General features: G+C 40.8%; 2 protein-coding genes and 1 long non-coding RNA gene across 3 annotated transcripts; 2 read left to right on the forward strand and 1 right to left on the reverse strand.

Moving 5' to 3' along the window:
* The first annotated feature begins 22,662 nt into the window (after nt 1-22,662).
* LOC113292976 lies at nt 22,663-25,299 on the forward strand. Its single transcript, XM_026541773.1, has 6 exons — nt 22,663-22,836; nt 23,075-23,120; nt 23,216-23,351; nt 23,694-23,776; nt 24,438-24,553; nt 24,850-25,299. Exons 1-6 carry the CDS (start codon nt 22,753-22,755, stop codon nt 24,880-24,882), a joined length of 498 nt encoding a protein of 165 aa, XP_026397558.1. The 5' UTR covers nt 22,663-22,752; the 3' UTR covers nt 24,883-25,299.
* Nucleotides 25,300-26,131: 832 nt separating this feature from the next.
* LOC113295229 (putative E3 ubiquitin-protein ligase LIN) lies at nt 26,132-27,110 on the forward strand. Its single transcript, XM_026543579.1, has 4 exons — nt 26,132-26,227; nt 26,509-26,598; nt 26,710-26,964; nt 27,069-27,110. Exons 1-4 carry the CDS (start codon nt 26,132-26,134, stop codon nt 27,078-27,080), a joined length of 453 nt encoding a protein of 150 aa, XP_026399364.1. The 3' UTR covers nt 27,081-27,110.
* Nucleotides 27,111-40,879: 13,769 nt separating this feature from the next.
* Nucleotides 40,880-41,812, reverse strand: LOC113298090. The gene is made up of 3 exons (XR_003333992.1): nt 41,690-41,812; nt 41,413-41,454; nt 40,880-40,905 (listed from the first exon to the last, which is right to left on the reverse strand). It is a non-coding gene; the product is annotated as an uncharacterized LOC113298090 (long non-coding RNA).
* Between the last annotated feature and the right edge of the window lie 23,310 nt (nt 41,813-65,122).

Consider the following 65,122-nt stretch of genomic DNA (forward strand, 5'->3'; position numbering starts at 1 on the left):
AACGATCCATCGAATGAGAAATACTTGCTCACTTCATCGTAAGAACTATACCTCTGTCTCTTGACATGTTCAATTCATGAGTTTCAAAACATCATGTTCAACTCAGCAACTACATGGACTCATCGTCCCATCAAACCGCGAAGTCATCAATTGACTAACAAACCACGAGACGTCAATCGTGTCACTTTGGGGGGGTATCACTTAGGGTTTTGGTCTGGCGGTCTACGGCACGTGTGTTCAAACACACGATGGAATGTGAGCAAGTCGTGCAATCAGTTGAAGGAATTCACGAGGTAGTGGGTAGAAAATCGTCCAAGTCTCCTCACGTTGAGCAACTGGTTTCAAACACGATCTCCACTTCCCCACTCCTTGATTCCATAAACTGTCACACTTCATGGGGTCATGATATATAAAATTCCACCAATATAAATAAGTCTCTGAATCATGATTGAATCATGGGCATCAACAGTATCATCAATCTCACGTCAAACTGACAACACGAGATCATCAACTCATCAATTGAGCAACTATTATCAATTGAGCAATTTCAATCATTCAGAGCTTATCATATTCAGAATTCACACACCCAAAATCTTTGATTACCATTGATTCCACGCATTTCTCAGCTTCCCTCCTACAGATCAACCCATCCTCTCTTGTGACCGAATTTACTCTGGAACGGTCATTGTCTTGATTTAGGCCGGAGTACTACAGATTGATCTCTCGAATCTAAAGCACCCCCTTTGCAGCGGTGTATCTGTGTGAGGTTTAACATTTCACTCGGTTCGAGGAGTCTCCTCTGTATGGTCGTCTCCTCAATTCCTTAAAAACCAGCAAATCTTTTTTCCCCATCTACAGCTGCCAATAATCCATCAGATGAGCAACACATGCTCAGACGATCAAATATTCAACAATTCATCACATGAGCAACACTTGCTCAGATGATAAATATATGCTCAAACCAAGGAATATTGGTTCAACAATCAATATTCAACGGTCCATCGAATGAGCAATACTTGCTCACTTCATTGTAAGAACTATACCTATGTCTCATGACATGTTCAATTCATGAGTTTCAGAACATCATGTTCAACTCAGCAACTACACGGACTCATCGTCCCATCAAACCACGAAGTCATCAATTGACTAACAAACCACGAGACGTCAATCGTGTCACTTTGGGGGGATATCACTTAGGGTTTTGGTCTAGCGGTCTACGGCACGTGTGTTCAAACACACGATGGAATGTGAGCAAGTCGTGCAATCAGTTGAAGGAATTCACGAGGTAGTGGGTGGAAAATCGACCAAGTCTCCACACGTTGAGCAACTGGTTTCAAACACGATCTCCACTTCCCCACTCTTTGATTCCATCAACTGTCACACTTCATGGGGTCATGATGTCTAAAATTCCAGCAATATAAATAAGTCTCTGAATCATGATTGAAGGATCATCATCGACAGTATCATCAATCTCACGTCTCATCGACAACACGAGATCATCAACTCATCAATTGAGCAACTACTCTCAATTGAGCAATTTCAATCATTCAGAGCTTATCATATTCAGAATTCACACACCCACAATATTTGATTACCATTGATTCCACACATTTCCCAGCTTCCCTCCTACAGATCAACCCATCCTCTCTTGTGACCGAATTTACTTTGGAACGGTCATTGTCTTGATTTAGGCTGGATTACTACAGATTGATCTCTCGAATCTAAAGCACCCCCTTTGCAGCGGTGCATCTGTGTGAGGTTTAACATTTCTCTCGGTTCGAGGAGTCTCCTCCGTACGGTCGTCTCCTCAATTCCTTAAAAACCAGCAAATCGTTTTTCCCCATCTACATTTGCATACTGCATTCCTTAGTAATTTAAGTTTCATGTCCAGAGCACATCTTTAAATCATAACCCACTCAAGTACGCAAACAAGTTCGCGGACTTAAGACAATCGGCAGAGTTTTCCAAACTCAGCAGAAAATCTCGGCAAGGAGACTTCCGCCAGTTCGCGGACTAAACACGCAAACGAGTTTTTTAGAAAATCCAGTAGAAATTCTCGGCAAGAGAACTTCCGTCAGTTCTCGGACTTGGCAAAGCCAATTTCTCCGGTTTCTCTCAATCAACAAAGTTCACAAACTTCGGATTAAGGAGTATGACTTATGCACCTATGTGTTTCCACACAATGCTTATATCCATCATTGGTTATATAGACCTAAACTCTCATTCCAACCATTGAAACATTCTTAGAGGACGTTATATAGTTGTTACACTATTTATCGTCAAAGCGATTTTCAAAGTGATTGAAACATTATGACTTTCGTCATTAGGTAAAGATAAAACCGATCAAAGCGAAACGCTTTACCAACACATGATTTCGAGATATAAATAGGCGAGATATACTCGGCTCGAAATATCAAATGTGTATGATCCAGTCTATATAGCATACAAATTTTGTCTTATAAGAAATATGAGATTGAAAAGATAGACTTTTGAGTGATAGATAAGTCCAAGTCTCCACATACCTTTTTGTTGATGAAGTTCCACGGTTCCTTGAGTAGATCTTCGTCGTTGTATGATGAATCACCATGAATTCCTTGAGCTCAACTACACTTTTCTATCCTAGTCCGAGACTTAGCTATGTAGACTAGAAATCAAGACTCATAGTTTTGATCACTAACATTGACAAACATGCTTGAGATAGCAACGCATGCGAGGTCGACCGAGCTATGCTCTAACAATCTCCCCCTTTGTCAATTTTAGTGACAAAACTATTAATATATATGGAATACAAAAAAGATAAACTTTAGTGGCTCATATTCAATAGTCTAATCTTCAACGTTCCCTGAAATCTCCGTCCTTCCAAGTACTCCAATGATCCCAAAGGTTGTAAGTTTAGCATCACTGTTGTTGAAGATCCGTAAGTATAACAATGAGAGAAATCGATATTCTCGATCATCATTATACAGTGACATAGTATTATTATGTAACATCAAAGTCCAATTGCATCACGACTTTAACAATAATACTACGGTGATATGTATCACTCCCCCTTAGTCAATACTCCATCTCACATGGAAACCACGCCCCCTTACACAATGATAAGAAAACCATATGTATATGTAGTAGAACTACACATTAATTCTCCCCCTTTTTGTCAATAAAATTGGCACAGGTACAAGAACGGGTTCCAAATGAAATTTCCGAGAAGAGACATTTCATAGACTAAAAGCAGAAATACATACCATCTTAATTTAGATGCAATCATAAATCCGAAGCTAAATGCATTCATCAAGGAGTTTTAAGATACAAGATAACCCCTATAAAATTCCACAGTCGCACACCCCGCAAGATATTACCATTAAGCACAAGTTCAAAAGAACTCTCCCCCATTTGATGTCATTCCCGAGAGAACAACAAGAGCAACCTTAATTTCGAAAGAAAGAAGGATTTTTAATTAGACACCAAAAACCATAGGAAAATGATTTTCTATATCCAAAACTCAATCAAATTAATCACAAGTAAACGCATGATTAATTTAATTGGAATACGCAACTAAATTAAACCACAAAAGTGATCAATTTAATTGATTGTGCTCAACATAAGTAAACTTACCGAGCTACGACTAAGGTAATCATACGGAGATGACTAACTTAATCGTTCACATACTCAACATAAGGAAAACCTTACGGAATATACGACTACATCAACCAATAGAACATAGTTAGTATAGCCGTTCATATACTCAACACAAGAACTTGTGGAATATATGAAAACTCAACTAGACTAATTACAAGAGAACCCATAATTAATCTAATTGGAATACAAACAACCAAACTAATCACAAAGGTAATCAATTTAATTGTCAAAAGTTTTGCTCGACAAAAGAAGACTTTCGGAGCAAATAACTAAATAACCAACCAAGATGATTAATTTAGTTCATAATGCTCAACATATAGCATCTTATGGAACAACCAACAAAGCCAATAAGAATAATTGACTTAGTTGTATCGTGCTCAACATAAGACACAATGGAGCCTTCACGGTAATACAAAAAGAATGGATCAAAGAAGATCCATACCGCGGAATACATACAAGGATCTATTCTATCTTTCCATCACTATATGCATAATGACATAATAGACTTTATCCTTGTCACACAAAATATTTTCTCCTATTTTTCGTCAAAGATTGACAATATAGGCTTAACTTTTGTAATTGTCAAAAGTACATTCATTCTTTAACCAATACATGAATATCGATCATTAACGACTTTACTTTTGACAAAGTATGGGACAAACATAGTTCACGGACGTAAACACCAATATCCCATAACAAGTTGCAAATATAACAAAGCATAAAGATTAGATACTGCAAAAACATCATCCTCCAAATACTTTTAAAGTTTAAACCAATAAATCTAAAAACATGAAGATGAAACCGTTGGACATAGCAATGTGAAATCACAATAAAGGCTATTCCAAACTCTAGTAATCCTTCTCAAAAATAAGAAAAAATTCTCATAAGAAGTTTCCTAGGCAACAAGACAAACTCGTAATGCACATACAAGATGATTTGTCCTTAGAGGGTAGAATCAATCTTTTTCGCCCGTATTTATACCAAGAATAGCTACCAAAGGCGTATAAAAATATTTTCTTAACAAAGAAGAACATACAAAGTCAATAACGACCATGCACCATAGTTCACATAGGATGATTGTGAACATTCAAGAATTCCATAACAATGCATACTACTGCTGTTCTTGAACTTCCTTCTTTGTGATTCACCAACAACATTCTTGGAAAATCTACAATGAGCTTAGAAGAGTAGTACTACAAGAATACAAGTTCCCAAGTCCAAGAGAAATGGAACAAGTGCAACGAAACGGAGCAAAACACTCAAAAACAAGAGACAGGACAAAGACCAATCTTAACTCATCCAAATTCAGAAATTATCATCTCCATTTTGAAGAGAAATCAAATAGGAAGAGAATGCAAAAAGAATGATGTCATTCCGATTTTGGACGAAGAAGTTACGGCCAAAACAAGTTTACCGAATATCGACGTCAAGTATGCATACGGGTTTGCAAACGAATTTTCAAGTCCGCGAACTTAACCCCTGGATTTTGATTTTAAAAGATGTTATGCATACCTGGTAGGTGTACCATGAAGTCCAAACATCCCGAACTACTATTTTCAAACCTAAACGTTTAAGAACCTTAAACACAGATCAAGTTAGGTAGAAAAGAACGATAAGAAAGGTACGTGAATCATTATAAGTTCTCTAAACAAATAAAAGCACAAATCTTGCTCATAGACATACCTTTTTAAATGAATCCAATTGAATTCTACATCCTTACCGAACATAATCTGTGCGCCCCAATTTTCGTGTTTCCCTCACCGTATACATAGCAGGGAATTTCTTGGTGAGGATGCACTTACAACACAATCAAGTTGTGTTGGGGTGAACAATGTCTTGTTCACCACATTTTACCTTTGGATTATCATGAAAGGGATCACTTTTAGAGCCTTTCACATCCAATTCCATTATTCCAAAAAACTTGTTAAGTTCCAACATCATGGATACTGCCTTCTCCATAGTCATGGAATTTTTTGGAAGATCATTCCTTTTCACGCTCAAAGCATCATTGGCTTTCTTTGGTACCCACTTCTGAGTGCGTTTAGGAACAACCAGAACCTTCTTCCCGTTACTCTCTTCAAGATTTCTCGGAAGATAATTGGATTGACTATTCCTTTTCAAGTTAGTCTTTCTCCAATTGGGAACATCAGATCTTGTCTTCGTCTTTACAAAGTTATTCTTTCGATAATCATTACAATTATGAAAAGACTTCGGATGACGTTTATAGGCAAATGTAGGATTATCACAACACTGATTCCTTTGCCTAAAGGTTGGACGTTTACAACCCGTAATGTCAAGAGTGTTAGCCTTAACATATGATCCAGGTTTGATAACTTCTTTTGACACCCAAACAAGAATATCATGAAGTTTTTCATTCCTTATACGAAAACGACATCTCCTTTCCAGGTGACCTTTGTTTCCACAATAATGACAAATATAAGGAACGTTCTTACCCAGATTCATGTGTGCTGGTTTTGGAGGTTGATATACTTTGCTCTTTTGAACCTTAACTGTCGGTGAAGGTATTTCACTTTTGCCATAAGTGGAAACCTTTTGTTGAGAAGAATCACTAGCCTTGACAAATTTTACCTCTTTGCTAATACTTGGAGCATCTATTCCCTTGTATCCCAATCCTCGTGTATCACGATGATTTTTAATTGCTCCTAGCATAGTGGTTAATTTGCTTGAACTAGTATTGAACTTTTTCAAGTCATCTTCCAACATCTTGATTTTATCAAGAGCAGCAGCTAAATCATCCTCAAGGAGTTTTTATCGAGCGAGATAAGTGCTTTCTCTGTCATCAAAACTTGTTTGCTGAGAATTAAACCTTGCTTCAGATTCTGCAAGTTTCTCTTCCAACAAAAAGTACTTGTGATAAAAATTATCACATTCAAGTGACTTCATATGTAGGTTTTTCTCAGAATCCTTGAGGATCGATTCGCAAGAACGATTCGAAAAATAAACACCTGCGTAACATCTTCTCAATTTCTTGTTTTCTCGACAGAGAGGAGTCATAAGAGGTAAGACATGAGAAGTTGTAATCTTCTTCATATTCCACGAATCCAAAAACTTAACATACTCCGAGACTTCCTCATCAACATCTCTATCAAAATCTGAATCACCTTCATCAGAAAGTTCATCCAACTGTTCTTCTAGGAGAGTTTCCCAATCAACAGTTTTTACATCAAGAGAATGTTTAGATATTGACTTAGATGTGACAGTTCTCTCAGGTGAATCCAAGCTTTTAGAATCATCTGGTAGTTTCTGAACTGGTACGTTATTAGAGATAGACTCGTCCATAATCAGATCGCTACAAACACAGACTTATAAGGTCTTTAACGTGTTTGCCAGCTCTGATACCAATTGAAAAAGCGGGGGTCTAACAACACCACCCAATATTTCGCTTAGCAATCTGTATGGACTAACTCCGAAACACTTTCTAGAGAATCAACTAGACAGTCAGACTCAATCAAGGTAAGAGTATCTCAAGGAGTTAATCTCTCTCTCTTGTTTTGATTTACTCAAGCTAAAAGAAATCATGGAGTCTTTAATCAAACACAAGGAATAACTTGGACGGTACCAAAGACCAATGTCCAAGGATCAACCAATGACAATCAACAACCAAAGGTTGGACTATGCTAATTGATGATCTTACGCACAACCTGTATTAATTCAATAATAAAGATAACATAATATAATGCGGAAACTGAAATTACACAGACACCATAAATTTTGTTAACGAGGAAACCGCAAATGCAGAAAAACCCCGGGACCTAGTCCAGATTGAACACACACATTATTAAGCCGCTACAGACACTAGCCTACTCCAAGCTAACTTCGGATTGGACTATAGTTGAACCCCAATCAGTCTCCCACTAATTCAAGGTACAGTTATACTCCTACGCCTCTGATCCCAGCAGGATACTGCAAACTTGATTCCCTTAGATGATCTCACCCACAACCAAGAGTTGCTGCAACCCAAAATCGCAGACTTGATAATAAAAAAATCTGTCTCACACAGAAAAGTCTATCAAAGGATAAATTTGTCTCCCACAGAAAAATCCTAGGTTTTTGTTCCGTCTTAAGATATGAAATCAAGGTGAACAGGAACCAATTGATAATCTGGTCTTAAATTCCCGAAGAACATCCTAGATTAATCAATCATCTCTCAACAGTCTTACTTGAATACACAAGAGGACGTCGAGGAATCACAAACAGTGAGACGAAGATGTTTGTGACTTCTTTATATTGCCTATCAGAGAACTCTCACGATCTCAAGCCAATCAATAAGATTGTACTCGTACGATAGAAAATGCAAGATCAGATCACATAACTACGATAAAAGTAGTATCGGTCTGGCTTCACAATCCCAATGAAGTCTTTAAGTCGTTAACCTGGTTTTAGAGAAGAAAACCAAAGGTTAGAGGAGAATCGACTCTAGCGAGCGCACTAGTATCACACAGACGTATGGGGATTAGTTTTGCCCAATGCTAGATGTCTCCTATATATAGTCTTCAAATCAGGGTTTTGCCTTAGTTACAAAGAAATCAACATTCACCGTTAGATGAAAACCTGATTTAGATTCAAGCTAATATTTCTCAACCGTTATATCGAAAACTTATCTTGTCACACACACTTGAGATATACGTTTACTGGGTTTGTGAAAATCGTGCCTAAACGTGTACGTGTATGTTGGTTCAACTTAGTAACCCAAAAGGTCAACCATATGAGAATTTCATATTAACCTTGTTCTTCTTCACCATAAATAGTTCAATTGACTCAAATGAACTAGTTAGAGAGTTGTTCAATTGCTATGAGATCTTATGTAACTACACAAGACACAATTGAAACAAAGATGATTCGATTCGATTGAATTGGCTCATGAACTTTATAGCCACGGTTTGCATACTGCATTCCTTAGTAATTAAAGTTTCATGTTCAAAGCACATCATTAGATCATAACCCACTCAAGTACGCAAACAAGTTCACGGACTTAAGACTACCGGCAGAGTTTTCCAAACTCAACAGAAAATCTCGGCAAGGAGACATCCGCCAGTTCGCGGACTAGGTTCGCAAACTGAGTTCGCGGACTAAACACGCAAACGAGCTTTTCGGAAAATCCAGCATAAATTCTCGGCAAGAGAACTTCCATCAGTTCGCGGACTTGGCAAAGCCAATTCCTCCGGTTTCTCTCAATCAACAAAGTTCGTAAACTTCGGATTAAGGAATAGGACTTATGCACATATGTGTTTCCACACAATGCTTATATCCATCATTGGTTATATAGACCTAAACTCTCATTCCAACCATTGAAACATTCTTAGAAGACGTTATATAGTTGTTACACTATTTCTCGTCAAAGCGATTTTCAAAGTGATTGAAACATTATGACTTTCGTCATTAGGTGAAGATAAACCCGATCAAAGCGAAACGCTTTACCAACACATGATTTCGAGATATAGATAGGCGAGATATACTCGGCTCGAAATATCAAATGTGTATGATCCAGTCTATATAGCATACGACTTTTGTCTCATAAGAAGTAGGAGATAGAAGAGATAGACTTTTGAGTGATAGATAAGTTCAAGTCTTCACATACCTTTTTGTTGATGAAGTTCCATGGTTTATTGAGTAGATATTCGTCGTTGTATGATGAATTTCCATGAAGTCCTTGAGCTCAACTACACTTTTCTATCCTAGTCCGAGACTTAGCTATGTAGACTAGAAATCAAGACTCATAGTTTTGATCACTAACATTGACAAACATGCTTGAGATAGCAACGCATGCGAGGTCAACCGAGCTATGCTCTAACAAATTGATTCAAATGAATCAAACCGATTTTGTTTCAATTGTGTCTATGTATAAAGACCTAAGCAATTGAACAACTCTTGAACTAGTTCTTATGAGTCATTTGAACTAGTTATGAGAATGATGAATACGGTTAATATGAAAGCACTCATATGGCTAACCATTGGTCAACCATTTGTGAACCAACCAATGTATACGTTTAGGTACGGTTACTCAAACCTAAATGAATACATTTCATTTGTATGTGACAAGATAAGTTTCGATCTAACGGTTGAAAGATATTAGCTTGGATAAATCAGGATTTTCATCTAACGGTGATTATTGAATGCTTTGTTTCCAAGGTAACCTAGATTGCAAACCCTGATTTTAAAACTATATAAGGAGATGTCTAGCAACTGTGCAAAACTAATCCCCACACCTCCTGTGTGATACTAGTTGGTTTGCTAGAGTCGATTCTCCTTTAATCGTAGGTTTCTTCTCGAGACCCTGTCGATTAACGACTTAAAGACTTCATTGGGATTGTGAAGCCAGACGAAACTACTTCTCTTGTAGTTGAGCGATCTGATCTTGCCATTTTCTATCGAACGAGTTCAATTGAATAATTGACTTGAGATTATATCTCCGATAGGGCAAGATAAAAAGAAATCACAAACATCTTCGTCTCATCGTTTGTGGTTCCGCAATATCTAGTTTTGCTACCATACAATTTAGATTATTGTGAGGTGATTGACAATACTAGGTTGTCCTTCGGGAATATAAGTACGGTTTATCAATTAGTTCTTGTTCACCTTGATTTTTATCAAAAGACAGAACAAAACTTTTAGGTTTATCTGTGGGAGACAGATTTATCTATCCTTGTAGACTTTTCTGTGTGATACAGATTTGTTTACTAAAGTCTTCGACTTTGGGTTGTAGCAACTCTTGGTTGTGGGTGAGATCAGCTAAGGGAATCAAGTGAGTAGTATCCTGCTGGGATCAGAGACGTAGGGAGCGCAACTGTACCTTGAATCGGTGTGAGATTGATTAGGGTTCAACTACAGTCCAGACCGAAGTTAGTTTGTAGTAGGCTAGTGTCTATAGCGGATTAATACAGTGTGGTGTTCAATCTGGACTAGGTCCCGGGGTTTTTCTGCATTTGAGGTTTCCTCGTTAAAAAAATTTCTGGTGTCTGTGTTATTTCTATTCCGCATTATATTTTGTTATATAATTGAAATAATACAGGTTGTGCGCTGTATCAATCAACTGTGAAATCCAACCTTTGGTTGTGATTGGAAATTGATTGATCCTTGGATATTGGTCTTTTGTACCATCCAAGTTTATTATCCTTGTATTTGATAAAGACTCGCAAATTTCTATTTGCTTGAGTAAAATCAAATCAAGAGAGAGATACTAACTCCTCGATATACTTTTACCTAGATTGAGTCTAACTGTCTAGTTGATTCTCTAGAAAGTATATTGGAGTTAGTCCATACAGATTTCTAATCGAAATATTAGGTGTGGTTTTTATACCCCCGCATTTTCAAGACATGCCTGGAATTGACCCGAATTTGGTCTCCCACCACCTTCGGCTGAAACCAGAAATACCACCATTCAAGCAGCGCATCCGTAAGGTGGCAAACATCTACCATGAAGCGGTAGAAAAAGAGTTACAAAAGCTACTAACCGCAGGATTCATACGAGAAGTCAAGTATCCCACGTGGATATCCAACATGGTGATCGTACCCTAGAAGAACGAAGGTGTACGCATATGCATCGACTTTAGAAATCTCAACAAAGCCTGCCCCAAAGATAGCTACCCGCTGCCAAACATTGACCAACTAGTCAATGCAACTGAAGGACACGAGAGGCTATCCTTCATGGATGGATACTCAGGTTACAACCAAATCGCCCTTGCAGAGGAAGACCGGAAGAGTACCGCGTTCTTTACTCCACGAGGCTTGTATTGTTATACAAGGATGCCTTTTGGACTAAAGAACGCGGGGGAAACATACCAGCGATTGGTAGACAAACTCTTTAAACCATGGATAGGCAGGATACTGGAGGTCTATGTGGACGATATGCTTGTCAAGAGCAAAGAAGAGAAACACCATCTATCAGGCCTAAGGGAAATATTCGAAGCCTTGAGAAGTTTTCACATGAAGGTAAACCCGGAGAAATGCACGTTCAGAGTAATCTCAGTTAAATTCCTAGGATACTTGGTAACTAAGCGAGGAATAGAAGTGGATCCCGAAAGGGTCCGAGCAATAAGGGAAATGCCATCTCCACAGATACTAAAAGGAGTACAAAAGCTAAATGGAATATTAGCTTCCATGGGAAGATTCATAGCAAGATCGTCAGACAAATGCAAAACATTTTTTGATACACTAAGGAAGGGAAGCAGGTTCACATGGACCACGGAGTGCGAGCAAGCTTTCCAAAAAATCAAGGAATATTTGACTTCGGTACCTATCCTACAGAAGACGGATCCATGTGAAATTCTCACCTTGTACTTCGCAGCAACAAGCTACGATGTGAGCGCAGTATTGGTACGAGACCAATGACAAGGAGAGAAGCCCATATACTACATAAGCAAAACACTCAGTTCAGCGGAGCGTAATTATACCAAGGTGGAGCAACTCATATATGCCTTAGTAGTGGCAACACAGAAAATAAGGATATATTTAGACGCACATACCATCCGAGTCTTCACAAAGGCTCAAATAAGTCAAATCCTTGACAGCACGAAGAAAATTGGAAGGGCGGAAAAAGTGGAATGCCATGATCAAACAGTTCCACATAATCTTCGAAACTAAGAAGGCTGAGAAATCACAGATCTTAGCAGACTTCCTAGCGGACCTACCTCTCAACGACGAAGCGGAGATAGATGACATCCCAGGAATGGAGGAAGACAAGCAAGAACCAGAAGACCTCTTGGAACCTTAGAATTCATCACGAAGGTGGGAGATATTCGTAGATGGCTCCTCCAATAGAGAAGGCACATGCATAGGGATTGTAATAACAACCCCTAACGGAGACCGACTCATATATGCGTTCAGGTTAGAATTCGAACAATACACTAATAACATCACAGAATACGAGGCGGTCATACATGGTCTACGCTTGGCACGGGAGCTAGGCTTGTCAGATAATCATTTAACTAGTGACTCACAGTTAGTCATTAGACAAATCGAGCTCAAATATCAAACTTTGGATCCGGTACTATCTTCGTACCTAAAGCTAACACAGGAGCATGCGTCGAAAATTAACAATGTTACATTCAGACATGTCTGTCGAAGAGATAACAGACACGCAGATGCCTTAGCATTCATATCATCGATGCTAAGGGACAGAAATACCACCTCCGTGCAAATTGGAAGGGTATATGAGCCTTATATAGAAGGACCAATCTCAGGAGTCGAGGAGGCTATGGCTTTTCAGACTCGAGCCATTAGAGAAGCTGAAAAAGGAAGATAGGACGAAGAAGACCCAGGTAACGAAGTCGAAGGATCTGACAAAGATCAACATATGTCAGACGAAGACATCGAGGACGAAGCGGAAGATGATTGGAGGATTCCAATTCACCAATACCTTGACAAAGGTACCTTACCAGCAGATGTCAATGAAGCTCGGAAGATCGAATCGAAAGCAGCAATGTACAGTCTACGTGATGGGATATTGTATAGAAGGTCATTTCTTGGACCCTTGATGCGGTGCCTCTCACGAAATGAGAGCAGAAGGATACTCCATGATATACACAACGGAGATGCTGGCAATCACAGTGGAAGAAGGTCCTTGGCAGTCAAAGCCAAAATGCAAGGATATTACTGGCTAAGCATGGACGAGGATTCAAAGAACGGGGCTAAGCGCTGTGAGAGATGCCAACGCTTTGCCAGGAAAATTAAAGCACCAACAACGGAGATCAACTCAGTCATCATCCCTTGGCCATTTGTCAAGTGGGGGGTTGGTATTGTCAGACCCTTGATATAGGGAACCTCGAAGAGAAGATACCTTATTGTGGCTACGGATTACTTCACCAAGTGGGTGGAAGCAAAGGCTTTGGCAAGAATTAGGGACACAGATGTCTTTAAATTCTTGTTTGAACAAATCATATGCAGGTTCGGGATACTAGCCGCCATGGTCTCTGACAATGGAAAGCAGTTGCAAGGAAAGAACATAGATATGTTGTTCGATACTTTCAACATTCAGAAAAACAAGTCCACTCCTATATACCCTAAGAGCAATGGACAAGCGGAGGCGACTAACAAGACAATAACGATGAACTTGAAGAAAAAGCTAGGAGCATACAAGAAAAGATGGTGCGAACAACTGCACAATGTCCTGTGGGTCTACCGAACTACAAGAAGGGCGGCCACGAGAGAAAATCCATTCCTGCTAACCTACGGAGCCGAAGTTGTCATCCTAACAGAGATAATACTTCCCACAACAAAAACAGAGGCATGGGAAAGGAACCTAACAACGGACCTAATGTTAGGAAAGCTCGGTGATCTTGAAGAAAGGAGGGAAGTGGCTTTGCAGAAGATGGTAAACTATCAACGAAGGCTAGCTCGTGAATACAACAAACGGGTCATCCCTAGAAACTTTGTGGTCGAAGAATACGTATTACGTCAGATACCACCATATCAAAGAAGGAAGGAGTAGGGAAAGATATCTACGATGTGGGACGGGCCCTACATCATACACGACATCGCTGGAAAAGGGTCATACTACCTAAGGACCCTCAAAGGTGAAGTACTACAACACCCTTGGAATGCAATGTACCTAAAAAAGTACTACCCGTAAGAGAATGGGGATCACTCAGGAGAAGAAGGGAACGGGCAATAACCCATCATGTTCTGTCCCTGATCAAAGGTATTATGAACCTTACTAATCGATTAAAGAAACTTTTTTCTAAGAGAAAGTCAATTTTTGATTGGGTACAATAGACACCCTCCGTCAGGATTGACGATGAGACAAGGCAAGACATAACTGCGCATATATCAATACTCGGATCCTCGGAGTGATAACTCCATTCATAAGGCAATAAGAAAAAGTAAGATATCCCCTATAGAGATACCTTGTCGAAGTAAAGCAGCATTCGCGCTGAACGCGTAGGGTTACAGGAAAACTATTTCCCACGTAGGACCCCTCGCCACCACGGTACCTTCTGGCCAAAGGATACTTAGGTAGGACGATAAATGTTCCACCCAAGGTTAAAAACACCTTAGCACCTAGTGATGACTTGAACGTGCAAACATCTAGACACAACACGTCTACAAACAAACTATTCATACAATAATATAGGTACAATAAGTAATGTTACCAAAATATGACTAACATGTCTTAAAAGTTGCAGATAGCAAAGATTCAAACCATCAGGAAACATTGTTTCAAGGAAAAGAGACGACACAAAGGCCCCTCAGCTGGGGGAAACATACAACAAAGAGTTCAGTTAAGATATACAATATCAAGGATAAGAGAGACGAGGAAAGACCACAACCTCAGCTTGGAGCTCGGCCTGTGCAAAGGCATCATTAATATAATCGATGGCCGACTTCTCAAACTGCGCCTTCATCTGAGCAGACTGAGCCACCAAAGGCATGGTGGATGAGTTGGGAACCGAAGAAAAAGCTTGAGCACCACCTAAGTCCATATCACCATCAGAAGGAAGATTGCCCAGTACAGTCCAGTCTGGTGACGAAGGCGGAGGTCCAACAGCTTTTCTAACAGGGGCAGTAAAAACAGGCTGAGCGCTCCCTAACGGGGTTGGCATAACATTGAAGGAGAGGCTGCCCAGTGAAATCACAACCTTCTTCTTCGATTGAGAATATGAACTGCTAACCCTCACCACTGGGGTAACAACTTTAGCAAAAAAACCACTCGATTGAAGCGAAGTAGCAAGAGACGAAGGAAGACTCTTGGAAACTACAGCAGCAGCCTCAGCAGCAGCCGAGACAACATGCAATGCTCCACCTGGGACAGAAAACGAAGGCACTTTTGGAGACAAAGTAGGAGCTGGAGCTTGAACACTAAAAGGGTTAACAAATGGAGCATCACCCCCAGCCACGAGGTTCTCACCCTCCATTGAGCCAGCACGGATGGGACTGGGGTTATCCTTGGAAAAATCTTCCTCAATATCATCCAAATGAGGGCCGAGGCCAGTATCCTCAATATCCTCCATATCTTCATCATCCGGCACCTCCTCACCAGCCTTGGGATCTTCATCTGATGTCTCAAGGTCAATAACAACCTTCAACTTGCCCTTTCTCTTGGAGGACTGTGGAAAAACACATGCGCCAGCTAAGGATCAGGGGAAAGATACTAAGGGACCTACAAACACAAAGGTATGACAATAATCCTTACCTCCGCAGGTGCTGGCGTAGCTTCTTCATCCGAAGCCTTTCTCTTCCTAGTCCTGGCAGCTACGAAATTACCAGCAGAGCCTGGAGTAGTCCTAGCAGCAGAACCTGGAGCAGTTCCAGCAGAAGAAGCAGGTGCAGACTACAAAAGAAAGTCATCAGAATATCAAACAAATATATTAAAACAAAAGCCTTCAAACAGAAACGAAGGTTACCTCATGAGAAGCAGCAGGGTTGAAAACCCACGGCTGATATCCATCATACTTCTCAGCCAAGGAAAGTGATGTACGGGGGACGTGGGGATCTACGGAAGTAAAACCGTAGGCCCAAGGACCCACCATATGAAGAGGAGTACGAGCCCAGCGATCATCATGATCAAGACAGATACAGTCAGAATTTGGCAAAGGTAGCTTTGCAGAATAAGGGATAACAGTCAAACCAGTCTTATCGATCTCCTCCAGCAGACGAAGGCTGTTACCTTCCCTGATTTTCTTAGCAGTAACATGGATACGATGAGGGCCTACACTCCAAGGATGAAGATTGCTCTTCTCAATAGCATCAAAATATGTAGCATTGAAGTTGGTGGGGGTATAATCCTCCTGCTTAGACCTTCCATCAGCAAAGGGGTCATAAGACTTCAAAGTGGACTTTCCCTTACTACGGTACCAACTCTCGCGAAGGGAACGCCAGTAGTTACCAGTATATTGCATAACTCCTCGGATCGGAGTTTTGTTCACCGGGTCATCCCTGGTGGACAAAACGTCATAGTAGAAGGGATCCTTTCTACTGAACAAAGGGAGGAGCATACCTGCGGCCAACTGACCAACACTGATCAGAAGGTTATTCTCATCATAAGGAAAACTTCGGATCAAGGATCCAGTGAGCACATCGAGGCCATTAACAAAGGAGATCTCGAACTTGTGGAGGCGAAAAGACTTGGTGATCTTATCCAAGGACAAATGGGCGTAGCTATGTTTATCACGTAGTGTCAGCCTTTGAAGTTCATAATGAGGAGGAGAAGGTGGAAGATCCTCAACAACAACTTCTTCTACCTCTGGATCCGCAGCAGCCTCAGGAACAACAACCATCTCAGTACCAGCAGGTACCTCAGTGCCAGCAAGTACCTCAGTATCCTCAGGGGGTGGAGACGGCGTAGCATCAGGATGGTCCATCCGCGGAGGAGGGTCAGTAGACGAAGAGGTTCTTTGCCCCTTACGCGTAGGCTTCTTCGGAAGTCTCATAATTCCTAACACCAGCAGGAAGAATGGCTCATCAACAATGGCGGACTGAAAATCACAGTCGACTCAAAAGCAAATTTGGGGCAAAAACAAGCATACTTTGGGCATGGGTTTTACTAAACCAACCAAAGGAAGCGGTTTAAACTCATCATAAGACGAAATCAAAGGATTTTCATCACCATGAGTATGATTGCAGGCGAGGAGCAACCATGGAAGAATCATCATCAAAATACGAAATAGGAACAAACCCAAGTTTTCATACAACACGAACAAGTAAAAGAGAATTGAAATTATCACATGCAAGTACAACATCAACTTCCAACAAATCAAAGAAGAGAAGACAAAACCAAGCATGAAGAAATGCGAAAAGAAACAGCAAAAGTATCACTTACGTGTATATGGTGATCGAGTTATCAAAAGAAAGATCAACAGAAGACGATGGAAGAAAATCTCTGTGAAAGAGACAGAAAGCGACAGTTCGAGAGGTAGAAAAGGAGTTAATGAAAATTCCTCCTCTTTATTATCTTCTTATAGGCGGCTGGAGAATCCAAAAATTTGGATGTCCCGAAAATCAAGGGGAAGTTATTGCACGAAAGGACGTACAAGGACCACCCAATCGGTACGTGCAAAAATGGCGGCTTTACGGGAGTTTTCTTCCAATCCTACCAAACGGTAGAATATGAAAGAAAAGGGTCAAATTGTGAATACCAATATTCCGCGGAGCACGTGTCACGATCTCAGTGGTCGCATACAAGATAACTGCGTATCCCTCGCTATACAGAGGAATCCAAGTAACAGAGGATACCTTCGTAGATCTACTTTATCTCGCCCCAAGAAAGGATGTCTTGATGGCTAAGATGAAAGAAGTAAAAGCCTAGTCTATGGAAGAGCAGCTGGCGAAGGGACATAGGTAGATGACATATCTAATCAGCATTAAATGCATAAATCTCTTATCTACACGCATAATCAAGGCACATGGAGAGAGATGATGTGGCGGTACCAGATTGGCAGAGGCTAGCGGTGAACGAAGGTACAATTTGTACTGAGGCTGGGGAGTTCCCTAAGGAACGTGGGTCAGCTGAGGTGGCAGAATTCGACTGGAGAGAGCATGCGGCGGACGAAGGTACCATCTGTACTAAAGGTATATCAGGAAATGATGGACCCAGAGGCGGCAAAGATATACTTGGAGCAGAAGGGGCTATAAATACCAAGCCTCACCAACAAACTAAGGGCATTCAATATCTAGGAGACAATATCTAGTCTTAAGCTTATACCTCTTTAATGTTTAGAACTTAAGTATTTACTTCAACTTGGGTTCTCTCTATTACTTTGGGAAGCATTTAAGATCTTTGTAACCACCATAACTTAATACAAAACAATCACTCATTATCCCGTGGACGTAGACGAAAGTCGAACCCCGTAATATCTTGTGTCTCATGATAACTTAGCAGCTTTTATATTGTCTTTGTATTCTTAGTTGTTATTGTGATCTTGAGTACCCTTTACTACTTAGCATTACCATTTCAACAGAAGCATCAATACTACTTAGTATCTGATTCTCTGAGCTGTACACATTACGTAGACTACGGGAAAACGAGTAGTCACACTTATAGTTTTGATCACTAACATTGAAAAACATGCTTGAGATAGCAACGCATGCGAGTTCGACCGAGCAGTGCTCTAACAGAAGAAATAACACCAAGATTAACCCCTCAACAATGTAATAAGTTAACAGCCGAGGTGACCCCTGAGGAGATCAAAGAAGCACTCTTCTCCATAGGATCAGAACGTGCCCCAGGACCGGATGGATATACCAGTAAGTTTTTCAAAGTTTTCTAGGAAACAACCAAACTGCAACTTGTTGAGATGGTTCGAAGTTTCTTTAATTTACCTAGCATCCACCCTCTCATGAACCATACTAACCTTACATTAATCCCGAAGATTAATCACCCCTCAAAACCCTCCTAATTTAGGTATATAAGACTCTATAATGTCACTTATAAAATTATTTCAAAGATACTGGTCAATCGCATCAGACCTCTACTCCCATTTCTGATAATCCCGTACCAGAGTGACTTTGTGCCACAGAGATCCATTCACGACAACATAGCTATCGCTGCCGAATTTTTTCACTACATCAAAACCTCAAACCGCACTAAGGATCCCAAAATAGCCCTAAAGTTAGATATTCAAAAAGCCTATGACTCATTGGACTAGGGTTTCATCAGACAAGCTTTCACTACCTTAGGCTTCCCTTCACCCTTCGTGGATTATATTATGATGTGCATATCAATAGTTACCTACTCTATTAATATCAATGGAACTACATATGGGTACATCACCTCAACTAGGGAAATAAGGCAAGGAGATCCTCTCTCATCCTATATATTTATTATATGCGCAGAAATACTATCCACGAATTTGGGAATTCTTGAAAACCAGAAAAAGATAGAAGCACACCGCATTTCCCAGAAGGCCCCACCAATACTACATCTCATGTATGCGGATGACTTATTGATAACATATAAAGCAACTCCAGAAGGTACCAATCTCCTCAAACATCTACTACAAGCTTATGGAAATTCGGCGGGTCAACACATCAAAGTCTATAGTCATCCATCACCCAAAGCTAGAACAACACCAACCAGATGAACTAAAGCAAGCATTCAATATGCCAAAAACATCACCCCCCCCCCCCACACACACACACACCACCACCACCTACGTAGGAGTGCAATTTAAACATGGGAGATATTCTATCCATATCTTTGCCCCAATCCTTCAGCGTCTAACTCGCAAGGCAAAAGGTTGGATGACTAAATGCCTAAACCAAGCTGGCAGATTCGAACTCATAAAATCGTCCCTTACCCATACAACCAATCACCTCATGCAAAAAAAAACCCTTCCTACACACATCCATAAAAAAATAGATCGTATTAAAACAAATTTTTACTGGGGCCATGACCCTTCCATCAAGAAGCTCCACCCACTAGGAAGGGATAAGCTATGCAAACCCAAAACTCAGGGAGGATTAGGCATCAGAAGCAGCAAGGAGCACAACAAAACACTTCTCATGAAACGAATCTGGAATATTCAATTCATGAAAGCCCTACCTCCGTACTAGCCACAATATATAATGCAAAATACCTCAAACAGACACCCATTTTCGAAAACATCCCTCCTCTCCCGTCATCTCCCAGCCCACAATGGAGAAAACTATCATCACTCATACCAACCTTCAAACATCATCTCTTACATCAAATTGGAGACGGATTAGACACCCCAATCAAACTGGATTCCACAATTCAATAACAACATTAACCCAGTCATATGTTATCCCATACAATTGGTTGCTGACATCATCAACCTGTCAACAAGGAACTGGAATCATGATAGGCTGGATCTACTTCCCGAGCCCATAGTTCAACGAATCATCAGCATTCCCATCCAACAGAATAACCAACCAGACAAGATCATTTGACCTTTTACCAAAAGCGGAAAATATACGACGACATCAGGATATAATTGCCTCATCAACGAATCTGCACAAACTCATCAACACCCTCTCCCACCAACTACCTTCCTTTGGACACTCCCGTGTCCCCCAAAAGTATAACTTTTCTTCTGGAAAGCAATTAATGAGGGTCTACCAACCCTCAACATTCGCAACCGCATCCAACTCACCAACTCCAACCTATGTTCTCAATGCAGTTCTAGTCTTGAAACGTCCAGTCACATTCTGCTTCATTGTCAAACATCCATTGATTCATGGAACCTCCTACTACCTCATCTCACAAACAACTAAAACCATACTCATAGCATACCCACCTCACTACCCCACCAGACGACAATCTCCCTACTCCTCAAAACAAAAGCTCCTGCCCCAATCACCACAACTTTTTGCTTCATTTTTTAGTCCTTATGGATAGCTAGGAACGACGCAGTCTATCGCCATCAACTTCCAAATCCGACGAATATAATGCTAATAACCATCAAACTCCAGAAGGAATATACCTGGGCTCAAAATCTCCTACCGCCAGTACTACATGGAATGCAACCTTATCCAAACCCGGCTCAAACAATGGTAGCAACAACAACCGTCTTCGTGGGATGGATCAAACCCCACTTAGATTGGATCAAAATTAACACGGATGGAGCAGCAAGGGGATATCCCGGAATAGCAGGAGCATGTATTATATGCCGAAACGAGGGGGTCGACACAATCTTAGCAATAACATAACCACTGGGTATCACCACTGCACTTGTAGCAAAAACTTGGGCTATGGTTATCGCTTATATAACATCAACGGAACAGAGATGGCCAAAATTTCAATTTCAAACAGACTCAGAGAACTTAACGAGATTTCTAACCTCGGACGACAGCGCTCCATGGTATATTTCTAATCAGATTGCAGAAATGAAGTATCGGTTTACTCAAATTCAGCAATATACTATTAGGCATGTCTACAGGGAATGAAATCAAGCAGCGGTCGGTCTGGCAAATCGAGCGACAGATGATTGCTCTATAAGGAAGCTTGTAACAACAATGTGGGACAATGTAATTCCCCTACCTATAAGTTCTATTGTAATAGCAGACTCTATGGGCATAACATTCTCACGTGTAATCTCAGTTTAATTTAATAAAATGCATGCCTAAAAAAATACATATATTTTGAGTTCGGCCAGGCGAAGCTCATATATGTAACTACATGTATACAAGAAGAGAGGCATGGGCTCTCCCTAGGTTTCTGATATATCTCTTAAATTCCTTACGAAATGAAGATACTTCAAAGCACATAATTTTAAATACCAGAGCATTAATACTAATCTTACGATTTTGCTTTAAGCTAAGTACCACCATCAACAATACAATAACAACTTTCATGACCAAACTTTTTCCCATGCCCGTGGTGCCAATAATTTCGACACTTTCGCTCAACATCAACATCGATATGACTGCTCACTCGAGCACAAACAACTTGCATTACAGTAACAACATACAAGGTAACTTGGGCGTTGATTATAACGAAGTGACCAGACAATCCATTTGCATCACGATCGTTGATGTTCATAGTTTCTTCACGAAATTTAGCAAATATGATATCCCATAACTTGGTACATTGTTGTTGGGCACCATTGATACTATCGTGTCTAATGAACACATTCTGCAAATGTTTTCATCTTCGGATAAGGTAAATTTTACACCCCTAATTTTCTTAGTTTTAGTCAATTGAGACTTAGAATGAGACATATTAAAAAAAACTACACAGTACGAGTGAATTATAGAGAAAATGAAAGAGTTGGATGATGAAATTTGTTTTAGATTATAACAGATGTGAGCAGTGTGAAGAGTAGAGAATATGTGAGTTAAAATGAAAGAGGAATTGGGTATTTTTAGAGGGGATTTATGGCTGTTGGATTAGATTCTACTGGGCAATGAAGACTAGACGGAACGGTCGACTTAACACCGCTGGCGGCCTAGACTACACCGTCTGGCTAAGTGGCCTATTTGCCACTTCGCTATGCCCAAAGTGGGCGCAAAAATGGCAAACCTGGGGCTTTGTCATGCCCATAGAACCGGCCTTGCACATGGCGACGGCCTTGAGGCTCTCCTCCATGAATCCTATAAATACATCACTTTTCGAGCGCCGAGAGAAGAAAAGGGCGCGCAGAACCAGAAAACAAAACCCTAATTTATATAGTTCTAAACAGAGTTTCAGACTTGGCTACTCCAATGGTGATGGGTACGGCCTCTGATTATTTGACTAATCTTCCTTCTCGTGGTCTTCTCTCCTCCACAGTCTTATCCTCAAATCTGGTACTTTTTTTTTTCTTTCTATCGCGACATTTTAATTCTGAAAACCCTAATTTAATAGTTCGATTTTTCGAATCTGATAATGTTTAATTGAACCTTACTGTGTTGAATTTGTGAGGGTTTTGTTTATTTTCTTAAAATTTTGATTTTTATTAGTTGTTTATGGACACCTAAATCCACGATTTTGTGCATTTTGAGTTTGTTTAGGGATTCTTTTTAATGGTTTGATAACATTGTGCAGGGTGGGATGAGAGTATATATATGTGAACATGATACATCACCTCCAGGTTTGATTTATTATTTTTTGTAGACGTTTTTGTCGTTCGTATGCTGAGAAACTTGTTGATTGAATAATGGTTCTCATTCATTTCATGGATTTCAGAAGATCAAGTGATAAAGACAAACCAAACAAACATTTTGATTAGATCTCTCACCCTGAAGAACCAAAAGAATAACAAACCTAAGACTCCCAGCGTGAAGGACACGAAGTCTACGACAGAGAATGTTAAAGGCAAGAGGTATAAGTTTCTATTCTCTAAGGAAATCTGGCATGTTATTATATGATTTTCTGACAATGCATTTACATATTATGATTTTCTGGCAGTGTGTCTACACATAATTGTTACAGTTTACTGCATAGTCAGGAGAACTTAACCAAGCATTTTGGTGAAAACTTACTGACTGATGGGTATTGGTAGTAAGTATGGATATAGATGCGATTAGACAAAACCTTAAAACTTGATTAGTATCGAACAAACCTAAGAGAACATCTTTGCATTATTTCCTTGCTCGGAGTCCAGAAGTTATCTGGTTAAGCAAACTGATTTGGGATTCATTGATCTTTATTTTTGTATTACCAGAGTTGCTGAAAGTGCTGCAGAAGGTAATGCTCCAGCTAAGAGAGCCAACTTGAGTATATCTACCGGAAACTCTAAACCTGCAGGTAAACAAGAAAATCTGTACATGACCTAAGTTGTTCCGTTGAGGGACTCTCAAGTGATGTATAGGACAAACTGCTGATGCTGTTGCCGAACACTCTAATCTTTCACTCATGTTATATTGTAGACTTGTAGTCAATCAAAATTTGCGTTTTTCCTCTCTCATTGTATTGTTTATCCAGATCCTCTATTCTTTCGTAGTTTAGTTCCGTAGATGTGACTTCGTAAAGACATTAGTTTCTTGTCTACAGAGTTAGTGGTATCTACAGTGCATAGGTCCAGTAAAATCAGCATTCTTACGAGAACATGTGAAATAAGTTTGTATATTCTTTTTATTTTGTTTAAATATTTATATTCTTTAATTGGGGTACTTCTTATAATGTGTTTGGAAGGAAGTGCAGTTCAGCCAATTGGTGGTTACATACTTTTCCGGATGTATAAATTAGGAGTATATATCTGGCTTCTTCAACAGTTTAGTATGATAGGATGATTTTGGAAAGTCACAGACGCACCATCTTAACTGTTGATTAACTAGTAGTATAACTTCCTATGATGCATGGTTGTAGGTTGTGGATGTGCACCTTGAATACCAAAGCATACTATGATTATAATTGAAATAATAATCCCTTGATCTTTGCTTTTGAATATGTTATTCCTATCTTGTAGAGGGATCAAGGACTCGCTCCACCACCTCCTCCTCCAAGGACTCCTATCAAACTATGACTGTAGAGAGGTTGCGCACCCTTCTAAAAGAAAGAGGTTTGACGGTGAAAGGAAAGAAGGTAAAAGTCAAAAATATGTTGTTTGCTGATTTAACTTTTCTCGGTATAAGTTAAAAGTGGGTGCCTAGCGAATAGTTGGTGTAGTGGGAGTACCTATCTCAACTGATGATCCAGTTCATATGGCGGGTAGTTGGAAATGCTTAATTGATAAGTTTCTTGTGGTCGTAAAACCCTAATGCGGAGGAGACTTATTTAGGATTACAACTTAGACCCACCATTGGAAAATCATTAGAACTCGTATTTCCAATCTTTTTGAATATATGGTCCCATGGACTGATACCTCGATGCTTTTGCAGGATGAGCTGATTGCACGTCTCAGAAGCAAGTAGAACATTATATTATGCAACGAAGTAAGCCTCCAGAGAATTTCTAAATTATTTCATAGCTAAATTAGAAGGGATGGCATCTTTTGATCATATATCGGTAGCGAGGTTCCCTTCATAACTTTTGTAAACTTTCAGACTAATTTAAAGTTATGTAGAAGAACAGGAAAACCACAATTCATGGCATGCAGAAATTCCTTTGTTTGTTGTTGTTCTCCCTTGTCCTTGTTACTTGGTGAATTGTCATGTCTCTTTCGATGTTTACTGTTATAATTTTCCCAATATCCTGCGATGGCTGATTGAACTATCAGTTGTTTGCAGGCAGATTAAGAATTCGGGTCGCCATCATGTAATGATACGTTACTTTATTAGTTGTCGAACATTTTTATGTAATTTAACCTATGCCTGATATTGGAACATGCATATCTCTTCTTTTTTCTGATACTACATCACAAACAGAACCAACCATGAGAAGTTTTTCCACGAGGAATTTGGTCATCTTCAGATTCTTCACCACTTTCTCCCAGCCCATTACCAGAATAGACATCACCTTAATCACCAGTGGGGATTTCCCACTCTAATCCAGAGCCACTTCCCCTATCACTTCCGAAACCTGGGCGTGGAAGCCGGATACCGGGCTAAAGCTACTGCCGCCTGAATAAGCACACCCAGGTAAACCCCCACCCCCCCCCCCCCCCCCCCCCCAAAAAAAAAAAAATGAAGCCCACTAGCAACACCACCGTAACAGTGCCGGACTACCTTCTGTCTGAACTGTTATCATCATCATAACTCGTAACAGTATTCCAGCCTGCCATTAAGATTCTCTCGAACTAACCTCGGTAGAACATAGAACGAAAAACTTTTCTGGGGGACTTATTTTTTCACCGCACTTTCTCTAGTTCGCCAACGCCTAAATGTGAGAATTGCCAAGATACAACCCAAGTTTGAAGATATACATCAGGCTTTATTATAAACGTCAAATCATGTATATTAGGCTCTATTAACCTGATTGGGAAGATCATATATGCATCATACTAGGCTTTGTCAGATTTGAGAATAAACATTTGAACGTCAAATTTGAATGTTTACGCGATTTTGATTAATAGATGTCAAATGTTACCACTTATCTAACTATTTTAGGAATTTAGTTGTATGAACTATGAAGTACTCTTATGTCTGTTTTTTGTTTGTTCAGCCAATTGAAGCCACGTACGTAAGTACGTTTTATGTATTGTGCATCCTTACTAGCAAATTAATGAATATATGTAATGCAGTAGTTCGTAATCCACGTGAATCTGCATTTCGGCATGGTTTTTCTGGGGATTTAAGAAGGTTGAGAATTGGGAAAACGGTCCTACAGTCTCACTGATTCATGTAAAGTTGTTGCAAACACGGTAAAGCTTAGGGCTGCACATAACCGACTCGACCCGCCGACCCGACGAAAAATACCCGTACCCGAACCGACCCACCTAGGTATGGGTCGATTATGGGTGAGGCACGTGAAAACCCACCGTATATTGGGTCGGTTGCGGGTAGGAACTTCCTTCACCCGAACCGACCCACCAACCCGCCCAATAAATCTAACCTTTTTTCTGGGACTAAAAAGCTACATTTTTTTCTGGGACTAAAAAGCTCTTGGGGAAACAGGCCATACATGTCCTTTATGTTCATGGTGATCTCCTCTTTGCTGGTGGCTCTTCAGTCGATGGCACAGCCGGAAAGGTATTTCTCTAACAATTTTATCAGAACATTCAGCATTCTACTGTCTGAACAAAACCATACATTATCATTTTCTGTAATTTGTACTAAGATATAAATCAACTTGAATTGCAGGTGTTCTCGCTCTCAACAAAGGAAGTAATTGCAACCTTACCAACAGGATCCGACATCCACTGCATAACTGCCAACAATGATTTTGTATTTATAGGAACTAAAAGTGGAATAACTGATGTCTATTTAAGAGAACGACTTGTTAGAGTTGCTTCCATTAAAACAGGGGGTGGAAGAGAAAGCTCAAAAATCACAAGTTTGGCATCAGATTCTGAAGGAGAAATGCTTTATACAGGTTCCTCCAGTGGCAAGATTCAGGTGCTTACTTGTATCCCTTGTTTCAATACAGTACTCTTATAAAATATCTCAGCTGCTTGCCATCATGTTTCTCAACCAATTTGCTTTTTTTTTGTTTTTTAAAGAAAAAAGGTTAGATTTTTGAAGAATACAAGTGTGTTTACTAAACGTCCGAGAGAGTTTTTCTTTGCCTATGCACGGTAGTATCTTTATCATGCAACGTTTGTGCCACCATGGCGCCACTGGTCGTGACATTAGGATTACATATGAATTAGGGCCGTAATTTGCAAGTTATGACGGGTAACTCACCACCCGACCCGACCCAACCCGCCTTATTGTGGGTCGGGTGAAAAACGACCCATTGTTATGGTGGGTCGGTTGCGGGTGAAAAGTTCAATTACCCACCAACAGTGGGTCGGGTGGTGGGTGAGGCAAAACCCGACCCAACCCGACCCATGTGCAGCCCTAGTAAAGCTCCTTTGGACGGTGGGCGGTTTTTAACTTTTGGATTTGGGGGAAAGATCAGAAGCATTTGGAAGCTGGCTGGCTTCCAAATGCTCTCCTATCATATGGGACGAGAGGTGACCCCTCAAGCCGTATCTAGTTGTTGGCATCCTCCTGTCATATATCGAACTTTTATAGCTATTCATCAAAAAAACGTTGGTATTTGCCATTAAGTTGGGGTAAAATCCATCTAGTCAAAAAGGCAATGGGCTATATCATTTTGTTTTGATCCATCAAAAAATCTCATTCACCAAAAGAACAGGTACAAAATATTATACCACCCAAAGGTTACCATTGATCAGTAAATCATTTTTTTATAGTAAATTTTTCATTAATAGCAAACAGCCATTACATTGTGGTTGAGTAAATCAAAAAACCATTGAAGAATAAGAAGAACATATTGTAAAACGTACATGGCCGAATATTCCGACAAAAAGAAGAGAAGGAACACCGGAAATCGACAAATTACAAATATGGGAGAACCTATTAAATCCGTAGAGGATGGTCTTCTAGTCATAGACCGACCATTTGATAAAGTGTCTTCCTTAAAAATAGATGCTATGTTAAAACAGGAGTTCTTTTACTGCATCTTTGACCAGAAATCTTCATATTCCGGCGACTGGAGTTTGATGACGGAGCACTTAAACCACAAAGTAACCAAAGTAGAATAGCTATTATTATAGCTAGAAAGGAACGTTACGAAAGACGCATAAAGAAACACCATATATGTGCAGACAAACTTCCGAAAGGCAGGAGAAGATTTCGCTGGAAAACGGAAAAATCAAAAGAAAAACTCAAACCCTAATTTTTATGAAAAACTGAAGAGGACCACTAAATCTAAACTCTAAATACTACTACTGCCCAGGTTCACTCCACAAATAGTAGATCTGAGCAGAAAAATTTCGTCGTAAAAGTTGCCTTGGTCGCCTGAAATCGCTTGTTCTAGAGAGGAAGAAGGAAATAGTTCATCACTAAATCATTCTGTTAATGTGTTTTCAATTGTTTTGAAATCTACTTATGTCACCCAAAATTTATTTCATGATCTCTGACGCCAAGTTTATCACTATATAGCATGCCTTGTATATATGTCGACAGAAAAAGAAGAGTAATAGCCCCAAATCTATCTATCTTGTGGCCGAAAAGTTATCTTATAATTGAAAAATTGTACTGGAACATAATGCACGTCTCGAATTTGAAATTGGCACCGTAACACAAAGTCACCACTTTTCTTTTAACATAACTAATTTTTGTCTCGTGACCTAAAATTATCTGTCTGGTCCTTATATATGCATACTTGCCAATCGCTTGACCGAAATTTAGTTAATGACAAAAAATCCACATTGTGAACGAGAATCTGTCAAGCAGATTCCGAAATTTTCTCCATGACCTCCCTGTTCTTCATTTTAAAGTTTGTGGAGTTGTTAAAAAGCTAGCTGACATACCCAAATAAAGATAAACTCAGTGCTAAGCTAAAACACAAGTAAAAGGACAATAATTCTGAAAGATAGTAGATTCATAAGAGCCCAAGGCCAAGGATCCCTAAATTGAAAGTTAAATGTCATATTTTATATGTTTATCAAAGATAAACCCTTCAATCGTTTGGTGCGATGAGACTTATTTGTACAATTAGCTACAAGTGAGTTCATTTAGGATTACACTCGGCAAAGATTATTCTCAAGGCATAGCCTAATTTCTAAGCTAGAATTTTGTATCCATGTTCTACTACAAGCTTCAACTTTGCCGTGTGGGAAATTTCGGAAGGAAGAAGATTGTGAGGTTGACGTGTCGATGATATCGTTTTTGTGTCTTTTTAAGACTTCTTCCGTTTTCATTTCTCAGTCTTCGCACTTTTTGATTTTCACCAACCATTGCATTGATTCTAGACAACCCTGGTAGGGGTAAGAAAAAATTCTTATTTTTAAATTGCGAAGATGTTCTTGCTCGATGATTGTATTTTCTTCCCACGAGTCTTCAAAAGTTGTTCTCGATTATTATGTGGTCAATCAGTTTTCTACGCCGATCTCAAAATAGGGTGCTTTTCCTTTCAATGAATGTTATATGTATTCTGAAAATTTTCTTTGGAGTTTCCTTGTTGCTTTTAGTTTATTCCGTACTCTTCTCCGCATTTTTTTTATACTAAACTGGATTCAAACTTCACGAATTTTTTATTCTTCGGATGAAGCCAATAGGGTTGCAAGTAATATTGATGGATATAAGCGCTTTCCTCTCTGTATCCCATCGTATCGTCTTGATGTAGACCCTCAATCGTCGAAGGCATATTCAGTTGCTCTTTTAGCATAAATAAGTCAAATTACTTAATGCATGTCAGGATTTATGTTTGAGGTTTTAGGTGTTCCGCGACTGACGTATAAAATTATGTACGGTTGCGGTCAAAATCCCAACATTACCCAAGTTACCTTAGGACAACCAGAGGCGGTTTTTCGATTTTCGTGGTAAAACATTACAATAGTTTCAACAAGAATATACTATTTGAACACATCTTTAATTAACCAACAACAACTGGAAATCTGACAAAGAGATTTTAAATGTTGAAAGGGGCAGATCAAGAAAGTGACAATTCGTCAATCTTGCCAACTTTGATGAAGATGGTGAAAAAAATAAGATCTTAAATTGGATGATGATTGAATAGTTCTCATCCTCAATGCATCACTTTAGATAGCTTAGTTCAATTTAATTTAATATTTAATTATAACTCAAACTCCGCCTGGGTAGTCTTTTCTACATAGCATGTCCCAAGACAGAATAAAGAAGAAGGGCAGTCGGAGAGCCAATGACTGGATTTTAGCCGGCCTTCAATCAAATGGAACTCATCTTTTCGATTAGAGGCATTTCCTGTTTAGTCCACTAAACCCGACCCGGTTTAGTGGCTAGTCCAGTGGGAAAAATCATTTAGTGGCTGGTCCAAAAAAGCTTAAAAGAAGTTCAAATTACTAGGTTACCCTTTAAAAATAGTTTTCAATCCTACATCATACCTAATTCAATTCATCTCGGTTTCATCTCAGAATCTAGGTCATTTTCAAATCAAAATTGATCAGTTTCATCTCCTATTTCAGTTCCTGACCCAATTCAATTGAATAAGAAATGGGTACAAGTAGGAAAATTAAGAGGACGATTACAGAAGAAATTACTGAAGTGTCTCCTACACCAGCGAAAAGAAGAAGGAAATCCGACAAAGATTCACCAACAGAATCCTCACCTGCTGCTAAATCTCCTTCACCAACGAAAAGAAGAAGGAAATCTGTCGAAGATTCACCAACAGAATCCTCACCTGCTGCTAAATCTCCTTCACCAGCGAAAAGAAGAAGGAAATCTTCAGATGATTCGCCAACAGAATCCTCACCTGCTGCTAAATCTCCTTCACCAGTGAAAATAAGAAGGAAATCTTCTGATGATTCACCAACAGAACCCTCCCCTGCTAAATCTCCCACAACAAGAAGTATAACTAAGGTTCCTCAGAAAGAAGGTAAATCAATTCAAAAGACTAATTTGTACTTTATATTGACATGCAATATTTCCAAAACCTGAAATATGTATTGTTACATATTGAAATGTAGTGTTGTTTAACTAATACATACTAAAATCTAGTATGTCAATTGATATGTGTACTACATATCAATATGTTGTCTTCAATTTGTACTTCATAGTGACAAGTTATATGTAGTACACATTACATATTGAAATGTAGTGCTGTTATTTAATATGTAATGATATCATCTCAAAAAATGATATGTGTAGTACATTTTGAAATGTAGTGTTGCTTAACTAATACATATTAAAGCGTGTCAATTTATATCTGTACTACATATCAATATGTTGTCTGCAATTTGTACTTATTGATATGTAATGATAGCATCTCAAATTGATATGTGTGCTACATAATATTATCTGCCTGTAATATGTAACGTGTACAAAACTTTTGGTTTGCAAAAACAGCAAAAACCAAAGGAAAGAAAGCAGTTGTTGCTCCTGAAGCAAAAAGCAAAAGAAAAACAGCAGCGGCAACTACTAAAGCAAAAGGAAAAACAGCGACAAAGGCTGCTGCTCCTTCACCACCATCAAAGGGGAACAAAGCACTTGTCCTGAGAGCTGCTACTCCTTATCCAAAAGGAAAGGGAAAAACAAAAAGGGGGAAAGCAAAAGTGCTCCTGAAAGAAGGTTTGTAATGTTAAAAGTGAAGATAATTCTTAATAACGCCCCCTCGACCCCCGTAAATTGTGGTTCCTATGTAGTTATAAAATTACCAATATGTTGTGGTATCTGATATGTAGTTGTTTCATGTTCATGGTAGATACATTAACTACATATTTGATATGGTGTAGGGGAAGAGAAGGGGAAGAAAGCACTTGCCTTGAGAGCTGCTACTCCTTCACCAAAAGCAAAAGGGGGGAAAGCAAATGTAGAAGGTATGTAGTACAACTACATATAAGAACAAAGCGTACGAATAATATGTATCCTTAATAACATATGTTTATGAGTATGTAATGATGCATTGTTTTGCTTGTTTTTGGTATTAAGTGTTTTACATTTTTACTGTATCAAAGCAGATACATATGCCATACGTACTATTACAAATCGATATGTAGTTAAAATAATACGTAGTGGTATCTACTATTACATATCAATATGTAGAGGTAAATACTTATACTCTCATAACATATTACATATCAATATGTAGAGGTAAATACTTATACTCTCATAACATATTACATATAAATATGTAGAGGTAGATACTTATATTCTCGTATGTACTGTTAATAATATGTATTTTCAAGACTTGGTAGATATTACAACTACATATTGATGATGTAACTACATATTTGATATACCATATTGATATGTACTGTAATAGTTTTTGGTTCTTGTTATTGTGTAGATGCTAATAAGCGTAAGAAAGGAGATGGAAAACCATGAAGTTTATACCGTGGAGGTTTCAGGGGCTTGTGGGGGGTTGCGAAGACTATTAGGACCACTAAGAAGGCTATTGCGAAGTCCACTGAAAACCTTGAGTTGAGTGAGTTGCATCTGAAGATGATTTCTGAAGCATCATTCGGTAACCTGTTCCTAATGTTCTGGTACACAAGATTTGAGTTGGAACATTGGTTGAAAATTGAAGATGCAATGATGAAAATGTTACACTGTTACGTTAGGGGTCAAGATCCAAACAAGCTTAGATTTGTCTTTAAAATGCATGGCCAACCGAATGAGCTGGTATCCACACAAGAAGAAATGACACTTATTTATGGGATTCCGAGAATTCCAAATAGGGAATATCTTGATTATAGGATTACACAAGTCAATAAAAAAAGTGGATGGCGTGAAACAAAATTTTTCAAAAGGACTTTTCCTGCTGATATGAAAGCCGGTGATAAAGTGACTAGGCCAATGATTGTGAAGGCAATCTTGAAAATCCTTGAACGAACACCAATTAATATGAAAAAGAAGAAGTCTGATGAAGAGTCTCTGCAAAGCGTGGGTGATCAATCAAATGAAGATTCTGAAGAAGACGAGGAAGACTAGGAAGATGCCGAAGATCTTGTTAGGCTTATCTGCCTGTATATGTGCACTTCATTATTTTTCGCTACAAGTGATGCAAACGCTTTGACTGAAAAATATATTGGTTTCGTTTTTGATCTTGAGAAGGCTAAGAATATTTCATGGCATGACCTCATCCATTCTCATTTAGAGAAAGAGCTGAATGAAAACGTAGAATGCACAAATGGTTGTGCTATTTATTTGTTGGTAAGAATCTATTTATTTGTTTATTCTACTTCAAATTTTTTTTGTTTTATGTGTTTTCTACATTTTGATAGTATATCTAATACTGCATATCAATATTTTGCAGCCATGGTTTGCGGAGCATACCCATTTGGTGGCGCTCGAGGATATAGTGACAGAATCTGCAGGAATGTATGTGCCAAGAGTGGCTAGGTGGAATCATACAAAGATATGTGCTGAGTTCCTAAAGGATATTGATCTTTCTGAGTATCAGGTAAACTTGCCGTACATATTTTGTCATAATAAAAATATATATTGATAAGTACATGTAGTTCGACATATTGATATGTACTTATTAGCACATCAATATGTAGTAGTTATTAGCATATCAATATGCTACTACATATTAGCATATCAATATGTAATAGTTATTAGCATATCAATTTGTGGTGATACATATTGATATGTAGTTATTAGCATATCAATATGTAGTTCTCCCTGTGTATCTAATAGAGAAAGAACTACGACATGTTTTTTTTTTGGTAATATCTAATATGTAGTTTCTTTTTTACATTTATTTGATTTGTACCAGTTCCATGTTGATTTCAAAGACGAGATCACATACGAAGAAAGAAAAATCCTTAATCGTATTTCAAGAAGGATTCAACAGGAAGCAAATGATGATGCTTTTTGTTTAGATGACAATTCTGAATCGGAAGAAGAGAAAGAAGAAGAGAAAGAAGAGAAAGAATAAGAGGACTCAGTATTGGGAGGAGAATATTGGAAGATTAAATATGATGATTTGAGGAGTACAATATCTGCCAAATGGAGTGAATTCAACACAATGCAGCAAGAGGGCGAACCGGTTGACGCTTCAAAGCTTGAGTTCATGTTGCATGATATTTACCGGAAAGCTTTCCCTTTGCAGAGAGAAGCCATCCAGGAAGATTATGTTAGCTTGGGATGTACACCTACTCCAAGCAACCCCAATGAAGAGTTGAAGGTGGACCAAATAGTTGAGAACGAAATGCAAGGTTCTCTGAAAGATCAAACAGATGCTAATTTCAACATTCCTGAAGTTGGTTTGTCAACACCGAAAGATCAAACTCATGCTAATGCCACCTCTGAGGTTGAATTATCAACAACTTCAGTATTGAAGTTCCATGCTGTTGAAGTTCAGCGTTCTAAGGTTAAAAATTGGGCTAAATGTAATTTGGAGCAAAAAGTCAAAGAGATACAAGAGAAAAAGGGCAAAGAAAACACACAAGTAAGTAGCATATCAGTACGTAGTCTAAGTAGCATATCAATATCTATTTGTTACATATCAATATGTAGTGGTATCTACCATTACATATTGATATGTAACAGTACATTCTTGTATACCACTATCTATCTGTTACATATCAATATCTATTTATTACTTACCAATATGTAGTGGTATCTACCATTACATATTGATATGTAACAGTACATTCTTGTAGTGGAACATATTTATATGTAACAGTACATTCTTGTGGTGGTAGACATAGCAAAAACTCAAGCTAAGTAGGTTTTTGTTGACAGTTTCAATTGATTTTTGCAGGTTGATCAACTTGAAGTTAGGCAGGAAGCAGCAAAGGAGTTGCTTACAACTATGCTAGAAACGAAGGCTTCAGTTGTAGTTAATTCACAGAAATTTGCAATGTATAACGCCGGATTGGCGGCGGAAGAGTTTCATTTGCTGGATGTACCTTTGTTTACTATGATGTCGAGTTTGGAACACATTGAAAAGATGTCTATGCCAGATTTTATAGAAATGGCAAACTCTGGCAATGGTGTTTATGTCGAATAGTTTGCAGACCTCCTTCCAGATAACAACGATGGTCTTTTTGGTATTAACTTATGAGAACAATTTGATAATCTGTTTGGAAGAGATTTGCGGCCTTTACAAATTCCACAAGAAACAACTGAGCAACAAGAACCCATTGAACCGAAAGATGCAGGTGAAGTTACAGGTAAGCAACAAGAATACATACCTACAACCAGTTCAAAAAGTCATTTGGAGGTTGCATCACAAGATCCTTTGGATGTTTCATCACAAGATGTTATGGATGTCCCCTCGCAAGATGTTTTGGAGGTTCCATCACAGGTGAATGATATGTACTAAAAATCTCATTTTGTGTAGTTAATATTACACTACAAATCACTACATACTGATATGTATATCAGTATGGTAGCACTAGAAATCACTATACCATACAATCATATACCACTACATGCTTTCAAAAATGATTAGGTGATGTAACTATGTTTTATGCAATATAGATATCTACATATTTTTTTATGTTGATTAAAAATGCAGGAACAGTTTAGCCCAAGCCAGAAACAAAAAGTGGTAAAAGTGAACAAAAAGCGCGCTTCAAAGCCCGAAAAGCACCAGGTAACAACACCCACCCGACCTGTTACTCGTTCCTATCCTGCAAAGAAGGTAGATGATATTTATGAGAGTGGAAGTAAGTTCTCACCATCATATAAAGGACCGAAAGCTGCAGCAGCAGAAGCAATACCGCTAAACAAAAAGAAAAAGCTTAAATTGCGCAAGTATTTCCGGAAACTGACTAAATCACCATTCTATAATGACATGAACGATGAACAAAAGAGTACTCTTTCCACATACATCAATAATGCAAAAAATCTTAGGTGAGTTCTCAATTGACACTTTTATACTGATATGTACTATTAGTTTGTATATGTAATTTTGATATACATACATTTGTATAAAAAATACTGAGAAAGACATATCAGTATGTACTGTTACACAAAGAATACTAACCTTTACGTCGTTTATTTTCTAGATCAATTGCTTGGAGAGTGAGAGAAGGTGGTCTTTGTGTAAGTGGAACTAAAGTTTATGACTTGGTGTTGAACGATTTATTAGAACAAGATCTTCTCAACTACGCACAATACAAGCTTAACATCAAATTTCAGAATGAGCAACCGATGCACGAAGTATACAGGAAATACTTGCCTGTGTTGCATCTGGATCCGTCCGCTTGGGTAAGTTGTTATCTTACACTGCATATTTACTACAGCACATATTCTAAAATTAAAAAAGTATGTAGGGGTAGGTACACTACATATCGATATTGCATAAAACAAAATTAGATATAAACTATTTCAAGTACATCCATGTTTTTAGTACAATGTCGAGTTCCCGGATAACCTCAAAGGAGCAGCACATGATTCTGTTTACAAACCAATATTGGCGATGGATGAAAGTATCAAGAAGATTCTTGTACCAATGTGCCACCACAATCTTCATTGGACGCTACTTGAGTATGACTGCGAAAAAATGGTGTTCAACCACTACAATTCTTCTAAGGCTGAATGGGGAGGTATTTGTTATCCACACGCCTGCAAAATGGCAGATTACATGTACGTACCTATCAACGTGTACTTGCTGGAGAAGAACAAAGTAACAATGAAGAATGTAATAGTGAATGAATGTGAATCACCTCAACAAGGGGGATCGCCAGACTGTCTACTGTTTGTGATGCATTTTATGAAGATGAAGTCAAAAAGCAAATATGTGGGAGTGCCTTTGGGAGATGATGAATAAGTGCAAGCGAAGATTCGTAACAAACGGGTCCCGTTAGCATGCAAATTGCTGAAAGCATCTCCACCAGAAATCAGTTGGCAGATGACACAAAAATAGTCTTACTTGCTAAAAGTAATCTGACAGTACATATCACTATTTACCTATTTTCTTTTCTTTTTATTCTTGGTTACATTTCATTTCATGAGTTCAAGAATGTTCAAAAACATATAGCTTTTCCAAACATGTTTTTTTTGGGTATATCTAATATGTAGTGATTTTTAATTTGAATTTGGGTTTAACTTTAATGTAGTGATATTTCAATTGTGTTACTTAAACATGATTTTGTGTTGTTGATACGAGGGGGAGTTGCCCCCTCGACCCCCGTGAAGATGGTGAATCAGATGGAAAACCACAAAAAGTTTAAAACTAATCACAATTACTAAAATGGTGAATCAGCGTGAACATATCATAATTAAACTAACCACTACATATCAGTAAGTACTGATTGTTTTCTTTAATATGTACTAACCTGATTGAAACCACAAAAGTTTTTGTGGAATTATAATTATGATATGTTCTAAATAATCTTAGTGGAAGATGGTTAAACCACAAACCAGTACATATTTGATTTTTTTCTTGTTACAAACATCTAGTATGGTTACACCACAACCACTACATATCAGTATGTAGTGGTAGATACTAACACTACAATACTGACATGTAATTTCAGTATGTAAATACTTCACTACTGGTGATAGATACTGACATTTTGATAGACTTAACAACATATTTCATTATTCGAAAATAACTACAATAACTACATTTTGATAGACTTATAATGTTTCAAAAACCAAAAGATGTTCTAAGAAACAACAAAAACAGTATTTTCAGTACACTTGTAATGTATGTGCTGTAAATGAAATACTTATTAACCAAATGCAGTTGGTACTGACAAAATCAAAAAGAAAAACGGTAGAATAGAACAAGGGATAGAGGAAAGAATTGTGGAAAAGGAATCTGGCAACATCATCGATATAACATTCTGCTGCACGTTCAAGCCTGTGATAAAAGAAAAAGAGAAATCAGAACACTACTTGCTTAAAAGTACATTGTATTGTATGATACTTACTTAATTAAGACATTAATATGTATCTGACTGAAATACATACCTGACACAAAATCATTCTTCAGAAAGTTCATACTGTAGGATAAGATTGCATGTTTCCTTGTTGTGATGAGTCTTCAAATTACAGTTTGAACACTTGACAGATTTTCTACTAGTCTCATATGCAGAATTAATACGTTTCCCCTTTTTCCTGCCTGGTGGAGCCCTAATTACTTATGCTGGGAGAACGATATCGTCTATGTGATACTCATCGGGCATGTGAGAAAAAAACAGTATCATATAAATGGAATGAACCACAACTACATATGAATATGTACACGGTATATTGTTCCTGAAAAAAAAATATCAAAAAATATAGTGGTATCTACCATTACATATCAGTATGTAACGTCCATATGTAAGTAGGTTTATGTTGACAGTTTCAATTGCCATTACATGTGTAAGTGGTATCTACCATTACATATTGCTATGAAAAATATGAAAATGTACTGATTAAAGACACATACCTGTCGTGGTTAGGAACGGGTCTAATAGCTATTGAATATAGCTTACGAAAAGTGGTAACTTTGAAATAATCTTCAACGTAATCAAGAATCCTTCCTCCAGATCTAGTAATAGCTGCAGTAGCGTGTGAGCATGGAAAACCATAAACGCGCCATCGTTGGCAAGTACAAGTTTTTCTCTCTAGATCTACCATATGAGATCTGCACAGTACATATTCATATGTTATTTTTTCAGTACACCTAATATACACAGTACATATTAATATGTTCTCACAGAAACATGGTACTTAAAAAAAAGAAAGAGAAAGTAAATAACATTCAGATGATAGAGATTAGGGGTAAACGCTAACCTTGGAGAATGCACTTCATAACGATTAGCATCTGACTGGCTAACTTTCCAGGGACGGCCAATTTGGATGTGTAGTTCAAGCAAGACTTGATACGTAGGGGTTAGCAGTTCTGGGTCCATCAAGAGACTCTCTTCACGACGTTCTGACATCATTTCCATCATACGTATCCTACACGACAAGGGAATAGCAAGTCTATTATACTAAAAATATACGTAGATTAACATAACATATATGCTAATACTGTTACAAAAAGAAAACTAATATAAGCTTGTACTGTGAATAAGAAAACTGATACAAACCTGATCGAATCAACGAACGCACACGCAGGTAATTTATTCTCTTTGTTAATCCAGCTATTGAACGATTCAGCAACGCTAGATGAAGTGTAACTATAACTACAGCCCTTGAAGAAAGCACTGGACCACTTTTCTTTTGGAATGTTGCGGCAGTAGTCAGCAACCCAAGGCCTTCCCAAATTAATCATTTCTTGAAGACCTTCCTCGTATGTTGCAGGAGAAAGAGCATATGTCGCCTTTCGGAAAGCATCAGTCACTTCCTTATACTTTTCGTCATACTTTGCGATAGGTAAGTTTTTGTACGAATGGAAGTAACAATATCTTTGATGAGAATCAGGGAACTCTTTGGGAATACATTTAACCAACCCTTCACCTCGGTCAGTCATAAAAGTGATTGGGCGATCATCATTCAAAGCCTCCTTTAGTTTCTTGAAAAACCATTCCCAGCTGATATTGTCTTCACCGGGTACTAAAGCAAATGCAAGCGGATAAAACCCTGCAAAAAGGAATTACTAGTTATGTTAAGCAACTAATATTGACACTACATATTGACATGCAGTATGGTTTACCTCTTTGTTGATATGTGAAAACCTGACACTACATAATGACATGTTAAGCAACTGATTGACACTACATTTTGACATGCAGTATGGTTTATCTCATACTCAGTAAGGTCAATATGTAGTATGTAGTATGGTCAATACTCATTGTCAGATAGTGAAGTAAGGTCAATATGAGTGATCTAACTACCAGACACTACATATCAAAAAAAAAAGAACCAGTTACCTTGATTGCCATTAAGACATGTTGCTGCCATGAGACCTCCTTTAAAAGTTCCAGTGAGAAATGTACAGTCACAGAAAATCATGGGACGACATAGTTTATATCCCTCTATATAAGCTCCAAAGCAAAAAAAAAGTCTGTTGAATCTTTTTGTAGCATTATTGAAATCGAAATCAATAAATAACCCAGGGTTTGTTTCCCTAACAGCATTCACCCACCAAGCAAGATCAGTGTACGACTTCACATCATTACCAAAAATCTGTTTATGCGACAACTCAATTGCATGATATGCGTGGTGATACTGGATTTCGATGCCACCACCAATTTTAAGATAATCTATGATCTCTGCTGGTGTTATGCGAGGGTTGTGCCTGACCATCTCATGAATTAGACTGTTCAAGATTTTTTTGTAACTCTTGGATTCTTCAACATATAACCACCGCCACAGGTGTGCCTTCCCACATATTCCTTTATCTTAAAAACATCAATAGAACTACCAATGGCAGTTGCGTGATGCTTCCATGAACAACCTTTCACACTACATACGGCGGTGAATCTCTCAAGGTCATTCTTCTTCTTAATTACCTCATATCCAGTTCTCATGCAGTATTTTTGGCATGCTATACGTACGGCATCAACACCACCATAGAATAATTGATCTGTATCATCAAAAATCTTATCCCAACCATCTGAGAAAAATACTCTTGGGGCTTCTTTACCTTCTTTCAAATAACTATTCTTTGCACTGACAACTAAGTCTGCATTACTGTCAACTTCCATATGCCTAGATGCTCCATTTGAAATTACATCCACATGCAAATCAAAGAAAGCTGATTGCTTTGAAGAATGTAATGCAGAAATTCCCTAGAGTGTTACATCGGCAAGAATAGGAACTATCGCCTGATTCTGGAAATAGTTAACCAGAATAGTCGATGGAGTCAACCAGCTCCACATATTACAGATGCAAAATTTCAAATCCTCTAAAGTTGAAAACGATGTAACCTCATATGCAAAATGATATTGCTTATGGTATACATGAAAATAGATGGAGAAGTCTGGTTTGGGAGCAACGTCAGACATGTTAACCCTGTAAAAAATGACATGTACTGAGATGAAACAAAAAGAGTCTTTGTATTGACATTCTATAAGAAGTACGTATTGACATGTACTGACTCATATTGATATGTATTGGCATCTACTGCACGATGAAAAGAGAGCATGCTATATGCAGTACGTATTGACATGTACTGACTCATATTGATATGTACTGGAATCTACTGTAGGATGAAAAAGAGCATGCTATATGCAGTACGTATTGACATGTACTGACTCATATTGATATGTATTGGCATCTACTGTAGGATGAAAATAGAGCATGCTATATGTAGTACATATTGGCATGTACTGACTCATATTCATATATATTGGCATCTACTGCAGAATGAAAAGAGAGCATGCTATATGCAATACGTATTGGTAATACATACTACACGATCTGCCTAATGAAACTAAACAGAACAGCAGCAGAAAAACGTAGAAAATACAAAAATCAGATTACAAAAAACAGAACAGAAATCATAAAAAGAAATCACACCTTGTTCGAATCTGAGATAAACCTAATTCGAAGCTCAAATACCTAATTGAAACACACAAAAATCACGAAAATTACTTAAAAAACGAACGAAAATTACTTAGAAACTGAATTGACATTGTAAATCATCATAAAACAGAAATCATAAAAAGAAATCATAAAAAGATAACAATGTACATCATATACAATTATCCTGATAGAAATCGGATCAGAATAAACCTAATTATTCATCAAGATTTCTAGAACAGCAGTAGAAGAGGATGATTGAAAGGATAAATACCTTGGTTCGAAGCTCAGATGACCTAATTCGAAACTCAGAAGAACCTAATTCGAAGCTCAGATGAAGATGATTGAAAAACAGTACCAGAAATTGATTCTATCCAAAACGCAGAGTGAGAGAAACTGATCTGATAAGAAAAAAAGAGGAAAGAAACTGACCTGGTTTTATGTTCGTCACTTTGAGTTGCATAAGGGTATGTTGGGAATATTTGAAAGCTGGTCTTGTATCAACCGCACGTGGATGGACTAGGGGATAAAGTTTCTGGTCCAAAAACATGTTTTTGGACTAGCGGATAAATCAATTCTGGGAGTGGACTAGCCAGTAACCGATTCCCTCATTTCTGGACTAGCCAGTAATTCCTAGTTTCGATTATGGTAACTTCGTTATGGGTTTTATTTCTAGCCTATCCCAACTTGTTTGGGACTAAAGGCTTGGTGCTTGTTGTTGCATTTAGTTTTAACTTAAACTTAATAGTTTTACTTAATGTAATAATAAATTTAACTAAAATTTGAGAGTTTAATTAAAAACAACAGTTAAGTTTTTTTTAATTTAATCTAATACTTAGTTTTCACTTAAAATTTTAATAGTTAGTTTTAGATCAAGTGTAAGTAGAATTTGAATTCAATTTTTTAGTTTTTACCGAAACAAAACAAAAGATTTTGAAAATTTTAATTACATTAAATGAACTAAATTAAAATTATGAAAATGAATCCAAACTCTAAATGTTTCCACCCCTTGCCTCAAATTCAGTCTTAAGGTACGCAGTCAGATCATCTCTTAGCATTTCATACATATTACAGTTTTGAATTTTGTCAGGGTTAACCTATATTGTCTTGCACAATGGTTACGTAGCGATACAATAACTTCTCTCTAAGCTATATCTTCACAATTCATCAAGGTAGGATCCCCTCTAATTTTCTCGATTACCATGTTATGCAAAACTATGCGCATAACCATATTCATTCATGTGGGACTAAAAGAATGATATACCTCATAAATGATGGCGAGTTTTTTTTCAAGTACGCTGTCAACATCCTATCTCACAGCTATTTGAGCCATGTTAAAGTAAAGCTTATTACGTTCTTCACCATATTGATTGTAAGTTTGAACTAAAATTGACCATTAAGGACATATTCCATCCGCCAAATAACCCATGAGTTTAGTTATGGCTGTCGATTGTGAAATTTACACAGGAAGAATTCCACTCTTTAGAAATTCAAATAAATGTGACTTATACTGAACTTCCAATGCAGCGGGGCATCAATGCATGCAGTTCTCTAACGTTTCTGGAAAATACCTTACATTGTATTCCACGAGTATCAGTTAACATCTTCATGGTATGGTTTTCGTAAAATACTAAGCCAAAAATGACTGAGTATTCTTTCGCCAGATATTTGAAGATTATAAAATGATGTCGCTTTACCTATACGAATCTATTCGTTGGTGGCATCCACTGGGACACCATAAAGAGATCCTCTCCAGATCTCTCCAAGTCTTCTCAAAAAATCTTCTACTCTCATTCCTTTATTTATTTATTTTTTGTTTGTGTTTTCTTTTCTTTTTTTTCTAACAATAGATTTTTTTAAATAGATCTAGAGATTACTTTTTTAGTTTGATCTTCCTACTCTTATTTTGTTATTTGCTTTTGCTTTAATCGGTTATTACTTAAGTTTTCTCCTATTGTTGTTGTATGATTTTTTTGGGTTTCTTCCCTAGTTTTTTGTCGCGGGTCTTTGAATATGTTTTGAATATGACGTGTTTGAAATTGGTTCTCCCTAAAAGAACCACAACTCTAGCGATATCATCAACAACACTAGTAACAGAAAAAAAGATCTCCAACAACAACTCCGACCATAACAACAATGGAAGCAGCAGCATCAGATACCAAGTTAGCAGATACCCAGACACCAAGACTCCAGTTGGTAAAATTAGACATCAAGACTCTGATTCAGACCGATTCGGATCTTTTATTACCGATTCAAACTGATCCATAAAATTTGTATTACTTTGTTAGTGAATCAAAAGTTTTTAAAAAGAACCCTGAGAAATGGTTGGATCATGTGATGAATATCCCCACAATTCTGTAATCTACCTGTGTGTAGTCTGTTTTTGTATCAAACAAAATAGATTGTTAGAGCACTGCTCGGTCGAACTCGCATGCGTTGCTATCTCAAGCATGTTTGTCTAGTTTAGGTGTCAAAACTATATGTCTTGATTTCTAGACTACTTATAGCTAAGTCTCGGTTTAGGAAAAATTAGTGTAGTTGAGCTCCAGACTCCATGGCGATTATCTTACGAAGACGAAGAACTACTCGAGGAACCAGTGGAACTTCATTCGACTAAAAGGTATGTGGAGACTTGAACTTATCTATCACTCAAAAGTCTATCTCTCTATGTCCTACTCTTGAGACAAAGTCGTATAACTATGATAGTTTGGCGACCTTGGAGGGATAGGATTTGCATCTAGGATTGAAGGGTGGTCGTTGATCGTCGCACGCCTTCGTTTTGGTAGCCGCATAAGGAAGGCCAACATGGTATGGCGCGGCAAGGTGGTTGGCATTCCATTGGCACATGTGGCATGGTATGCCTTGGCGCGGTTTGGCATGGCCAAAACTAGGGTTTTGGGCCAAAGGTTACCATGCGTTGTTTGGCGACCTTGGACGGCTAGGATTTTCATCTAGGATTGAAGGTTGGTCGTTGATCGTCGCACGCCTTTGTTTTGGTAGCCGCATAGGGAAGGCCGGCATGGTAGGGCCAAGGAAAATGGCGCGGACGACTTGGCATAGTGGGGCCAAGGGTTTGGCACGGACGGCTTGACATGGTGGGGCCAAGGCAAGGTGCGGTTGGCTTGGCATGGTGGGGCCAAGGGTTTGGCATTCCATTGGTGCATGGTGCGGCTAGCATGGTTGGGGCTAAGGCAAGGTGCGGTTGGCTTGGCATGGTGGGGCCAAGGCAAGGTGCGGTTGTCTTGGCATGGTGGGGCCAAGGGTTTGGCATGCCATTAGTGCATGGTGCGGGTGGCATGGTTGGCATGCCTTGGCGCAGAGATGTGGCTGGCATGGTCTGCCATTGTCACAGTGGTGCGGCTGGCATGGTCGGCATGCCTTGGCGCGGAGATGTGGCTGGCATGATTTTCCATTGGCACAGTGGTGCGGCTGGCATGGTTTGCATGCCTTGGCGCGGAGATATGGCTGGCATGGTTTGCCATTGGCACAGTAGTGTGGCTGGCATGGTTGGCATGCCTTGGCGCGGAGATGTGGATGGCATGGTTTGCCATTGGCACAGTGGTGCGGCTGGCATGGTTGGCATACCTTGGCGCGGAGATGTGGCTGGCATGGTTTGCCATTGGCACAGTGGTGCGGCTGGCATGGTTGGCATGCCTTGGCGCGGAGATGTGGCTGGCATGGTTTTCCATTGGCACAGTGGTGCGGATGGCATGGTTGGCATGCCTTGGCGCGAAGATGTGGATGGCATGGTTTGCCATTGGCACAGTGGTGCGTCTGGCATGGTTGGCATGCCTTGGCGCGGAGATGTGGCTGACATGGTTTTCCATTGGCACAGTGGTGCGCCTGGCATGAGAATTAGGGTTTGGCATAGATGATGTCAGTCGATGTTAAGGGTTCTGCCGTGGAACACGACCCATAAAAAAAAGGTACCCCGGTAATTCTTGCGTAGGCATGCTGATTGATTCAATAAATGTGCTAATGGTCATAGTGACGTCATGTCAGTTGTTCAATTTTACGATTTTAACCCTAAGCTAAAAACCACCATCAACATTAAGTCACCTGCTTAGCTCAGAACAGCAGCATTGTTGCGAGGTAAGCATAATATGATGACGGGCAAGGACAAAAATCGAAACGACAAGTCATGGAAAGATGGTCAGGAAGGTCCGACTAACCTTTTTCGAGAGGTAGGGAGAGTCCATGATCCTCGTGTTTGGCGGCCTTGCGTAGATTCTATTCGTGGTGTAGACCATGAAGTAGTGAGATGAAGATCGTCGGCTTAGTCTGGCTATGCATCACCTTGGCTGGGTTAGGGAACATCATGACGCTGGCTTGGCGAGTTTTTGGTGTTGGCGCGGCATGATGGTGCAAGGCATGACACGGTTTGGTGAGGGAAAGCGTGCACGGATGGCGGTGCAAGGCATGACACGGTTTGGTGAGGAAAAGCATGCGCGGATGGCGGTGCAAGGCATGACACGGTTTGGTGAGGCAAAGCATGCGTGGATGGCGGTGAAAGGCATGACATGGTTTGGTGAGGCAAAGCATGCGCGGATGGCAGTGCAAGGCATGACACGGTTTGGTGAGGCAAAGCATGCGCGGACGGCTTGGACCAGTAGTGGCTCGTCTTTGCGGGTATGGTTGTCTCTTTTCCTTACGTGACTCACATAGGAAGTTTTTTCCTTATTCAAAACCCCGCAAGTGTTATGCCCGTAAAAAGGGGGAGTTATTCCTTCTCCTCATGTCACCTTGTCGGTCTTGTTTTCTCCAAGTCTCGGTGCTCACGTGGCCAGACATTCCTTTATGTTCGCTAGTAGAAAAAGGTTTCATTATAATCTGATATCACGCCTCAATCCGCGGCTAGTAGGAGGCTTTCCTTTTCGGGACCTCATCGCTCTGCTGGTTATAAGAGATGATCTTGAATCCTTCATTTGCACATGTCGTTCTGAAATCGTGTCTATCCTCTATCCTTTATCTGGTTTTGTAGCGCATAATGGGATCTTCCAATGACAGACATATCTCCATTTTCGGGGAGAAACTTTGGAATCGACGAAACCCAATATTCTTCTCACGAGGAGGCGTTGAATAGAATTGAATCTCTGTTTCATGAAGCTAGCGAAATCATTAGGGACATACCTTTGGAGCAAGAACGGGAAGGCGGCGAAGCATCCCAGTGCGTTGGGAGGATTTGGTGCAACAAAACCTTTTCATGGCCCACTGTCAGGGCGGGACAGTTTGCTTCTCAGTTGAAACGGAGGAAGACCGAGATTGTGAAACTTTTAGGGGAAAATCAACGTAACTCCCCTGTCCAGGACGGTGTCATCACCCTTGATTCTTATGAATCGGGAAATTCTCCTCGAAAGGTCGCTGAGAAGACTCCCGAGGAAGATGATGATGTTGCGGTTGATGAAACTGAAACAACTTTTGGAGAAGACGGCGAAACTTTTGTCGGTGGCATTGGAGAAGTCGTGGTGGAATATGCTGGGTTGGTTGTCGAGGCGGATGTCGGTAAAAAAACGGATGATGTTGCTGATGAGACGACTTCCGGGTGGGATGTTGAGGCTGCTATTGCTGATTTGGCTTCCGGATGGAACCTTTGCTGCCCGAAAGATTGTTGGGGAAAGTGTTTGAAAAAGCTATGACCGAGGCATTGGAAATTCACGCATTGGATTTCTATGACTAGCTTCTTCTTCATCATCGTTTCTATTCTTCGCTTAGTTGTCCTGATATTTTACAGACTTATATATATATTTTTACCTTCCTTGTATTCGCGGCGAAGTTAGGGTTTCTTCAATTAGCATCCCGCGGCTTATGTCTTTGAATAAAACTTCTCATTTTTTTAAGACCCAAGCCTTCCCCTAGAATGGGTTGGTGTTTGTGGTTGTGATTGGATGGTTAATGGCTTCTCACTGATTTGGGATTTATTTGGTATATTTTTCCGAGATTTGGAAAACTCATTCGGAAAGAAATGTATGCCTTTTGAATAAAAACGAAATCCTAAAGAAGAATACAAACGGTGCATTCATCTTGGGGAAATACAAATATCAAGCGGAAGGAGAAATTGTTGAATAAAATACTAAAGGGAGAGTGATGGAAGAGGGTAGTACAGCGTTTTAGGGATTGAAAAGCTTGACCCATCGCGAGTGAACTATCACACCTCCCAGTTTGTATGTGTTGATGAGCTTGCAGTAACCTCCCAAAAGGACGTCTGCCACCAGATATGGCTCGTCTTCTTTTTCCTTGGGTGAATCAGTCCGAACAACTATCTCTACCGTCATCTTCCCGACTTGAAACGAGTTCACTTTTTCCACCATATCTCTGATTTGAAACGAGTTCGGGTGTTGTATAACCGTTTGAATCTTGGTCTCGTCAGTTTCGATGGAAGCTTCCAAATTCTTTGCAAAGCGTTTGAATTGCCCAACGCCCCACTCACATCTCTTGACAGCGTCCACGCCAGTAATCGCGCTGAGTCCCCATGACGGAATAGGGGAAGAAATGACTGGTTGTAAAGAAGATCGTTCGGCCAAACTTACTTGCGTTTGAAATCTATGAGTTAGCGCCAACAGGTCATCTCCAGGTTTCCGGGTTCCATCGGTAACTCGTCGATGCGGCAGCAAGTGGGACAGTTTGTTGGAGATTCTTTCGGGCGTTGACATCGGTAGAGGGGATGTTCCCAATTTCGCCTTGTTGTCTAGTACCCACAAGTGCCCCAACATCATGTCGTAGCCCAGTTTTTTGGCAATGTGGAATTTGTTATGCGTAATGGTGTCTCCCATCTTGATCTCGAGATTAATGTAGCCGTACGCGTTCAAGGCTTCCCCTCCCGGGTTCTTAATCACAGATGGGGAATGGGTAGCCTCTTGTTTCGTAAATCCCGCAGCTTTCAGAGTCTTGAAAGTAACAATGTTGAAGTCAGAGGCCGTGTCGATTAGCGTGTTGTCGAATTCAATACCTCTTAAGTAGGACGTGATCAGCAGTCCCCAGTTGTCTTTTTCGATTCCGCTCGCTGAGAGAGCGTGGGCTCTTGGCGTGGCTTCTGTGGAGGGAAAAAGCCGTTTACCCGACACGACACGACTGAGAGCCGTGAAGATATCTTGGCGCTGCACCTTGGAGAGGTAGAGAGTTTCGCATACGTGATGCATCATGGATCGCACAGTCTCGTGAACGGAGTCCCCAAAGACTCCACAATTCCTCACCGGAAGTGGGTCTTGATGTACTTCCTCGTTTCCTAGTTGAAGTTCCACTGCTTCTATCTTTTCTTTGAAGATATTCTTCAGTCTGTTGCAATCACTGGTTGGGTGGTGAACAAATCTGTGGTAGTGGCAGTATTTGGGGTTTGCCATCTCGGCCTCAGTCGGTGGGCGTCTGGGAGATGGTAGTATGATAACATCATCTTGAATCCATGCTTCTAAGAGATCGATCACCTCCTCAATGGGAAACGGGAAATCCAGGGTATTTCCTCCAGCTTCATGGTGACGCATGGGAGCTTTAGTGGCGGCCTTCCGTGGCGGAGTTGCTCGTCGTGCTGGTGCTTCGCGTTTAGGATGCTGGTCTGCAGCTGGGGCCTTCCTTTTTCCTCCCTCGTTTACTACGCTCACAGATGAGGGACCAGCGTTGTACTGCTTGTTGATGAGACGTCTATTCCCGCGAGTTTCGCGTACGTTGTGACGAACCGGAAAATTACGCCTTTGGCGCGTTGCCCCGCGGGCCGTAAATTCCTCGGTGCGCCATGATGAAGCTACGTTCCGGACCTTAAGGCTGGTAAAATGCACGTACATTTGCCCTTGCAAGCATGCTCGTGGAGCATGATGCAGCTAACTTAGCTTCCACACCGTTCCAAAGTCACCCTTGTCCGCAGAAGGGTATAAGGCCATAAGGACGTTGCCAAGAGTTCAAGCCATAGAGGCTATGGCCAATGTGTATTGCAGGCATCACTGGCTGTGCCTCAACGTAGGGAATTCATCACTGAATTTCCTATCTAGATGAGCAACCGTCACCTCCCGAGTCATATCCGTGGACTTAGGCATAGACCGCTCTAAGCCTATTTCAATTATCTTACTCCGCTTTACCAACTCTTTGTAGCTTGATATGAAGTATGAGCATCCACTTATTGGCATGCAACTAAGCCTCATCAAGCTTGGCCGCAATCATCTCTTGCATCGAGTTACCGAACTTAGATGATATGAGGGGCCAACGTGCTGGACCGGAAATGCTGCAACTCATTGTGGTTGCCTACGTGTCCTTCCCTACTCTAAAGGAATCAAGCACATACCGTAGTTTATCCTTGAAGGGACAGAAACTTATGCCAACTCGTTTGCATGGCCGTGGCCAAGCAATAGTGGTAATGGCCTAGTCCGTATAGGCCGTTCCGTCAAATACATCCAAGTGATGCATAATCGAGTCCGTGGAATGGCATAGTGATGCCTCAGCATCATATGCTCCATTCGTAAGGCTACGCAACTTAGAATGAGCCTTAGGCATCATTCATAGCGTTCCGGCTAAGCTGTGAAGCTTACTTGGTACATGGTCCGCATATGCACCTTCAACCAACTATCCCTCCCTATATATGTTAATTTGACATTTTTAGAACTCAAATTGGGGGAGGAAAAATCATTCATCAACTCCCCACTTTTATTATTCATGGCCGTTTCCATGTATTTTCCTGAATAACCGTCCAAGATGGTTGTACATTCAATTCTGGCTCACATACCAGTTCCTATGCCCGGCCAGGATGGATGAACACTTCTTGGGCCAAACCTGATGAAGGGTCGTGATGGATGTATTTCCGACTTTGGCCCATAGGCCATTCAAATGTCAACTCGATGTTCAGCCAGGATGGCTGTATTATAGCTTTGGCACGTAGGCCACTCCTATGCCCAACCATGTTGGTTGTCCACTGCTAACTCGATGTCCAGACATGTTGGTTGTACATTTTCCACCCGGTGTCCAGACATGTTGGCTGCACATATTCAAGGCCATCTACCCAACTGGCTTAATGCATCATTTGATGCAAGATTGGCTCTTGGCCAATGTAGCCCCCAGCTAATTCCATATTGGCCTTAGCCAATATGCATATGCGATGTGCCTTACTTGGCACCGGATATTGGCCACGGTCCAAATGCATCTCACATGCAACAGAAGCTTTGGATGAAGCTTCATCTCGAGCAATGACACATCTTTTAGCATGCGCCATGCTAAAAACACGGGGTGTTACACTCTTCACCCCTTCAAATAATTTCGTCCCTGAAATTCAAAACCAAACTATTGTGGACAATCTCTTCGGTTTGGATTTCCTGAGCAAAATTCTCATACCAGATGCTCAGAAATCACGGGTTTCTTCAAGTTGTCATGAACAACAATTTAGACCTTCTGAGCACATGTCCCATACCACCTGCCCAGGAATCCAAAAGTTCCCACAACAATACCAAGAATCGCAATTGGCAAGTGCCAAGAGGATATCTCGACCAGGTATCCTGAATGGCGTCCCATACCACCACCCAAGAATCCCTAAATTTCACAAGGTTGAAGAGGTCATCGAAATGACAAGATTTTAGCGCAGTACTGTGTGGAAAAGTTTCCAGTTGCCCACCGTCCCTGACGGTCATCCAGGTTGCCACTCGTAAGTGGGATGCTAGCGGGCCTGACAACGCACACCATTGGCCAGTTTCCAATGTGTGGGGATGATCAGTCCCATTATCTACCCACCGTCCCAGAAGGTCTTCCGGATATCCACTCGTAAGTGGGGTGCCACTTAGGACAGGAAAACTCGCATCACGTGTACAAGCTCAATTCGATTCGCATAGTAACTGGCAGAGCAGTTACAAACTCTTTCCGCGCAAAAGTTGGCCTACTCTCCAACTTTAAGTTTCCATGATGGAAAATACTCGCCAATGAGTCCACCCCGCACAAGTCCCTAGAGTTTTCTCGGAACTTGCTCTGATACCAACTGTGACGGACCGGAAAATTACGCCTTAGGCGCGTTGCCCCGCAGGCCGTAACTTCCTCGGTGCGCCATGATGAAGCTACGTACGGGCCTTAAGGCTGGGAAAATGCACGTACATTTTCCCTTGCAAGCATGCTCGTGGAGCATGGTGCAGCTAACTTAGCTTCCTCGCCGTTCCAAAGTCACCCTTGTCCGCAGAAGGGTATAAGGCCATAAGGCCGTTTCCAAGAGTTCAAGCCATAGAGGCTATGGCCAATGCGTATTGCACACATCACTGGCTGTGCCTCAACGTAGGGAATTCATCACTGAATTTCCTATCTAGATGAGCAACCGTCACCTCCCGAGTCATATCCAGACTTAAGGCATGAGCCGTGGACTTAGGCATAGGCCGCTCTAAGCCTATTTCAATTATCTTACTCCGCTTTACCAACTCTTCGTAGCTTGATAGGAAGTATGAACATCCACTTGTTGGCATGCAACTAAGCCTCATCAATCTTGGCCGCAATCATCTCTTGCATCGAGTTACCGAACTTAGATGATATGAGGGGCCAACGTGCTGGACCGGCAATGCTGCAACTCATTGCGGCTGCCTACGTATCCTTCCCTACTCTAAAGGAATCAAGCACAGACCGTAGTTCATCCTTGAAGGGACGGAAACTTATGCCAACTCGTTTGCATGGTCGTGGACAAGCAATAGTGGTAATGGCCTAGTCCGTATAGGCCGTTCCGTCAAATACATCCAAGTGATGCATCATCGAGTCCGTGGAATGACATAGTGATGCCTCAGCATCATATGCTCCATTCGTAAGGCTATGCAACTTAGAATGAGCCTTAGGCATCATTCATAGCGTTCCGGCTAAGCTGTGAAGCTTACTTGGTACATGGTCCGCATATGCATCTTCAACCAACTATCCCTCCCTATATATGTTAATTTGACATTTTTAGAACTCAAATTGGGGGAGGAAAAATCATTCATCAACTCCCCAGTTTTACTATTCATGGTCGTTGCCATGTATTTTCCTGAATAACCGGCCAAGATGGTTGTACATTCAGTTCTGGCTCACATGCCAGTTCTTATGCCCGACCAGGATGGCTGAACACTTCTTGGGCCAAACCCGATGAAGGGCCGTGATGGCTGTATTTACGAATTTGGCCCATAGGCTATTCAAATGTCAACTCGATGTTCAACCAGGATGGTTGTATTATAGCTTTGGCCCGTAGGCCACTCCTATGCCCAGCCATGTTGGCTGTCTACTGCCAACTCGATGTCCAGCCATGTTGGCTGTACATTTTCCACCCGGTGTCCAGACATGTTGGATGTACATATTCAAGGCCATCTACCCAACTGGCCTAATGCATCATTTGATGCAAGATTGACTCTTGGCCAATGTATCCCCCAACTAATGCCATATTGGCCTTAGCCAATATGCATACGCGATGTGCCTTACTTGGCACCGGATATTGGCCCTGGGCCAAATGCATCTCACATGCAACGGAAGCTTTGGATGAAGCTTCATCTCGAGCAATGGCGCATCTTTTAGCATGTGCCATGCTAAAAACACGGGGTGTTACATACGTCTTCGGCTCTGGTTGGTCTAGCTCTTTCTAATAATGATGGTGCTGTCGTTGTTGATCGCCTAGCAGCTTCATGGAGCTCAGATAATGTCTGGAAGCGCAAGTTCTCTAGCAAGGCGCGGTAAATATGAGCCATACCGTTGATGCATGAATTCACCAGCTGTTGCTCGGTCACGTTTGGGTCATGACAGTCTAGTGTTTGAACTCTGAATCTCTTAACAAAATCATTTGGATATTCGTTGTCCCGTTGGTACATCCTTCCTAGGTCCGAGAAGGTAACTTGTTCAGACACAAAGAAGTACTTCTTAAAAAATGCGGTAACCATGCCACCCTAGTTGGGGATGCTGTTTGGCGCGATGCTGTTGTACCATGTGTACGCTCTTCCGGTAAGCGATTTCGAAAACTCCCTCAGACGAAGAACGTGATTGTATTCATGTTCGCTTAGGGACTCCAAGAAGCGAGAGACATGCTCACGTACATTTCCGGTGCCATCGTACATGGTGAATTGAGGAGAGGAGTATCTTCTTGGAAGAGGAATTCTTTGTATTTCAGGTGGGTAAGGAGGTTGATGTTGATGCATGTCTATTTCATCATTCTTGATTAGATTCCGGAGAAGTTTCTCCAGATCCTCTCGTGTGACAAAATTGGACGACTGACTTCTTTCCAATGGGGTTCTGGCACGAATCTCCTCGTCCGCGGAGACGTGTTCCGTCGAGATACTAGCGTCGGGGGTGTTGGAGGCGTTTCTAATAGGCTCTGGAGGGCGTGACTCACGCGGCAGTCGTTCTGTCAGGGCTTTGAGAAAGACGAGTACTTCTTTCTGTGTCTAAACCATATCCGTCTGGGCTCTAGCGAGAACCTCCTGTCGTTCCATCAAATCAGCAACGGTGATATAGGGTCGGATTCCTCTGGTTCCTCCGGTTTCTCGTCCCGTTGGTGGTGTAGTTGGAGTCTTAGTGGCGGTTGGAGGCGCCATTCTTGACGAAGCGTTAGGAGCGGTAGCGGCAGCTCTGGCCCTGGTGACTGGTGGCGTAACGCCTGAAGGAGCGCTTTCAGTACTGTCAGGATTAGTAAGTTGCGCAGGGACATTAGAGGCGGCAGCGGCTCTGGCCCTGGTGATCGGCGGTGTTACACCTGAAGGAGTGCTTTCGGTGTTACTTGGGTCAGTAGATGGCGTAGTGATGCTGTTGGAAGTAGCGTTAACACCAGGGACAGATTCTGCGATGGTGTTCTCGGCAGCTGATCCGGATCTGAGTTCCACCATGTTGGAGTTGGAAGTGAAAGGTGATATCGGAAATTTGGAAATCGATATTGCAACCGAGAGATTGATCTCCCACTGTGGTCGCCAATTGTTTGAGGGTGAAAACGGTTTCTGCTGATTTTGGTAATTTCGGGTGTGTGGGTGAGAAACGAGTTTAAACCCTAAACAATGTACTGCAAGGGAGTATTTTAGATTCGAGAGATCAATCTGTACAAATCCGGCCTAAACCAAGAAATGGTCGTTCCAGACTTGCTTCGGTCACAAAGTGAAGGACAAGGGTTGGTTTTGTGGAGGGAAGCGAAGAGAGTGTTGAGACCAGAATAGATGATTCTGGAAGAGTAGTTGTTTCACGACTTGTATCAAAAAGTGGGAATCTAACAGATGGAAAGCTAGCAAATATTTTCTGAGTGTTGTATGCTTCTGACCTGAACTCGTTGTTCGGTGGAAATAGGTAATGCCTATTTATACAAGTCGAAGCGAAACATACTCGGGTCTCATTAAGAAATGGAAAACGGGTGAGTAAATGGGAGGAGGTGGTAACCGGTAACGCCTGGAATGGATATTCCGTAAAAGAAAGCGTTTCACCATTACTCCCTGTATTTACTAACCGCCTCATCTTTATGACACTTTCTTATAACAGGCGTAGTGTACGCCGCACGCTGTAAACCGCCAAACCAATACCCAATAAGCATCCCCCAGTTTGTGACATGCTTTGATGTCTCGAGTGTTTTCATGGAAAACATGTAGCACGTTGTTGTTGTCTGGAAAGTTGAGCTTGGGAGACTTGTCGGCTCGGTGGTGACCTTCGACGGTCGAGATTTTGCATCTTAAGAGGAAAGGTAGCCGTTGATTATTGCAACCCTTCGTTTGGTAGCCAGTGGCATGAAAGCATGATCAGTATGGCTTTAATATGGACTAGTTTAGGCGCCGCCAAAAGTTAGGGTTTTGGCTTTGTTTAGGCGCGACCAAACTAGGGACAAAGGTTGCCATGCATTAGCTGGTAACCTTGGACGGCTAAGATCTGCACCTTAGATGAAAGAGTGGCCCTTGATTGTTGCAGGCCTTCGTTTTGGTAGCCGCATAGGGAAGGTCGGCATGGTATGGCGCGGCAAGGTGGTTGGCATGCCATTGGCACATGTGGCATGGCATGCTTTGGCGCGGTTTGGTGTGGCCAAAACTAGGGTTTTGGGCCAAAGGTTACCATGCGTTGTTTGGCGACCTTGGACGGCTAGGATTTGCATCTAGGATTGAAGGGTGGTCGTTGATCGTCGCACGCCTTCATTTTGGTAGCCACATAGGGAAGGTTGGCATGCCATTGGCACATGTGGCATGGCATGCCTTGGCGCGTTTTGGCGTGGCCAAAACTAGGATTTTGGGCCAAAGGTTACCATGCGTTGTTTGGCGACCTTGGACGGCTAGGATTTGCATCCAGGATTGAAGGGTGGTCGGTTATTGTCGCATGCCTTCGTTTTGGTAGCCGCGTAGGGAAGGTCGGCATGGTATGGCGCGGCAAGGTGGTTGGAATGCCATTGGCATATGTGACATGGAATGCCTTTGCGCGGTTTGGCGTGGCCAAAACTAGGGTTTAGGGCCAAAGGTTACCATGCGTTGTTTGACGACCTTGGACGGATAAGATTTGCATCTAGGATTGAAGAGTGGTCGTTGATCGTCGCACGCCTTCATTTTGGTAGCCGCATAGGGAAGGCCGGCATGGTATGGCGCGGCAAGGTGGTTGGCATGCCATTGGCACATGTGGCATGGCATGCCTTGGCGTGGTTTGGTGTGACCAAAACTAGGGTTTTGGGCCAAAAGTTACCATGCGTTGTTTGGCGACCTTGGACGGCTAGGATTTGCATCTAGGATTGAAGGGTGGTCGTTGATCGTCGCACGCCTTCATTTTGGTAGCCGCATAGGGAAGGTTGGCATGCCATTGGCACATGTGGCATGGCATGCCTTGGCGCGTTTTGGCGTGGCCAAAACTAGGATTTTGGGCCAAAGGTTACCATGCGTTGTTTGGCGACCTTGGACGGCTAGGATTTGCATCCAGGATTGAAGGGTGGTCGGTTATTGTCGCATGCCTTCGTTTTGGTAGCCGCGTAGGGAAGGTCGGCATGGTATGGCGCGGCAAGGTGGTTGGAATGCCATTGGCATATGTGACATGGAATGCCTTTGCGCGGTTTGGCGTGGCCAAAACTAGGGTTTAGGGCCAAAGGTTACCATGCGTTGTTTGGCGACCTTGGACAACTAGGATTTGCATCTAGGATTGAAGGGTGGTCGCTGATCGCCGCACGCCTTCGTTTTGGTAGCCGCATAGGGAAGGCCGGCATGGTGGGGCCAAGGCAAATGGCGCGGACGGCTTGGCATAGTGGGGCCAAGGGTTGGCACGGAAAGCTTGGCATGGTGGGGCCAAGGCAAGGTGCGGTTGGCTTGGCATGGTGGGGCCAAGGGTTTGGCATGCCATTGGCGCATGGTGCGGATAGCATGGTTGGGGCCAACAAGGTGCGGTTGGCTTGGCATGGTGGGGCCAAGGGCTTGGCATGCCATTGGCGCATGGTGCGGCTGGCATGGTTGGCATGCCTTGGCGCGGAGATGTGGCTGGCATGGTTTGCCATTATCACAGTGGTGCGGCTGGCATGGTCGGCATGCCTTGGCGCGGAGATGTGGCTGGCATGGTTTTCCATTGGCACAGTGGTGCGGCTGGCATGGTCGGCATGCCTTGGCGCGAGATGTGGCTGGCATGGTTTGCTATTGGCACAGTGGTGCGGCTGGCATGGTTGGCATGCCTTGGCGCGGAGATGTGGCTGGCATGGTTTGCCATTGGCACAGTGGTGCGGCTGGCATGGTTGGCATTCCTTGGCACGGAGATGTGGCTGGCATGGTTTGGCATTGGCACAATGGTGCGGCTGGCATGCCTTGGCGCGGAGATGTGGCTGGCATGGTTTGCCATTGGCACAGTGGTGCGGCTGGCATGGTTGGCATGCCTCGGCGCGGAGATGTGGCTGGCATGGTCTGCCATTGGCACAGTGGTGCGGCTGGCATGCCTTGGCGCGGAGATGTGGCTGGCATGGTTTGCCATTGGCACAGTGGTGCGGTTGGCATGGTTGGCATTCATTGGCGCGAAGATGTGGCTGGCATGGTTTGTCATTGGCACATTGGTGCGACTGGCATGGTTGGCATGCCTTGGCGCGGAGATGTGGCTGGCATGGTTTGCCATTGGCACAGTGGTGCGGCTGGCATGAGAATTAAGGTTTGGCATAGATGATGTCAGTCGATGTTAAAGGTTCTGCCGTGGAACATGACCCATAAAAAAAGGTACGCTGATTGACTCAATAAATGTGCTAATGGTCATAGTGACGTCATGTCAGTTGTACAGTTTTACGATTTTAACCCTAAGCTAAAAACCACCATCAACAGGGTCGTAGCAACTCTTGGTTGTGGGTGAGATAAACTAAGGGAATCAAGTGTGTAATATCCTGCTGGGATAAGAGACGTAAGGAGCGCAACTGTACCTTGAATCATTGTGAGATTGATTAGCGTTCAACTACAGTCCAGACCGAAGTTAGTTTGTAGTAGGCTAGTGTCTGTAGCGGCTTAATACAGTGTGGTATTCAATCTGGACTAGGTCCCGGGGTTTTTCTGCAATTGTGGTTTCCTCGTTAACAAAATTTCTGGTGTCTGTGTTATTTCTATTCCGCATTATATTTCGTTATCTAATTGAAATATCACAGGTTGTGCGTTAGGATCAATCAATTAGAATATCCAACCTTTGGTTGTTGATTTAAATTGATTGATACTTGGATATTGGTCTTTGGTACCATCCAAGTTATTATACTTGTATTTGATAAAGACTCACAAATTTCTATTTGCTTGAGTAAAGATCAAATTAAGTGAGAGAGATATTAACTCCTCGATATACTTTTCGCTAGATTGAGTCTGACTGTCTAGTTGATTCTCTAGAAAGTTGTTTGTGGGTGAAAACTGTTTCTGCTGGTTTTGGTAAATGTGGGTGTATGGATGAGAAACAAATCTAAACCTAAAAGAAATGCACTGCACGGGAGTACTCTAGATTCGAGAGATCAATCTGTACAATCCTGGCCTAAACCAAGAAATAGTCGTTTCAGTCTTGCTTCGGTCACAAAGTGAAGGAGAAGGGTTGGTATTAGGGAGGGAAGCGAAGAAGGTGTTGAGACCAGAATGGTTAATTATGAAGGTATGGTTAATTTATGACTTGTATCAGAATTTGGAACTGGCTTGCAGAATGAAAGCTATCAGTTCTTTGGTATTTTCTGGATACTGTGTTGTTGTCTTAACTAAAACTTGTTGTTTGATGGAAATAGGTAAAACCTATTTATACAAGTCATAATTGAATACAACCTGGTCTCGTAGGAAGTGGGAGTGATTGAGTGATGGAAGAGTGGAGTAATGTGTAACTGCCAGAAACCACGCTTCCACTATGAAGGAAGCGGATTTGTTTATACCCACTACTGCTAGGAGCTTATATACTCATTAGGCTCTATACTAGTGAACACTTCATCTAGGAGTTTGATTTTCAACATAATATGAAGAGATACATAGGCACTCATCAGATTTTGATATATTCTCCAAATTATCTGCGGAATATAAACATATCAATGTCTACTACATCTGATACCGGGTCAGGTAGATAGACTTTTACAGTTTTCGCCATATACTAAAAACCACCATAAACATTAAGTCCCTTTCTTAGCACGTAATAGTGACATTGTTGCTGGGTAAGCATGAGATGGTGACAGACAAGGGTAAAATCAAAAGGGCAAGACATGAAGACATTGCCAGAAAAATTCGACTAACTTTTGGCAGGAGGCATGAGTAGTCTATGATCCCTGTGCTGGCGGCTTGGCGTATTTCCGGCTCGGCCACATGGTGCTGCCGTTGCAACTTGGGCCACGGACCATTGATGTTGGCGCTGCGACTTTGACCGTGGAGCGGTAATGATGACGTTGCTGGCTTGGCCGTGGATTGTTTCTTCGGCTATGGAGCGGTGATCTTGGCGCGCTTCTTGCCCGACTATGGAGCATGAGTGTGGTGTGCCCAGTCATCTATTCCCGTTCATGGAGCAAGAGGAACCCTTCTTCTGTTCAAACTCTAGAAAATCCGTTCGTATGAAAAGGGGTATCGACCTTCTTCTGTTTTTGTTGCTCGTCCGGCTCTGCCTTTCGTCTGCTCGTCATTTGTTAGCGGTGGTAGAGCGATCATTAACGGCAACAAATCAATCTCCAATAGTTATAATCAGCAGCAAGGCGAGCCAGGAGAACTCAAGGTAGGTGCTCTCTCCTATTTTGCGTATGTAAAAACCCAACAGTACCATCGATCTTCTCCAGAATGCGTAATAAGGTTCTGACTCCAGAAGAATGAGTATCTAACCTCTCCAGTGGATTTCAAAATTTACCAAAATCCATTGCACTCTTGGGATGGATGGATGAAATATATGCTCGGAAATGATCATGCCAGGGCTAATATTGGAGATTGTGGTTGCGTCGTTGGTCCATCCTTGACTTTAGGTTATTTGGTGCATGGACTTTCTGATTGCGATGATGTGGATGCTTGTATGGTCGAAATCTTCTAGAGTCATTGGGCGAAATAGATGAGTTGAGAGGCGTTCAGTTGCCGATGTGCTGCTATCAAGTCTTCAAGGACTTCGTTCCAAGCGACATCCTTTGAACCATCTTCTGAATCTTGGACTATTTTATGGAATGGGATGCGATGAGAAGTCCCCAATTACACTTCCGTATGGTCATAGATCCGATGGTGTGGCCGGATATGTGAATATCTCTGTGGCGTGCTTTTGGAGTCATTGATGCACGTGTACGGCTTCATGTTCAGAAATTCCTGCGATTCGTAAAGCTTCGGCAGTGATGATGTTGAAATCAGGAATAACCTGGTTGAGGGAAGTGAAGGCATCCCATGCTGGTAGTCCCTATGTGTAATTATCCTGAACCTATTTTCTCGTGGAAGATGTGCTTCTACTGCATTCACTGGTAAGGTGGTGACTGCGTTTAAACTTCTAAACCTGAAGGAGGCTTCAGTCCCCAAGTGTAGCCTACTTTAATTTCATCGCCTTGAATCCACGCTTATGGGATTTAATACAAGCTTATTGTACTCTCCTGGATGTGATGCTGGGATGCTTGGAACATCGCATGGACGAAACATTCTGGACAACGAAGAGGTAGAAGTGAGAGAGTTATGTCGTTAATCGTGGCCCCCCATGTCTTTTCAAGAAAAAATTTCAGCCGCGTCTCTGGAGTTATCTCATGAATGCTTGATTGTTGTCGGGGATGGACCGCGGTGAGCAGTCCCCAGTCGCGCTTCTCTTTGGTTACTGAAGTTGTTTTCTCTGAGTAAGCTTGGGATCCGGGTCTCGTAAGCTAGACGGAGAGGTGATAATATATTTACGTTACACCTTTGAAAGTAGATGACCTTGTCGTGGCTATAAATTTTTAGTTGACCGTGTCTTCTGAGCTTTGACAGTGAAGGGATTCTGTGTAAATCCTCAGTCCCCATGTTTGGTTTACATGTTTTCATCTTGTATGGTCGGTGAGTTAACCATAAAAATATCATCTTGCATCCGTACCGGTGACTCTATTACTTCTTCCATGTGAAACTAGAATGTGGAGAAGTACGAATTACCTTTGTAGTGGTTGTTGATATGGTAAAGCTCTGGCTGGTATCAACAAACGAACAACAACAGTTCTTGGAAGCAGATGTGATCAGAAGAGACTACATTGTCCTGAGAACCAAAATAGGTTAGCTGGAATTGCATGGGCGTCCATGGAAGCAAAGGGATTGGCTGGATGCGTACGCGAGTAAACTGTCCACAACCACGAGCTTTGGCGAGATGGATCAAAAAGTGGCTACAACTACGAACCTTGGCTGGTTGTGTCACGACCCTTGACAGGGAGGAGCGGCGACTTATGGAGAGAATGTTGAAGCGGAGCGGCTCCTGGAGCGAAACGTTGAAGCGGAGCGTCTCCTTATGAGTTGTGGCCATGTCCGTCTGAGTATTGGCAAGAACTTCCTGTCTCTCCATTAAATCGATAATAGAAAGGTTGGTTTCCTCTGGCTCCTCCAGTCTCTCGTCCTGACGAAGAAGTGGTGGCAGTGATGTAGTTTTTAAGTGGTAGTAAAGTTCGTTCAACTCAGACTTGTGTAGACTCGATTTTAGACTCAAATTAAAATAGAAAACTTAAAAAGAAATTGTTATCAAGATTATAAAAAGCATTAAGACTCAGGATTCCACCAATCTCCAATTTTTATGTGATTTAATCTAGTCAATATTTATGCAACTCTTTACGTTTAAAGTGATTCTAATATTTTTGCCTAGACAAGTAGATTCTCAAAACAATAGTTGTCAATCAAAAGCATGGACCATAAAAAGACTTAACCTAAGCATGACCCATCAATTGAGAACACAACCACTTAATCAGAATCATATATTCGATTTCAGTTCAGTGCAAATAATCATAAAAGAATTACAAAAATTAAATTAAATAGAATTTACCACATAATAATTGGAAAAATGGCTTCCTCCGTCGCCTCAGCAATGGGGTTTAGCTCCTCATATTAATCACTTGCTCAAAATATTTGTTTATGGTTCAAAAGTTGATTAAAAGATGAAAAACTATAACACTGATTATTTGCAACGGTGTAATGGCGTTGCAAAACAAAGGACTGACTGTTACAAAGAAGTCAATGTAGCAGCGTTACAAATTTGAGACGATGTTCTTATTTGCACGTTTGTTCTTCAGCAGCAGCAGCAGAAACACGGGTTTTCCTGTAACTTGATCAATTCAGCTCTGTAGTGCTACAAACTCCTCTGCGACTGCGCCAATAACTTCGTCCCCTTCCCTGGAACTCGAACACACCTTTTATACTGCTCAGAAACCTAAAAATAACGATTAATTCTCTCTTTTTCTTTTCGTGTAAGCCACGGCAATAATCTTCTCTGCCAACTTCCTTACGCGTTTCTAAGACTTCCAAATCATCCGAAACTCTTCCTTAGATAGAATCTCACCTTAGGAAACAATATCACGCCTTTAGTCTCCCTGAAATTCCTAAAATAATTCCACACAGTTTCCGTATACAACTCAACCTCTGTTTCCTTTTTCCGGATTATCCAGCCCAATTTGATCGATTCCAGCGCACATACCAAGCCTGTTATGCTCAATCACGTTCATCCCAACAAATTCCAGCGATTGAATCTCTCTAAAATACCCTAGAAATCCAACCCAAAGTCTGGTATGCAACCTGGTTTTTTTTCCCGCCTTTTTGATTTTTTGAAATGTTGAAGATGACCTCCCCCTATCCTGTGCTGGTCTCCCTTTAGCAGCTGCCTGGAAATGGATGCCCCTTAGTAATTGGTTACCCCTTATCCATTTGAGGGGTCTGAATTGAAAGTGTCCTCCGGGGGTGCCCCTCGCAACTTTTCGAGCAGATTTTTCCAAAAATGTTTATTGGCCAAAAATACCTACACACACATAAAACACCATAATAAGTACAAAAATGAGCACTATCAATATATAGAATCGAGATAAATTAGACACAAAAATGTGTCTATCAAATACCCCCAAACCTATTATTTGCTAGTCCTCGAGAAAAATAAAATAAAATAAAATCCTAACTCACTGACGCAGGCATCGTCGATTGCATTTAGCGTATGCAATAAGCCTTTAAACCCCTAAGTGTCCCTAGTGGCGGAGTGTTGTCTCCGGAGGGCTTACAAGAGGTATACCCACAAAACTTTTACTCCAGACCTTAGCTATCTACACAGAACCTTGGAAGGCACTAAAGAATCTCCTTGGTTGGCATACTTATTGACTACAGGAGGAAGTACCCTGATGCGAAATTCCAATTGTTGTACACGAGTTTGCACTCAAGCATACTAAAATTCATATAAAGTGACAGAGCTCTACTCAGATAGTTGCACTATGGACATCAATATCCGGAGTCAAAAAATAATCACATGGATAGATCAAGAAGATATATATAGAAAAACATAGATGATTTTGATGTTTACTAAGTGAACGGCGTTTCCCATATCTGTCTGAAGGCCTCCGCCAAAATGAACCTATCCTAATGGATTGAGATACTAGTCTGACTAATATCAACACACTGGCATATACAAGGGAACCAGTGATCGATAATCCTAATTCTAGTTCAACACAACTGGCATATACAAGGGTACCAGTGGTCGACTTTATTCACTTAGCATTTTTTTTTCTTTTTTCAGCTTTTTCATTTCATTCATCATTTTTTTTGTTCCGTTTGGTCTAATTGGTCTGGTCTTTTTTTTTTCTTTTTCTTTTTCTTTGTAACTCAATCACTCTAATTCACCCTAGCATTGGTAACAACTTGAATCGTGGGCCCTACCTATCACTTAGAGAAACAAAGTTTAAAAACAAAATAAAAATAGAAGTGAAAAGGACTCAACGAGATATGGTGAAACTATCATGTTATTTCTAACACCTGAGCTCTGTGCTTTTATGAATAGACTCTTCTAGATGTTTTCATCTAATCAGATTGGTTCCTCAACTCCTACGATCAAAATGCTTCCATCCACTTAGATTAGTTAGTGCAATCCTTAATAGGCATAAATTTCCAAGCTCTGGAGTTTATTTATTCATATTGCAACTAAAAAGTTTCTCCCATACCCCCAAACTTAAATCTAACATTGTCCTCAATGTTCTAAAGATAAAATTAAAAGCATGAACAAGGAGAAACTGTTACCATTTGAAGCAAAGAGATAAGGAAAGATATTACCGTATTGCATGAGATTGGGTTACCTCCCAAGAAGTGCTAAATTTAAAGTCTTCAGCCAGACGTCAAATACCACAAAATGGCTAATTACCTTTCAAATCATATATCAATAGTCGAAACAACTGTGGGTCAACAAAAGCAAATAAAATTGCCACAATTATCAGACAACTGCACCAAATCAGAAAAATGAACAGACATAGCACATCCTCATCCAAGGTTTCCTGCAAGACAATTGGGTTTTTCTGTTGTGCCCATTTGGGCTTCATATGAGTGTCTTGACAAATTGACTCATTCGAACAACAAGTCTTTAGAATTTCCTCCTGGACAATATCAGGAGGATCCGGTTGCAGAGTCGGAAGTGACTCAAGTAATACCTCAGGTACACTAGGCTCGAATCCCAAGTTAAGGACTTCTAATGGGGATAATTGAGCATTACTACCCCCAACTTAGGGTAGTCAGTATTCTCGGACAAACCTCTAACTATTGCTTGAATTTCTGGATCCTCAGAGTCTTTAAAATACTCAAGAGCTTCTTCTAGTTCAAAAGTTTCGTCACCTAACTGACTTAAGAGAATTTCCTCATCAAGTTCATCTAAGGAATCACCAAATAAAGTGTCGTCCCAATTATCCTGAGTCAGATTCTGAACTAAAGTGTTAATCATATTCACTTCCTCTAAATCGTCAGAAGGTTGTCTATTAACATTAAAGACATTTAGTTCAGTGGTCATATTACCAAAGGAGATGTTCATAAGTCCGGTCCTACAGTTGATGACAGCATTAGCTGTGGCTAAAAGTGGGCGACCTAAAATCACCGGTATTTGAGCACTAGGATCCTGAACAGGATGAGTATCTAGAACAACGAAATCCACTGGATAAATAAATTTATCAACCTCAATCAGAACATCCTCTATGACACCACGAGGTACTTTGACAGACCTATCAGCTAATTCCAATGTCATTTTAGTCGGTTTCAACTTACCAAGACCTAGCTGGTTGTATACATGATAAGGGAGTAAGTTCACACTAGCTCCTAAGTCAAGCAATGCCTTATCTACTGAGTAATTACCGATCACACAAGATATGGTGGGGCATCCAAGATCTTTATACTTAGGGGTTGTTTGGTTCAGAAGGATTGAACTTACC

The sequence above is a fragment of the Papaver somniferum genome, chromosome 7 (assembly GCF_003573695.1).
Source record: "Papaver somniferum cultivar HN1 chromosome 7, ASM357369v1, whole genome shotgun sequence".
NCBI lineage: Eukaryota > Viridiplantae > Streptophyta > Magnoliopsida > Ranunculales > Papaveraceae > Papaver > Papaver somniferum.

Coding starts and splice junctions, on each gene's coding strand:
- LOC113292976 (XM_026541773.1), top strand. CDS start 22,753: ATGGTGATGGGTACGGCCTCTGATTATTTGACTAATCTTCCTTCTCGT. Junction 23,121..23,215: donor ACATGATACATCACCTCCAG/GTTTGATTTATT, acceptor CATGGATTTCAG/AAGATCAAGTGATAAAGACA. Junction 23,352..23,693: donor GAGAATGTTAAAGGCAAGAG/GTATAAGTTTCT, acceptor TTGTATTACCAG/AGTTGCTGAAAGTGCTGCAG.
- LOC113295229 (XM_026543579.1), top strand. CDS start 26,132: ATGAATATATGTAATGCAGTAGTTCGTAATCCACGTGAATCTGCATTT. Junction 26,228..26,508: donor GGTTGAGAATTGGGAAAACG/GTCCTACAGTCT, acceptor GGGACTAAAAAG/CTCTTGGGGAAACAGGCCAT. Junction 26,599..26,709: donor TCGATGGCACAGCCGGAAAG/GTATTTCTCTAA, acceptor CTTGAATTGCAG/GTGTTCTCGCTCTCAACAAA.